Here is a 72,089-nt window from a genome sequence, read left to right on the forward strand (position 1 = left end):
ACGTGACCCTCTGGCTTCCACCAACTTGCAGAGACTGAGTGAGGCACACCACTTCCTGGTTTTATAGTCCCTCCTCCTCCCTCCAGCAGAGAGAATGGCAAATTAAAAAAAAAACATTAATAACTCTCTGAATTTTAGTCGATGGGATAAATCCTCTGGTCCAGGAAGGCGGACGTGGGCTCTGAGCGAGGTGGCCAAAAATGACAGCCGCAGGTGGCGGCGTTCTCTTGGAAATCGCACCACAGTGGGCCAAAAGCAGTCAAGATCAGACTGTTAGTAACATAGATGGGACAAAGACCCATCATTTACTTATTTGTCTCTGTACTCCACGATTTGAGTTTGTAATAGAAAAAAATACATGTGGTTAAAGTGCACTTTGTCGGATTTTAATAAAGGCCATTTTTATACATTTTGGTTTCACCAAGTAGAAATTACAGCAGTGTTTATACAAAGTCCCCCCATTTCAGGGCACCATAATGTTTGGGACAGAGCAATGTCATTTAAATGAAAGTAGTCGTGTTTAGTATTTTGTTGCATATCCTTTGCATGCAATGACTGCTTGGTCTGCGATTCATGGACATCACCAGTTGTGTCTTCTCTGGTTAAGCTCTGCAGGCCTGTATTACAGCCATCTTTAGCTTATGCTTGATTTGGGGACTAGTCCCCTTCAGTTTTCTCTTCAGTATATAAAAGGCATGCTCAATTGGGTTCAGATTGGGTGATTGACTTGGACACTCAAGAAATTACCATTTTTTAGCTTTGAAAAAAATCAGATCAGCCATGATCACAATGAATGGCGGTGCTGGCTCGAAGGGCCGAACAGCCTCCTCCTGCACCTATTTTCTATGTTTCTAAAAACTCCTTTGTTGCTTTAGCAGTATGTTTGGGATCATTGTCTTGCTGTAGAATGAACCATTGGCAAATGAGTTTTGAGGCATTAGTTTGAACTTGAGCAGATAGCATCGGTCTATACACTTCAGAATTCATTATGCTACTACCATCAGTTGTATCATCAATGAAGATAAGTGAGCCAGTACCTGCAACAGCCATACATGCACAGGCCATAACACCCCCACCACCGTGTTTCACAGATGAGGTGATATGCTTTGAATCTTGGGCAGTTCCTTTTCTCCTCCATACTTTGCTCTTGCCATCACTCTGATATAAGTTAATCTTTGTCTCATCTGTCCCCAAGACCTATTTCCAGAACTGTGGTTACTCTTTTAAGTACTTCTTGGCAAACTGTAACCGGGCCATCCTATTTTTGTGGCTAACCAGTGGTTTGCATCTTGCAGTGTATTTCTGTTCATGAAGTATTCTGCGGATAGTGGTCATTGTCAAATCCACACCCGACGCCTGAAGAGTGTTTCTGATCTATCGGTCAGGTGTTTGGGGATATTTCTTTATTATAGAGAGAATTCTTCGGTCATCAGATGTGGAGATCTTCCTTGGCCTGCCAGTCCCTTTGCGATTAATAAGCTCACCAATGCTTGCTTCTTAATGATGTTCCAAACAATTAATTTTGGTAAGCCTAAGGTTTGGCTGATGTCTCTAACAGTTTTATTCTTGGTTCTCCGTCTCATAATGGCTGATTTGATTTTCATTGGCACAACATTGGTCCTCTTGTTGATAAACAGCAATAAAAGTTTCCAAAGGTGATGGGAAGACTGAAGGAAAGACTAGGTGCCGAGAGCTCTCTTATACCTGCATCAAGGAGGCATTTAAACACACCTGAGCAATTACAAACACCCATGTGTCCCAAACATTATGGTGTCCTAAAATTAACACAGCTGTAATTTCTACATGGTGAAACCAAAATGTATATATAGATATATATCTATATATACCATATAGAATACTGAAAAGCATGGGTAGAGTGGATGTGGAGAGGATGTTTCCACTGGTGGGAGAGACCAGTATTAGAGGTCGTAGCCTCAGAATTAAAGGACGCTCTTTTAGGAAGATGAGGATTTTTTTTGTGAATCTGTGGAATTCTTTAAGGGGTTGTCCTACTGCGGCGACCTAATTCGCGAGTTCAGACGAGTTTGCCCTCGACTCATACTTGCAACATGGTCGACAAGAGGTCCTAGGTGGTCTTTGTAACTCTTCTTCATGCTCGATAGTCCCCATGTACTCTAGGATCCTAGCTAGGGCGCGCCGGTTTCTTTCAACATGCTGAAAAACGCCCGCGAGTAAAAAAAGGTCGCCATGGAAAAAATTGATATTTTTTTACTCGTGGGTTTAGTCGAGGTAGGTCCTAGTAGGTCATAATGCTATTTGTAGGTAGTCGAAGTCAATCGAAGGTAGTCGAAGGTAAAGCTCGTTGAGAAAAAAAAGGTAAGTAAACCGAACGGTAATGTTAAATGCCCGCTAAACTTTATTAAACATTGTCTGGCTTCTTAAGTGTCTCCATTCCTTCTCCCCTTCTCTCTCTTCCCCCCCCCCCCCCCTGCTCTCTAGAGGACTTACCGTAACTGTGGCAGCCGTCTTTTACCTTCCTGTTCATCGCGGGTGTGAATTTCAGACAGCTTTCCCTGGCCCCCGCCTTTGCGATGTGCTAGTGTGTGTGTGTGTGTGCGCGTGTGTGTGTGTGCGGTCGGTCGATCCGGCTCGCTGTCGGTCAATCCAGCTCGAGGTTTTTCAGGCAAATGCCCTCGAGCTTGAAGGTCGAAGACAGTTGCTGAAAAAGTCGTGTCAGTGGGACAGGCCCTTTAAGGTAGAGATAGATAAATTCTTGATCAGTACGGGTATCAGAGGTTATGGTGAGAAGGCAGGAGAATGGTGTTCAGAGGGAGAGATAGATCAGCCATGGTTGAATGGTAGAGTAGACTTGATGGGCCGAATGGCCTAATTCTACTCCTCTCACTTATAATACTTACTAGACTAAGTGGGACCCATTGGGTCCCATGTTCACACAGGAGGGCTGGTCCCCCGACACAATATTCCACCTCTCCACCAATTCCAATATTGGTGGCCAGTGGGGGGGATTTCTGGAGCGCTGGTATGGGTTCTTGAGGTAGCAGTTCAGTCCCTCAAGCCTGATATGCTGACAGTTCACTCATGGCTGGTGGGCTGGCAGTTGACTCATGGCTTTTCCTTAAAATTCCATTTCAAGCGGGGTGAAAGGCCACCAAATTCAAATCCATTTCCTACCATTTCAAGCAGGGTGCAAGGCCGCCAAATTCAAGTGCAGTTTTATTCCATTTCAAGCAGGGTGCAAGGCCACCAAATTCAAATGCAGCTTCATACCATTTCATGCAGGGTGAAACCACCATAAAACCACACAAAACACCAAACTCACAGTTCAGTAGACATTCAGTGTGTTCAGTTGATTCACAGCTCAGAGTCGTGACCTCTCCCTCCCCCATCATGCAGAGACTGAGCCACACCCACACTTCCGGGTTTTATAAGCCCTCCCCCTCCCACCGGAAAAGGTGTGGCCTTCATGGCGTGATTGACAGGAGAGAGATTCACAACATTTTTTAAACGCTAATTACACTTTTATTTTTCATTGATGGGAAGAATTCTCTGCGCCTGCTGAGCGGAGGGGGACTGAGTAAGATGGGCAAAAATCACAGCCGTAAGTGCTAGCGTTTTATCTAAAATCAATATACAGTGCAAACAGGAAGTAAGTGCATTTGCAGGAGTGCCTTTCAACTTCAAGCCAAAGCACCCAAACCACCATTTGCAGTAGTGCTTTTCAACTTCAAGCCAAAGCACCAAACCACCATTTGCAGTAGTGCCTTTCAACTTCAAGCCAAAGCACCCAAACCACCATTTGCAGTAGTGCCTTTCAACTTCAAGCCAAAGCACCCAAACCACCATTTGCAGTAGTGCCTTTTAACTTCAAGCCAAAGCACCCAAACAACCATTTGCAGGCAGTGCCTTTTTACTTCAAACCAACCATATTTTCATTTTCAAACCACATTAAGGACTCACAGTTGAGTAGACATGTGTTCAGTGTTATTCAGAGCTCAGAGAGACATGACCCTCTGGCTTCCTCCAACTTGCAGAGACTGAGTGAGGCACACCACTTCCTGGTTTTATAGTCCCTCCCCCTCCCTCCAGCAGGGGCAGCAGAGAGAATGGCAAATTAAAAAAAACACATTCCTTCTGAATTAACATAATCTTTAAACCCATGGATGTTGATGTGATGTCGCTACAATATCAGTTTGTTATTATTCTGAGAAAATTGTTTTCAAAATAACCTTTCGATGTTTACACGAAGTTGGAGCAGAATTCAGAGAAGACTTTGTTCGTTCAATTTAAAGACTTGACAATCTGCCAAGACCTCTTTAAAACCATGGAGCCAGAAGATGAAGGAAGAGCCATGCCTGAGGAACTACAAGGTGGCGAAGTCGAGCTTAGTCTAGGACAACCTGCCTGCCTGAAAGAAACTAAGGAGGAAAACTCGATATGGGAACAAGTTAACGAGTCAATTGAAAGCTACAGAAAACTCATGTATCGAGAAGAAACAGATAATACACGAGCTGCCTATTTGAAAAAAACTGAGGAGAGAAACAAATTATGGAAACAGGTTACCAGATTAATTGAGAAACAGAAGAAACTAATGGAATCAGTACAGAATGCAAGCAAAGTGAAATCTAATATGAGCCAACTATGGAACCTCTGTCAAGAGGTTGGAAAGAAACAAAATGTGCTGCTGTGTACACAGCAGTCTCAGGAAGAACGCATAAGACACACCAAGTGGCGGGAAGATAAGGTGAAGATATTCAATGGTTTCATGGATAAGGCAGAAGAGTGGTTATCGGAAATTATACCACAACTTACACGCTTAGCAGCTGGAAGTGCAATGCAACAAGGTGCCAGAATGGAAGATGAAATTACACTACAAGATAATATCTCGAAAGTATCTACACAAAGATCAGTTCATAAATCTGGTTCTTTGGCCAGTTCGGTATCAAGGGTTTCTGCTCGAGTGGGAGTTGAAGCTGATCTAGCCGCTCTCTCAATAGAAGCGGATGCCTTGAAGATGAAACATGAGATTGAGCAAGAAGAAGAGATGAGGCGAGAAGAAGAGATGAGATGACAAAAGGAAAGGATGACGGGACAGCAGGAGCAGCTGAGGTGACGAAAGGAACAACTGGAACTAAACTCAAAGATGGCGGTGACCAAAGCAAAGAAGGCGATATTGTAAAGAAAAGGTTCAAGATGCAGCTCTACATCATTGAAAACGATTAGCTCTGGACCAAGAGAAAAAAAATGACTCCAATTAAATCAGTAGTTAGATCAATTCCACAATCGAGAAGCACCGGATCTCATGGCTTGGAACACCCATTGAAACAATATAGACCCGGTAAAACTTCATCTCAGCAAATGTGTGCTAGACCAAAACAAACTACTTATGGGGTCATTGGAGAGACCCTGGACAAACTAAGATCGGAATACGCTTTTCCAAGGCCGGATGCACAGGCTCAAGCAGGTCAATTTGAGTCACAGAGGCCTGTTTATCAACAGGTGGAGCCAAGCCAAGGTTATCAGGATGGGTTATTGGCATTGGTGAAAAGTCAAGCTGAATTCATAGCTCGACAAAATACCTCTCTCATTTTACCACCCGCAGAAATTCCTACATATGATGGAGATCCTTTGGGTTAGAAGCTTTTGTAAGGGCATTAGAAGAAGTATTAGAAATTAGAATTACGGATGAAAAGGAGTGCTTACGATTTCTAGTGAAGTACACAAGTGGAAGTATTCAGGTACTTGTAGAAAGTTGTCAAAATGAGCCAGACAGCCATGGCTATAAAAAGGCGAGGTTACTTAAAGACGTTTTGGTAATGAACAGAGGATTGCTAACGCATACATGGAGAAGACCCATGCTTGGAAAGAAATCAAGCCGGAAGATGGGGAGGCATTGAGTGATTATGCAATATTTCTGAGAGGTTGTTGCAGCTCGATGAAAAATCTCGGCCACATGGAGGAAATGAATCTTGCGAGTAATACTCGAGTCATCATTAGCAAATTGCCCAGAACACTGAGAGAAAAGTGGAGAGATGAAGCAGGCGGAATAATGGATGAAAGGAAGCAAGTAGCCAAGCTTCCAAACCTGGTGAAATTCTTAGAAAAGGAAGTATGGTACATGTTAGAGCCACACTACGGGACTATTGAAAATAATAAACCAATTGCAACTAACAAAGGTTCTACCATTACCGAAACTGAAGAAATATTAGAACCTATGAGAAGTAGTTTTGCTATCACAACCAGACCTGTGGAAAAGACAGATGGAATGAAAGGAAATGTATCTACTAGCAAGCAAATAGTATTTTGTTTGTTATGTGATGAAGTTGGTCATGAAGTTGTCGAAGATTCATGGTGAAAGAATATGAAGAAAAGATGGATTTCTTGAAAGAGAAGGGAATCTGTATTGGATGTTTGAAAAAAGGACATATTGTGAGAGTGTAAGAGTCTTATAATTTGTTATAAGTGCAGGCAATATCATCCTGAAGAAGAGCTACCAGAGCATTGGGAAGAAGAACTGGAACAAATAGATGAAGAGTTATCAGAGCAAATAGAAAAGGATGAACTGGAGCAAACGGAACAGAAAGAGAAGCCAACTACTAGAGATGCTATCACCTCGCCTCAAGTAAGTGCTCATATTGGGGCCGGGGTTGAAGCTTGTAATTTTTCTATCTTATCAGTACAGGTAAGGAATAGCAAGACGAATACAGTGTTGCAAACATATGCTTTTTTTGATTACGGAAGTTCGACTGCCTTTTGCACAGAAAACCTGACGAGAAGGCTGAACATCACAGAAGAGACTAAGATTTGATTGCGTACCATGACTAAAGATAAAGAGAGCATGAGTCATTATATTACAAATAATGTAATGTAATTACATCCAGTCTGGATGAAGATAATTTTATACCAATATCTGAAGTGTTTACACATAGAACTATGCCTTTTGGTCGTCAAAATATAGCAAAACATGAAGACTTGAAACAATGGCCTTACCTGAAGGATGTCAAAATATCTGAAATAAATTCTATTGTTGATCTACTTATCAGAACGAATGTTTTGAAGGCATTGGAACCTATACAGATTGTTAGGAGCCAAGATGGACACATGCTACAAAAACCCGACTTGGATGGGTTATCCATGGCTCCTTGAAATGGAACAACGAAAACGAGAATCAGAAGAACAATCCTACCATTGCTGTTAATCAAATATCTACTGATAAATTAGAAAAGCTGGTGATGAAGCAATATAATCATGACTTCAATGAAAGTACCAGCAAAGAATATGAAGAGATATCGAATGAAGAGTTGAAGTTCATGGATATTATGAACTACTCGGTAAAGATTGATGGACACTATTGTCTGGACTTACCTTTCAAACAAGAAAGTGTTAATCTGCCGAATAATTGTCCTATGGCACGAGCAACGCAACCAGAATTTGAAACGCTAGTTTGGCGAGAATACGAAATTTCATGAGGAATATACATCCTACTTACAGGATATGATTGATAATGATTATGCCGAAATGGTGCCAATGAATCAAGAAAAGAAAATCCTGCGGATGAAGTTTCCAGAGAACTGACAGCGAACCGCTTCTTAAGCGATAAGAGATGGATCAATGAACTAAAGTCTCTCTGTAAGCCAGACAGAGAATGGCCAAAGCCTGAGCTGGGATTTGAAATCTCGGCTAATTATCTGGAAATTAAATCAAACCTAACAGTGAACTTTATTGCTAAAAGTCCTGTTATTCTTGTGAAGGATTTTCACACTTCAACATTGTTGTTACAACACATCCGTGAGTTGGTCAGACATAGAGGAAGACGTTTCATGCTATCAAAGCTTTTGACTGTTATGTTTTGAACTATATACTGGGTATCATGCCTGAATTTTAGGGTTTGGTGCGCACGGTACGACTTTAGAATTAAAAAGTGTTTTAATAAGATTAATAACCTAGTTATGCTTGCTTCTAGAAGGCGAAAGTGAAGATGGAAGAGTCGATGAAAAATTCTGATTGCAGATATATAGTGCATGCTATTTTTCTCGTTAGTATCCCCGGCTGTCACGCGGGAGACCGGGGTTCAATTTCCCGACGGGGAGCCACGGGGTTCAATGTCCCGATTTTTTGCTTTTGATATATGTTAAGCTTTCATGGCTACTTTTTTGATGTTTGTTAATAATTGCCTCGTTATATACTCGGAACAATTAGGGGCCGGTATGCAGTGGTCATTTGGCTTATTTTGTGTATCATTAATTATGGCATGTGTCTTTAAATGTTAGATTGCCCGTTATATTGCGGGTGGGATTTATGACGTATTCTAGGGCGTGTTTGGAGCTAAGTTTCTTGCGGAGAAGCCTTTGACCATGCGAAGCGTAATGGAGACACGAGGAGTTTTCTAACCTTTAAAGCGATAAGCTGGAGTTGGATGAAGATGAAAGTGTACGAGTCAGAAGAAGTTTGGATGTACCTTATTGTTTTTCATCAACAATTAAGAATCTATTAATCAAAAGACTGTGTTATGAAGATTTATCTGTGAAGAAGCTCTGAAGGTCTGTGACAGAAAGCTCACATGCGTATAACGACATTCTCCTTAATCATGCAGTCCATTAGCGGCTAGAAGGAACAATCTCTTGGACGATATAAAAATCTGCCGCTACAGATATTACTGTACAGGGATCACCATTCAGCGCGGACTCGGTAGGCCGAAGGACTTGTTTCCGAGCTGTATCTCGAAACTAAGCTAAAGATGTCTTGAAATTATTTGATGTTTATTTGTTTTGATTAATTCTCTTCTTCTTACTTCTGACGATGTAGTTATCTCCAGCAAAATGATCCTGTGATCAAATGCAGTCTGAAAACTGTGGCAATCTTCAAAGTGAGCTGTAGGAATGGAAATGCAAATAACCTTTCTCCAACCAACCAGAACTGTTTTTTTATAATGTTGATCAGCGATTAATGTTACTTGAGAATAGAATAGCATAAGTATAAATATGACAATATATTTGAAATATATCACAAAAAGAATAAACATTTTGAAAATATTTAACTTAAAAATTGCTCTAAAATAGCGCTGGACTATGAGTAAATATCAAATTAGTTTTTATTGATTTCCCTCAAGAGTCTTGGTCAAAAAGGCAAAATTTGTTTTTAAAAGCTAAACACAGTTATTGACTAATTACTTTTGTGTGCAATAAAGACATATTTGTGTGAGGAAGTTTAAGATTTAAACTATTACAAAGTGGACAGCTGTGGGATTAGAAGCAGAAATGATTTTCACTTTTCTCCTATTACACTAACAAAGCTAACAAATATGTTTTCGCCATTCTTTCATAACACTATTGAGATAACAGCACATATACTTGAATGTTTATAACATAGAGCAACACAATCGAAGACATGTTCAGACTCTTGGCTCCTACCCTTGCTCTATGCGATTATAATGTCCGTCAATAGTAAAAAAATAAAATGTTTCATATGCAGAAAAAGAGCATTCTCAACATGACCATATATGGGCTAACACTTCCTCTCTCGGAAGAACCTGTCAATCTTGACAAGCAAGAGGATGTACAATGCAATCTTGACAAGTAAGAGGATGTACAATGCTCAGTGAGATAAAGTATTGCTGAATTGCTGATTATTGAAGTATAGATATATCTGATTAAACATTACCCCTTTGTGTGGGGATAGAGTTGCTCTGTATCTACATACTGTAACAGTTACTACCACATCCGCCTGGCGAAATAAAGATTTTACTACTTGATTACTAATTTTATTGTGTTTTCGTCTGTTTGAAGTGAAACGACCCATAACATGTGGAATACATCAAGTGCAAATTTCCACCTGAACTTTCAACCTATCACATCAGAATAAAACAAAATGTCTTCATATCCATGGCGCAACTTTTGTATTGTTACATTTTTCACACAAATATCTGAACATGCCATTTCTTTGGATTACACTGAAAATTTTAAAAATAGATGTTTAATGGGAATTAATGGCCATCAGCCAGTCAGAATTCAAGATTGCAACAAATTAAACCAATTGTGCTCAATCATCCATAGTCTGACTCCTTCCCCATTTTATGATTTGCACTCTGAAATTATTCAAAATGCAGCAACATGCACACAGATATAATTATATTATGTGTAACAGTATATAGGCTACAAATACAATGTTGTATATTCATTGTTAATGATCCAGTCATTGAAAATGTTATCAATATTTTAAACCTAAGGAAACAGAAGCCTGTTCATATCCCACATTAAAATGTCTGCTACATAAATAATGATGATTAAATGGATGTAAATTCTTCCAATAAACTTGCATTAATGCACAAAAAAATCTACTAACTACAAAAAAATTGAAATTTTAGCAATATGCTTTACTTAGTTTCTTCTTTTTGTAACAAAATACATCTAAACTCCAACACGTTGAAATACAACTTAATTTAAAAAATAGTCATTAAGGATTAAAAAGGCATTGTGCAAAAACAGAAAGATGTAAAGATCATAACACAAAGTTGGTTTGGTAATAGGGTAGTTTGAGGAACACTGCAATGTGTTTGTACTTTTCTGACCCTTGCCTTTTCTCATGCTCTTAATGAAAAGTAAACAGCAGACTAGGTTTGAGGCACTAGGTGATACAAAATATTTTGGCAATGTATGGTAATCATGTTTTACTACCTTTTTTTTGCAATGTAGGAAGTTAAGTACAATAAAGAAATCTTGACTGAGCTACGGTCACCATCCAATAAACGTTTCATGACATACCTCATTGTAACTATATCATTTAATGCACATTTTCCAAATGCATGTCTCACTCTTGCTGTGGATTGATCTAGGAATACAATCAATTTGCATCAAAAATACTTAAAAGGCAAATATATATATATAATATAAATATATACAATTTTTGATGCAAATTGATCAAGAGCGAGACATGCATTTGGAAAATGTGCATTAAATGATATAGTTACGATATATATATAATTGTACAATCATGATAAATAACAATTACTACTATACTATAATTACTTCAATTAAACTGCACACACATGTGATGAAAAAAAACACACACACACACATTTAGCCATAATTGATCCCAGTTTGTAATTTCCATTGAAGAAAATCTAAAGCAAAACACATATTTGATTCATTTACAAATCTTAAAAACCACAGGCCACTGCTCAGAATTCAAATGAAGAACAAAGTACAGAGGGAGCAAGTGAGAGAATTGCAATTTATAAATCTGGAATTTTGTACACATTATTAGCAAACAATCATTGTGATATTTATGGTAAACATTGTCCAAACCTTGCATTGTTCCCTTTACCACATGTGTACAATTCGTACGATTGATTAAGTCTGTTTTATCATCCAACTAACATCATCGGTTGTATTAGTAATGGGCATACATCACAAGTGCACTTCTGCAGAATGTCCTGTCAAGGCCACCCAGTGACGGCTTTGCTCAATCATGTCAGAAGTGAAAACCAGTATAGGATCTACACCATCTGGGACAGTGAGCTTGTTTGTTTTTTCTGAATTATATTCCAAACGTTACACAGTGAAGGCAGCCTAATTCTGTCCTTATTTTTGCTGTAAATATTCAGGAGGATTCCAATTAGGACCAGAAGACCTGACCATATATAGCTTGAAGAGAAATAAAAATATATAATTAGTAATGTAGAACTTCTAATGATCCACCAGACAGTTGAAACTTTGATATCAGTAACACCCTATCAATGTCAGTGAGCACCACTTACCTGACAGTAATATTTCTGTATTATTACATTAGAAAAATACATTAAAAATTGATTCATTTGTATCTCTCTGAGTAGCCTCGCAATTTACTGTAATCAACTGACAGTAATAAAAAAGTAAAAAAATAAAAATGAATAAATGTGTGACAACCATTTGTAAGTTCTTCCAAAATGAATAGAGTGGGATGAGGGAAAGAAAACAAAATAAAAATAGCAGAGGATGATGTTATTAGTGAGGACAAATACATGGTCAGAATGGAGGAAAACTATTTAGTGGTCATATATTAATGAATCCACATCAACTGTTTGTGGTCTAATTCTCTCTGTGATAATCTATCACCAATGAGATCCTGAAGCTGCTGTACAGACATACTACAACCATAGTCTTTTTTAGTGTCCATAGAATGATAAGAGTAACATAATTCCATTTAAATAAATTTATATGAGATAAATTAAAAGGGCAACATAACAACTATAATAGTTGTTATAACATGCCATTCAATAGGTTCAGGGGTTATAGTGGGCTAAATTTACAAATTCAGCAGTGTGTTTAATTCAAGACATAATAAAGACTTTTATACTGGATGTTGTTAACAAGGGACAAATTACAAATCTTAAAGGGATATATGGCTGCTCCACAAGCTATTGGTCATAGAATTAAATTGCATGACTTTGAGCATCAAAGCTGATTCCATTTATCAATAATTTGTGTTAGGAGCACAGGTTATACAAGTTAGACTGCTTTTAATTTGTGAGAAAAATATAAAGTTGACAAGAACTATCCAGCCAAATATGATGAAGAGTCCAAATACAATGGGACAATTTTTAAATTGGCAAGATGGACACAAAATGCTGGAGCAATTCAGTGGGACAGGCAGCATCTCTGGAGAAAAGGAATAGGTAACGTTTTGGGTTGAGACCCTTTTTCAGACTGAGTTACGGGAGGGGGAGACTAGAGATATGGTAGGGTAAAGTGTAAAAACTATAAATCAAAGCGATCCGTAGAGGTGGAGAGCAAGAGGAATCACAGAAGGGGAGCAGCGAGAGTCTTTCTGAGGATCCTTCAGTGCTTCTACTCTGGGGCTGCAGAAAGCATCTTGTCCGGCAACACCTTAATCTGGTTTGGGAACAGCTCTGCCCAGGACAGGAAGGCTCTGCAGAGAGTAGTGCATTCGGCCGACCACACTACGGGAACTACACTCACCCCTCTGCAGGACCTATACACTAGAAGGTGCAGATCCAGAGCCAACAACATAATGAGGGACCCCTACCACCCCAGCAACGGACTGTTCCAGCTGCTAAAGTCAGGCAAACGCCTCCGCTGAAACGCTGTGAAAACAGAGAGGATGAGACGGAGTTTCTTCCCACAGGCCATCAGGAATGTAAACTCTTACCTCACCAGGGACTAATTCACTGTTGTGTTGTGTCTTTTTTAAATTATTTTTTCTAAAATGTAAATACTGGTTCTGTTCTAGTCTGTCTGTTGTTTTTGCACAATCCGCAGGCATTGCCACTTTCATTTCACTGCACATCTTGTATGTGTATGTGACAAATAAAGTTGACTTGATTTGTTGGTTGGCAGCAAGAAGTAGACTTTCATTCTCAAAATGTAAAATGTTACAAGTGATGTTTTGAATGCTTCCCTAGAGAAGGGAACCTTACTGAGAAACATTGAAAAATTAAAAAAGTAGGACTATCTATGAAAACAAAATAAACATGGGCAATGTTAACCATCGTACATACTGCTCTGCCAGAAATAATATACCTATTTGAGTTGTTTGAGTGGTGTGGGAAGAACGTCAGCTTTGATATTAGACTGCATTAGCACGTCTGAGATCTCATATATCAAATGTGCCACTTTTGTACATAAAAAGAAGATTTACTTACTGAAAGGTAAAAGGCTTGGAAAAGATGAGAAATGAAAGGCACATTGTCATTGCTTTTCTTCCAGTGGTTACTGCAAAGAAAAAAATAGATGTTTATCTCTATTAAGGACATGGAGCATCTTAATTCATCAAAAAAAACGTAATGTTCTAAATGTTTCCTCGAGAAATTAATAAATACCAATATATTTATAGTTAATTAGCAAAAAAAGATACATTCACGATGGTATAGTGAATGAATAACTCTCTAAACAGCTTGCCAGAAAATTATTTATTTTTCCAAAATAGCATACCAATTATAAAAGCAGACATAATCTATTTCAAACTCTGTAGTGAAGATGACTATTAGTTATACTCTATGATTAAAGAACCACAACACAGTAAAATAACTTACATAATTTCCCAAAACACTAATAGATCATTTGTTGAAGTGTGATCACGACTGTAAAACTGGAAACATGACAGCCAATTTGCAATCTACCACTAAGGAGAATATGATAGACATAGATAAACCATTTTTATGTTGACTGAAAAAAAATACTGGCCAGTATAACACTATATAACGCAGTCTGCGGAAGGGTCCCAACCCGAAACGTCACGTCCATTTTTTGCTGCCTGACCTGCAGAGTTACTTCAGCATTTTGTGTCTATTTTTGGTATAAACCAGCATCTGCAGTTTCTTTTTCAAAAGAGTGCCATGCCATATTTTACTTCCACCTGAGACTCAGAAGGTATCCTAGTTGACAGTTGCAGGTTAAAATTACAATTTCCATATTCTTTGATATTGCATTTGAATGCCATTTTTCAGATCAAATTTTAGACGCGAGACTTGAATCCATATTCCAGAAACAAGAGTGCCACCATTGAACCAAAGAGGTTATGCCAGCTATGGTTAGGGTGCTATGGCTTCAATAATACATCGAAGCAGCAGTAGGACATTTGGCCCCTGAACCCTGTTTCAACATTCAGTAAGATCATGACTGATCCCTCAGTACAGGCATCCGATGATTACCTTAACATTTTAACATTTATTGATCACAGCCTTTAATACACTCAAGAGGCAGAGGCTTTACAGCTTCTTGGAGAGATTCATTACTCCCTGGAGCAAACCATTTATTCTCATCTCTGTTTGAAAGCCCTACTCTCACCTTGGGAAGATGCCTTCTAGTTCCAGGCATTGCAGCAAGGAAAAATCAACTTACACATTAACTTGAAAATTTTATGCATTTGAATGAGATCATCAGTGATTCTACAAATTCTAATGCGTATAGACCAAGCCTACTGAATTTCTCCTCACAAGAACGTTCCACAACCAAGGAATCCACTTGGTGAACCCTTACAGTCCTCCATCTATCACATGTATCTGCTTCTTTAAGTAGGAGGACCAGACTGTTGTCCAGATGCAACCTCACTGGTATCCAACAAGATTCAGGGCCCTTTGAACAACACCTCTCCATCTCTCTTCATTTAAAAAATAATATGTTTTGTTTTATTCCTTCCAAATTGGATGACGTTACATATTTCCACACTACACCCACCTGCCCATTCACTTAGGTTGTTTATATTGCTCTGAAGGCTCTCTGCTACATCATCACATTGCAAACTAGTTTTGTATCCTCAGCAAACTTCAATATATTACATTTGATTCTCTCATCCAAATCACTGATATAAACTGTGAACAGCTGGGGCTCCAGTACCGATCTCTGCGGCAGTCCATCGGTCAGTTTCCCAAAATGAAAATAACCTGTTTATTCCTAATCCACTTTCTGTCCATTAACTAAGCCTTAATCCATATGTATATTATTCTTAATAAGACTGACTCTAACATTAATAATCTCTTGTGAAGCAGTTCATTGAAGGTTTTTGAAAGTCCATGTACACCACATGTATCACTAAAAATGTCAACACATTTGATAAACATAATCTTCATTCATAAATACGTTCTGTATCTGCTCAATCCTATTATTAGTTTCCAACAAATAGATGCCTGCATTATATGTATTCATGATGCCAGACTAAATGATCAATAATTCTCTAGTTTCTCTCCCCTTCCTTTTAAATAGTGGGGTATGTTTTCTATCATCCAAGCTGTGGGAGTTCTTTTTTGGAAGAATACAATGAGTTCACCTTCCACATCTACATTCTACACCGTCAAAACCAAAATGTAGGTTATCACGTCCAAGAGATTTATTGGCTGTCAGTTCTATTAATTACCCCAGTACAGTTATACACTAATGCCATCTCTTCAACATCTTTTCTATATTAAGGTGCCCAAATCTAAAACACTTCAATGTACTCTAATTGTGCGCTTATACCTTTGTATATTTTATTTTTCTATTTACAAGATCAAATTAATTTAAGATCAGAATGCAGAATTTCTAATTGTCCCTGTTTATCCACAGCTGTCATTACTTTTAATCAGCTGTATCTTCAACAAAGACTGAATATAACATAAAAGAATGTGCAGAATCAGGTCATGACTGTGAACACTTATTCTTTCATTCATTTCTTAAAGCTGAAGGAGTATTAAAATGACTTTGGATTTACAGAAAATATAGATTTCAACTGGCTTTCTCAATACCTGAGCTCCAATCCTTTATATTATTTACATTCGGTAAAATTTTTAATGTTATGCCCCACGCTATACAAATGACTTCCAGAGATCTAGATAATGGTATTGGTTTGTTAATGTCCTATGTACCAAGATACGATGAAAAGCTTTTAAGTTGTGAATGATCCAGGCAAATCATACTATGATATAAGGTACACAAAATTGCTGGAGGAACTCAGCGGGTGCAGCAGCATCTATGGAGCGAAGGAAATAGGCGACGTTTCGGGCCGAAACCCTTCTTCAGACCATGATATAAATGGGATATTGTTTGCTCTAGGTTGGAGAAAAAGGGACGAGTGTAAAACAATTGATCTGGGCGCTGTATGACATATCCTAGCATTTTAAGCTGAGATTCAAATGTATGTCCGATAACAACTAGATTCTGCTTTTGGTTAATTTTGAGGGTCTTTCTAAATGAATGTGTGAAGATTTGATGCAGTTCATTTTTATTAGGGAAAAGGAACTAAAATACAAAACTGCCAACCCCACTCAAATACTAGTATGATAAATGAGGAAAAATATATCAGTAATGAACAAACTGTATTCATCTGAGGTTGGGAATAATGCGTATTATCGGGGAGGACTGCTATCTGTCTGTGTTGTACCTAAGACTGAGAGTGTTTGAAATGGGGGAAAAAGTACAATTTCCCCTGCATTCATACCTCTATTGAACTAAATGAAGAGGCTGCACAGTGGCGCAACGGTGGAGTTGCTGCTTTACAGCACCAGAGACCCAGGTTCAATCCTGACTATGGGTGCTGTCTGTAAGGAGTTTGTATGTTCTCCCTGTGATGATATGGGTATTATCTGGGTGCTCCGGTTTCCTCACACTCTCCAAGGATGTATAGGTTTAGAGGTTAATTGGCTTTGGTAAAATTGTAAATTGTCCCTCTAGTGTAGGATAGTGCTCGTGTATGTGGATCACTGGTCGGCATGTACTTGGTGGGCCGAGTGCCTGTTTCCATGGCTGTATCTCTAAAGTCTAAAGAAAACATTGGAAAGAGCCCTGGTTTTCAAGGGAAATTGGACACTTGGTTCGGAAAAAGAGAGAGATCTACAATAATTATAGGCAGCATGGAGTGAATGAGGTGCTTGAGGAGTATAAAGAATGTAAAAAGAATCTTAAGAAAGAAATTAGAAAAGCTAAAAGAAGATATGAGGTTGCTTTGGCAAGTAAGGTGAAAGTAAATCCAAAGGGTTTCTACAGCTATATTAATAGCAAAAGGATAACGAGGGATACAATTGGTCCATTAGAGAGTCAGAGTGGACAGCTATCTGCAGAGCCAAAAGAGATGGGGGAGATATTGAACAATTTATTTTCTTCTGTATTCACCAAGGAGAAGGATATTGAATTATGTGAGGTAAGGGAAACAAGTAGAGTAGCTATGGATACTATGAGATTCAAAGAAGTGGAAGTACTGACAGTTTTGAAAAATATAAAAGTGGATAAGTCTCCAGGTCCTCACAGGATATTCCCTAGGACATTGAGGGAAGTTAGTGTAGAAATAGCAGGGGCTATGACAGAAATACTTCAAATGTCATTAGAAATGGGAATAGTGCCCGAGGATTGGCGTACTGCGCATGTTGTTCCATTGTTTTAGAAGGGTTCTAAGAGTAAACCTAGCAATTATAGACCTGTTAGTTTGACTTCAGTGGTGGGCAAATTAATGGAAAAGATACTTAGAGAAAATATATATAAGCATCTGGATAAACAGGGTCTGATTAGGAACGGTCAACATGGATTTGTGCCTGGAAGGTCATGTTTGACTAATCTTCTTGAATTTTTTGAAGAGGTTACTAGGGAAATTGATGAGGGTAAAGCAGTGGATGTTGTCTATATGGACTTTAGTAAGGCCTTTGACAAGGTTCCTCAGGAAGGTTGGTTAAGAAGGTTCAATTGTTGGGTATAAATGCAGGTGTAGCAAGATGGATTCAACAGTGGCTGAATGGGAGACTCCAGAGAGTAATGGTGGATGGCTGTTTGTCAGGTTGGAGGCAGGTGACTAGTGGGGTGCCTCAGGGATCTGTGTTGGGTCCACTGTTTGTCATGTACATCAATGATCTGGATGAAGGTGTGGTAAATTGGATTAGTAAGTATGCAGATGATACTAAGATAGGGGGTGTTGTGGATAATGAAGTAGATTTCCAAAGTTTACAGAGAGATTTAGGCCATTTGGAAGAATGGGCTGAAAGATGGCAGATGGAGTTTAATGCTGATAAGTGTGAGGTGCTACATCTTGGCAGGACAAATCAAAATAGGACGTACATGGTAAATGGTAACGAATTGAGGAATGCAGTTGAACAGAGGGATCTAGGAATAACTGTGCATAGTTCCCTGAAGGTGGAATCTCATGTAGATAGGGTGGTAAAGAAAGCTTTTGGTATGCTAGCCTTTATAAATCAGAGCATTGAGTATAGGAGTTGGGATGTAATGTTAAAATTGTACAAGGCATTGGTGAGACCAATTCTGGAGTATGGTGTACAATTTTGGTCACCCAATTATAGGAAGGATGTCAACAAAATAGAGAGAGTACAGAGGAGATTTACTAGAATGTTGCCTGGGTTTCAGCAACTAAGTTACAGAGAAAGGTTGAATAAGTTAGGTCTTTATTCTCTGGAGCGCAGAAGGTTAAGGGGAGACTTGATAGAGGTCTTTAAAATGATGAGAGGGATAGATAGAGTTGACATGGACAAGCTTTTCCCATTGAGAGTAGGGAAGATTCAAACAAGAGGACATGACTTCAGAATTAAGGGACAGAAGTTTAGGGGTAACATGAGGGGGAACTTCTTTACTCAGAGAGTGGTAGCTGTGTGGAATGAGCTTCCAGTGGAAGTGGTGGAGGCAGGTTCGATTTTATCATTTAAAAATAAATTGGATAGGTATATGGATGGGAAAGGAATGGAGGGTTATGGTCTGAGTGCAAGTAGATGGGACTAGGGGAAAATAATTGTTCGGCACGGACTTGTAGGGCCGAGATGGCCTGTTTCCGTGCTGTAATTGTTATATGGTTATTAAATTGCCTGCATTTTCAACAGACTAATGGCATAGATAAGGTCACAAATCACTTGCTCTTGTATCAGGGTGGTCTTTGCAATGTTCCTTTGGGAGCTGATGATCAGCTAGGCACAACATTATGCAGGGCTTCTCAAGAATGCAAGTAGCAGGCCGCACTCCCAGAATGGCTGTTGGAGATTGTTTAAATTGTATGTGCTCTTGACATTCACAAATATCCCAAAACATTAACAATTAGAATAAAATACAACAAAAACAATTAAAAGTTCTATTATTCTAAAGAAAAGCTAAAACATTCCACACACTTGAAAACCAAATAAATCAAATAAAAAGCTTCATGCCATTCTTCTAGTACGTTTCCTCTAATTTATTTCAATGGAACTGCTGTCAAAAATGGTTCTGAGGCAGATTTCCCAGGCCAAGAGCCGAGACTTTTAAGAAATTTGTTCTCTTGATTTCAACGAAGAGTTGACTGCCATAGCACAGCTGTCCAGGCACCTGGATGTTAACTACTGTTTCAGCCTGTGCTGAGGTATCCCGTTCAGTTAGATGTTTTAAAGCCAGCAAATCTGAGCAGATTGACCAACTTTTAAATGGAAGATCTGCCGATGTGTCATTTTAAACAAGAGCAGTACGATTAGACAAAAATATTTTCAAGCTAATGTTTGACGTGTTGAGATGTCTTAATTAATGCACGGGCCTCTGAATTTCATGTAATATAATAAACATATTTTGATTCACAGATCAAAGATTGCACCAAAATGCATTTCCTCATAAGGAAGATATAGCCTTGTGGGATTGTCCTGAATTAAAGAATCACCACTTCCTCGTCAGCTAATAAGACTCTTTCACATTCTCCAAACCTTCGATTAAATCAAGTGGCACAATTTCAAAATGAAAGCTTTGTGTCGGAAATGTATGACAATACGTTTCCACGTCTCCTCTCCTCTTCCAATCACTTGGGCTAACTCGAACCATATCCAGAACCAAGACTACAAATATCAAACGTGGAACAAAGAATTTAGAATTAAATGTATCTAACTATTGGAGAGTAGGCTATATTAATGATGGAAGATATGGTAAGCATGAGCAGCCTCTTTGTTATTATACATAAATGACTAACTTCTAACTTGGCCACATGTAGGAAACTAAAAAAAAATATTCCCCCTCACTATTTGGATTTTTTTTCCCCAGCCAAATATGCCTTTGAACAGATTTGATTTCAAACAGCATCAGTATCCTTCTAAGATATTTAGTGGTTATGTGAACCAATAGAAACTCATTGTGGATGCAAATTGTTTCCAGTCATTCATTGGCCAACATTTTGGTTTGGTCTTTATTTCTAGCACTAAACAGTAAATAACAACTGGCACTAGCTTATAACACACAGCTTGACCTTTGGTTTATCATAATTAACCAGTATTGAGTAGATAATCAGGAATATTGAACAGACTATTAGATCAATCAACAAATATCACTAACTGGCAACATAGCAAAGGCTGCATATTCCATATATTTAATGGTAGGCAGTGGGACTTTAGGTTGAGAGGACTCGCTTTTATTTCATAGAAGGTAATTCACATTGTGCAGAACAGATGACATTTTGAGTATTACTAGGCCAAGTGGGACCCGTTGGGACCCGTTGGGCCCCGTTTCCCCAGTGCAATATTCCACCACTCACCCGCTCCCCCAACTCAACCTGTTCCCCCAATGCACTATTTCACCATTCACCCACAGCCCCCAACTGTGCAGGCACGGCTCATTTCCCCTCAACCTCCGGCACTCCCTCCCCATCCTCTTCACCCACCCTCTCCTCCTACCCTCACCCACCACTCCCTCCCTCTCCTTTCCCCTACCCTCAGTCACTTCCTCCCTTCCTCCATAACCCCTCTCCCCTCCCTACCCCCATCCTTTACATCTATCTCCATGCTCCCCCACTCCTCAATCTCACTCCCTCACTGAACACAATGTTTAAATAAAATGTCTCCTCCTCCCCTTCCCCACTCCCTCCCTCACCTCTCCCTCCCTCTCCTTCCCTCTACCCTCAGTTGGTGCTCCCTGGAGCCAATCAATTGTCCCTACGTGCGGTGTGGAGGTGAGCGTCGGCGCTCATCTCCCCCCCCACAAGGAAAATTCTGGGATTTTTGTTTGTAAATGAAACCTTTCCCCTATTCCACCTCCCCCCCCCAATGAAAACCACAAGGTTTTTCTGTAAATGAAACCTCCCCCCACGAATTTGAGTAAAATTGATTTTTTTAAAATAAAATCTCACACCCTCCCTCCCTCCATTACCCCTCTCCCCTCCCTACCCCCCATGAGGTGGAAGCTGCTGATCCCATTGTGATGTCATTGTGGGCTGGAGCACTGCTCATGGGCAGTTCGTGTACATGAGATCCCATTGTGATGTCATTGTCGGGTGGAGCACTGCTCATGGGCAGTTTATGTAAATGAGATTCCATTGTGATGTCATAGCTGTAACTGCCACTGCAACTTCGTCATTTTTCTCAAAGTGGGGTTTTGTAAAGTAGAAAATGTGAATAACGTAAAATATACCATCAATCTGAAACAAACTTGACACACCGCACCACAGGACAATGGTAAGGTCCATTGTTGTAGTGCAATCGTGTACCGTTTTGGCGTAATTCAGGGCAGGACGGGCACACACACAGACAAGATGAGAGTTTTAGTAATATATAGATTTTCTATCCTGGTGAAAACTAAACGGATAAATAAAATTCTTGATGGGTTGCAATACACAGAAATGTAAAACTGATGACTAGCAACCACCACTTTGCAACCTTAATAGTTGGGCGAGTCCAGAACCAGGGGCCACAGTCTTAGAATAAAGGGGAGGTCATTTAAGACTGAGGTGAGAAATAACTTTTTCACCCAGAGAGTTGTGAATTTATGGAATTCCCTGCTAAAGAGGGCAGTGGAGGCCAAATCACTGGATGGATTTAAGAGCGTTGGATAGAGCTCTAGGGGCTAGTGGAGTCAAGGGATATGGGGAGAAGGCAGGCACGGGCTATTGATAGGGGACGATCAGCCATGATCACAATGAATGGCGATGTTGGCCCAGAGGGCCGAATGGCCTCCTCCTGCACCTATTTTCTATGTTTATCTATGTTTCTATGAAAGTACTCAAAAATGCTGGAGAAACTTCACGGGTGAGGTAGCATCTATGGAGCGAAGGAGTAGGTGACGTTTCGGCTCAAGACCCTTCTTCAGACTGATGTGGGGATCGGGGGGCAGGAAGAAGAAAGGAAGAGGCGGAGACAGTTGGAGAGCTGGGAAGGGGAGGGGAAGGAGGGAGAAAGCAAGAACTACCTGAAATTGGAGAGGTCAATGTTCATACCGCTGGGGGTGTAAACTACCCAAGTGAAATATGAGGTGCTGCTCCTCCAATTTGCGGTGGGACTCACTCTGGCCATGGAGGAGGCCCAGGACAGAAAGGTCAAATACGGAATGGGAACTCGAAGTGCTGAGCCACTGGAAGATCGGGTTCGTTAATACGAACTGTGCAGAGGTGTTGGGCGAAGCGATCGCCAAGCCTGCGCTTGGTGCGGAGGTGTTGGGCGAAGCAATCGCCAAGCCAGTCTGTCTTTTTGCTTATTTTGACCTATTTTACCATTAGTTTCAGTTTGTCGTGTGTAACCTTAATTAAGGAGAAAAAATTAGTTTAGTAAGCTTTTGCTTACAATTACAACTGGCTGGCAGGCTTCAATCTAACATTTTCAACCAATTTGACATTGTAGTAAACCTTAATAGTGAATACAAATATGAATTGCATATTACCTGTTACAGCAACTAGTGCACCGAAAAGCTTTATCAAGGCTAGTACGAAGGAAATTCCAAAATATCCCGTCAATGAAAGCATAAATGCATATCCATAGGTCTGCATTGGATGCTGTAAAACAAATATGGAAACCAAAAATTACAGGCCATTAATGATGTCAAACTACACAGAGTCAGGAAATTTTCTACAATGTTAAACTGTGACACTGGCCATTAAGTAACTTGAAAGCTTGTAAAGCATTAGTCTTTGGAAGAGTAAAATTTCCAAGCTAAGTCAATGAACTAATTTGTATTAATTCTTGCCCTTCGCATGGAAATCAAAGCAACCGGCACTGATATCTGAAAAAAAAAGATTTGTAATACATATATTAACAGTGTTCAAAATTTTACCAGACCAGATAAGTTAGTAATTATTGATTCATTGATATCAAGTCTCAAGCATTATTTGATTGAGGATAGTAGCAATTCAGAGAAAATGAGCCTCAAAAAACCCCGCAAGAAACTGGGTAAATGTTGAATTTAATAGTGGCAATATAACAGGAAGCAAACAGTGCCCTCCATGTTTGGGACAAAGACCCATCATTTATTTATTTGCCTCTGTACTCCACAATTTGAGATTTGTAATAGAAAAAAAATCACACGTGATTAAAGTGCACATTGTCAGATTTTAATGAAGGCAATTTTTATACATTTTGGTTTCACCATGTAGAAATTACAGCAGTGCTTATACAGTCTCCCCATTTCAGGGAACCATAATGTTCAGAACACATGGCTTCACAGGTGTGTTTAATTGCCTCCTTCATGCAGGTATAAGAAAGCTCTCAGCACCTGGTCTTTCCTCCAGTCTTTCCATCACCTTTGGAAACTGTTATTGCTGTTTATCAACACGAGGACCAAAGTTGTGCCAATGAAAGTCAAAGAAGCCATTATGAGACTGAGAACCAAGAATAAAACTGTTAGAGACATCAGCCAAAACTTAGGCTTACCAATAGCAAAGAGACTGGCAGGGCAAGGAAGACCCCCACAGCTGATGACAGAAGAATCTTCTCTATAATAAAGAAAAACCCTAAAACACCTATCTGACAGATCAGAAACACTCTACAGGTGTCAGGTGGGGATTTGTCAGTGACCACTGTCCGTAGAAGACTTTTATATGCTGAAAAGAAAACTGAAGGGGACTAGCCGCCAGAACAAGCATAAGCTAAATATAGCTGCAACAACATAGGCTTGGCAGAGCATCACCAGAGAAGACACCCAGCAACTGGTGATGTCCATGAATCGCAGACTTTGTGCAGTCAGTGTATGCAAAGGATATGCAACAAAATACTAAACATGACTACATTCATTTACATGACATTGCTGTGTCCCAAACATTATGGTGCCCTGAAATGGGGGGGACTTTGTATAAACACTGCTGTAATTTCTACATGGTAAAACGAAAATGTATAAAAGTGGCCTTTATTAAAATCTGACAATGTACACTTTAACCACATGTGATTTTTTTCTATTACAAATCTCAAATAGTGGAGTACAGAGGCAAATAAAGAAATGATGGGTCTTTTTCCTAAACATTATGGAGGGCACTGTACTTACTGACGAGGTACAAGGCAAAACTTAACTGTAAATTAGAGGGTGCGGTGGGAGAGGGTCAGTACAAAGGAAAATATATTCCATATCTCCCTTCCTTTAGGAACATTTAAAAACTGCTTGCGCAGATATAGATTGTAATTTTGGCCCATGAAGGTGCTAAGCTATTTACATGCTGCATAGGGTTACTAAAGTGCATTTAAAACCACCTCCCTTGTAGGTTAGGAATGCTAGTCATCTGGAGTAAAAATATTTTTGATATTAGGGTGAGTTGTATTCCGAAACTGCCCTTAAACACAGTCTACGTCATGGCTGATCTATCTCACCCTCCGAACCCCATTCCCCTGCCTTCTCCCCATAACCTCTGAGACCTGTACTAATCAAAAATCTATCTATCTCCTAAAAATGTTAAAAATATCCACTGACTTGGCTTCAACAGCCTTCTGTGGCAAAGAATTCCACAGATTCACCACTTGCTGACTAAGAAATGTTTCCTCATCACCTTCCTAAAAGAACATCCTTTATTTCTAAAGCTATGTTCTCCAGTCCTAGACTCTCCCACTAGTGGAAACATCCTCTCCAACTTCCACTCTATCCAAGCCTTTCACTATTCTGTATGATTCAATGAGGTCCCCCCTCATTCTTCTAAACTCCAGTGAGTACAGGCTTAGTGCCGACAAACACTCATCATAGGTTAACCTACTCATTCCTGGGATCATTCTTGTAAACCTCCTCTGGACCCTCTCCTGAGCCAGCACATCCTTCCTCAGATATGGTGCCCAAAATTGCTCACAATTTTCCTCTTTTTTTCTTTGTAATTCTTGGTAAATGAGTGTACAGTACATTATCGAATTGCAAAATAGGCTTAAGGTTATGGATTCGAAGGAATAGAAATTGTATGCATTGATGGGATGCTGAAGCATTTGTGGAACCTATAACTACATTATTAAAAGTTGTGGGTGAGATGGTAAGGAGTGAATATCGTGCAATAAGGTGATTCATTGGGGTCAGGGAAGCATTAATCCTCATCCTAGTTTACAGCAGTGTGATAAAAGCATTTACCAATTATTTGAAAAGCAAAAACTGCAAATGCTGTAAATCTGAAATAAAACAGAAAATGCTGTAACACTCGGGCGAGTAGACAGCATCTGCAGAAAGAGAATCAGTTAACATTTCACCTTGATCTCGGTTCAATAGAGCTGGGAATGAAAGCAAACATGTTATAAGTTTAAACTGCAGAGAAGTGGGGAGGTGATTAGGAGAAAGGGAGTAACTCCGATAAGGTGAGACCAGGGTTGCCATGGAGCTAATCAGTAAACTATATTACATGGTTGATATGCTATTGGCATTGGATAGAGAGAGACATAGCTGGTAGAGCTGCTGCCTCACAGCGCTAAAGACCTAGGCTTGATCCTGACTGTTGGATTTCCTCCCGGGGTTTCCCGATTCCTCCATATCCCAATGATGAGTGGTTTGTAGGTTAATTGTCCTCTGTAAACTGCCTCTAGTGTGTAGGAAGTGGATGATAAAGTGGGATAACACTGAACTAATATGAACGGGTTAACATGGAGTGTGTGGGCTAACGGACCCTTTTCCATGCTGTATCTCTAAACTAAACAAAGGAGCATAAGAGATATGAATTGAGGGTACAGCCTGGAGGGTGAGAATACAGACAAAGAAACATGAAAGTTAAGAAATATATAGCTACAGTAGGATAGCTCCAGCAGATCTCTCTAACCTTTCGCCTAATAAACCTATTTACAAGTTACCCCCATGACAATCCTGGCCACTTCTTATCCCTTTGTCCTATCCATGCCTCCTCCTTTCTCTTGCAATTTAAAACTAGCTTATTTTCTTTTCCCCAGGTCTGATGAATGGCCTTCGACCTGAAACGTTAACTCTGTTTATCTCTCCACAGCTGAGTGCTTTCAGCATTTTCTGTTTTACTTACCTAGTGTAGCATTTTTTTCTACAAAAGAATCATAAACGCAGTTGGTAGAATGAAATGAACGGAGCTGGCATTGGAAATGCAAAATAGATGAGGGACACTGCCAATGAAACCTTAAGTGAGTTAGCTGAGACAAATCCACAGAGATCAATTTGAACAACTCTTAAAAGTATGTGCATAGCAATCTGTGGTGTGAATTTGTGGAATGGTCTGGAACAGGAGATAAAATTTAGCACAAACATAATTCAGTTTAAAAAGATGTACAAAAACACTTGTTTAAAAGGATATTGGGATGAGGATAGGTGATTGTGAGTGGGATATTTGTTATACTGATTGTATTGGGAAGGTTGATTATAGGGTGATGGGTTGTATGTATGACTAAGATACTGTATAGTATATGAGGTTTTTTAATTTTCTTTTTTCTTTTTTGTATGGCTTTGTAAATATTTGATTAGGGTATAAATGTAAATAATTTGGTGTACATATAGCTGCTGGTGTATATATGGTGTACATATAGCTGCTATATTTGTATAAGATAATTATAAGCAATTGAATAAGGGGTGGGAATTAATAAGCTTTGGCTTCTTCCTGTAGCAATGTTACAAAATTTTGAGATTTTAAAAATCAAGTCTGCAATTTATCCCATCAGATAAAGCATAAAAATTGCTGTAAATAAATGCCCATTTTAAATCAGCTTTCCAGTGGGTCCCTGTGGAACGCGCTGGTTTAGAACGTTCACATTGCGGTAGATTTGTGCCCCCAAATGCCCAGAAAAATACTGCTGGATATAATGGGCCCAAAATGAGCTACTCGCAATATTAAACTTTGTATAAAGGGATCTTAAGAAGCCCTTTTTAATGTAAAAATATACAGCCTACCTTCAGTTGTCTGCTTTATGAGACCCTGCGGTTGCTGGTGGTCGCGGGTTTATAGATTGATTTTTAAACTACTATAACTATTATTCAAGGCCTTTAAAACTAATAATAGCTTTTGCGACGGGATCTTTCAGCGATTTTTCGTTAATAATTTACTAGGCTGAACATCTTCGATTGGAACAGCCTAGAGAAAATCGCGTTTTAAACCCGCCCCCTCTAAACGGCGCCAAAATCGCGCACACCCGCAGCGACAGATTTTCAGCGACGCTTCAGGTAGGCTTTGCAACATACCTACTTCCTGCTCCTTTTCGGACACATGATTTCATTTATTTATAGATATTGTTTATGACACCTATAAATATTCTTGTTTTGTTTTTTGTATGCCGTTTCACACTTACTTTTTATTCTTTTATTCTGTTCGAAATAAAGAATTAAATAAAAAAATTTAAAAAAAGATTTAAAAAAAATCACGGATACCGTAATGCAAATATGAAAAGCCTGTGAGATGTCTTATTAAGGGTCATTAACCATTATTCAACAATTGAATTTCAGAAGTGTGTGTTATGGACCACAATCACATGTGAACAGTTATGCTGAAAATTGTACTAACAGTCTTATTTTTTTTCTTATAAACTTATTACAAAATGGTATGATGTTCAACATGCAAAAAATACAACCTTATTGTGCCACTTCAACTGGACTGTATATCTGTACAGCTGGCAGGAGGGAATTGAACCATCGGGAGCATACTGTACAAAAATGAACAAGCTGGAATAAAACAGGCTCAATGTACCAGCTTGCCTTTATCAACCTACTTTATTAAAAAAAATATGGTTAAATCAGTTTTGTAACCATATGTTTAAATATCAGTTCTATAAAAATGCACTTTGGACTTCAGCAGGGACTGAGATATTTTTTATCACCAAGGAATTAAAGCCAGTGAGAAATTACATTCACTGAAGGTAGAAGATATCTTGGATGTCCAAGAGTGGAAAGCTTCGTCTTGGGGGCAGATGTGGCAGAGATGGAGGAATTGAGAGTAAGTAATGGCATCCTTGCAAGTGGATTGTTGCAGAAAACATTTATAAGAGGGATTATCGATCATTACCTCTTCCTCTTGAACTGTGTAAATCTAAGCATTTTTAAGGTATTGATACATATTGGCACACAAACATAAAAGGGAAACTTTTTGCCGAAACAAAAACTCCACAGAGAAATGTGCAAGAAACAACAAAAATACCAGAAATGTTCAGCAGTTCCTGCAGCATCAATAGTGAAATAAACAGAATTCGTGCTTGACAGATACTGCATGGCCTGTTTCCAGCATCAACGGTATTTTCTTTCTTCATTTAAACATAGTGGCGGATTTTACTCACTGTTTGTTCTGGGCTCAAATTTCCCCCTCACCGAAATATAACATTAAATCAAATTGCATGAAGAAGTATTGCTGACTTGAATTTAAATATTTGTGTGGATTCACAATTTATTGTACAACAGTTTCCTTCAATGGATCAGTACCACAACACCCAATGAGACAAGAGGCAGGGATACCTGTTACAATTCCCTGTCTGTACAGTTTTTAAACTGAACAGCTTTCTATATAATTGTTTATTAGTGATTCGAAACTACACTTCATATTCTCATTAATCTGATTGGTCTAATAATAGCTTCATTTCCTGCTTTCTTATGGACAAGGATAATGATTGTTTAACTTTGATGCTTTGTATTTTTTAATACACTATCATTTTGGCAAAGCACCCGAGAACTGTAATATCTGAAGAACATTGCCTGCCCACTAGAGTAAAGGTGTGTAAATTGGAAAGACATTGAAGAGGAATACAATGGAGAATTGATTCATTGGATTTAAAGTGGTTCATATACTTCACTTTGTTCAGCCAAATTTTATCCAAAAGGTAAAATAGAACAACACGAACACATCCTAAATAAGGAAAACTAGTACACAGAATCTAGTTCATTAATCATACAGCATGCAAGCAAACTAGAATTGGAAACACAAAGCACTTTAAGTGTGACATGGATGGAGCAGTTTTAATCATTTAATCAAAAATGTCCGATTGGATGAACATAAACATTTCACTTTCTTTGAACTACATTTAAAGGCAGACATTAAGAATATATATGGATAAGCAGACTTACCTGAGAACAAAAGACAAATGCAGGGCTCAGTCCACGGGTACAAAACAAACCCATTAATATATACACAAAACCTATTGAATAGGAATATAAAACCTAGGAACAAGAGGAGACATGTACATTAACAATCCTGGATGTGCAGCTGTTCAAAATGAAAGCCGTTACTTATACTGGTATACAAACTGGAGAACGGTGCAAGTGATAAATGTGAGGCAACAAAGGTGCCAGAAGGCAAACACCTGGAACCTTGCTTAAAATATATGGTTTGATCCGAATTTCCTTTCAATACATGACTCTTATATTAGCAAGAAATCCCTGAGATAAGTAATGGTTGATCCTTCCTATAAAAGTTGGATAAAGAAGATGACTCTCACCAGTAGAACACATTTACACATAACTGGTGAGTCACATATTGATTAATATGTGCTGAGAAATTACAATATGATCAATAGAAGGTAACTAATGTGTAGGAAGGAACTACAGATACCAGTTTACTCCGAAGATAGGCACAAAATGCTGGAGTAACGTAGCGGGACAGGTGGCATCTCCGGACTCTTGACTTGACTTTCGAATCCCAAGCAGTCATAGAGAATGTGAAAACTGCACATAGATAACACTGGTGGTCAGGATTATAAAGCTCCAGCAATGCCTTCTGCACTATTGTGTTGTTATTTCTCACATTTCCTGATTCCGTTCAAACACTTTCAAACTTAAACATTAACCATTTTCCCCCTCGCAGAAGCTGCTTAATCTGCTGAGTGTTTCCAGTATTTCTTTCTTTTATTTCCAGAATCTGTAAAAAATTGCTTTGATTGAACCCGGGGCACTGGCGCTGTAAGACAGCAGCTCTACCGCTGTGCCGCCCTGACGTCCCACGCTATGATGAAAGAATGGTATGCAACTTGGAGGGGAATATACAGATGATGGTGATCTCATTCATCCAAAAACCCTGTGCTTCTTGTTGGCAGTGATTTGGGAGGTCCAGAGTAGTCATGGTGAATAACTGCAGTGCAATTTGCAGATGGTACACACTGCACTCCTAGTATGGGATAGTGAGGGAAATGAGTAGTTTGGGTGATGGATTGGGTAGCAATTGAGCAGGCTGTTTCATCTGGATATCGGCCTCCTGAGAATTGTTGCAACTGCATTCATCCTTGCAAGTGTTCCATCAAACTCGTGATATTTGCTATATAGAGGTATGGGTTGTGAGGAGATGCCAATCTCTGAAGGATAACCACCCCTTGACTTGCTGTTTTAGCCACAATATTCATATGAAATAAGAACAGAAAATGTTGGCGATGTTCAGCACGTCAGAGATAGAAACAGTTAACATTTTAAATTGTAGACACAAAATACTGGGGTAGCTAAGTGGGATGCTGCCTGTCCCACTGAGTTACACCTGCATTTTGTGCCTATCTTCGGTTTAAACCACCATCTGCGGTTCCTTCCTTAACATTTTAGATTTTAATCAGAACAGTATTTATGAGGTTGATGCAGGACATTGATAATGGGGAATCTGGTATTGTCAACAAATGACAAGGGTAGACATTTATTCTCCCCTGGTGTTTGTTTGGCACTTTGGTGGCATAAATCTTAACTGCTTCTATACTCATCTCATTTGCCCACATCCTTCAATGCCATGCCCATTTGGGTCATCAAAATGCCTCATTAACGAAGTAATTGTATCTGATTTTACCACCTCGTCTGACAACATGTTTCAGATATCAACAATTGTGCATAAAAAAACTTCTCAAATCGTCTTTAAATCTTCAATTTCTCACTTTAAAACTATACTTTCCTGGTTTTGATACCTCTACCAAGGGGAAAAAATATTTTGTTTATCTATCCTTTCTATATCTCTCATAATCTTTTATCCTTCTATAAGGTCACCCCTCAGCCTCTTTTGCTCCAGGGAAAGCAAGTCCAGCCTATCTAATCTCTTCCCATTACTAATGGCACCAACCTGGGCAACATTCTGGTGAAGCTCCTCTGCACTCTCTTCATGATAAGCAAATCATTCCGACAGTGTGGTGGCCTGAACTGCACAGTGCTCTACCCTATCAAAGAACATTACTGCAGACAATGTTCTTTCCAAGTGTGTCACGTTCTCTGCACCCTATGGACAATTTCTTGCTTCACTCCCATTATTGTGACATCTATTCATGCCAAACCTAGTCTAGTGATTAACCTTCACAGAAAAATAACTTTTCATATTATGTTCAATATTATATTCAATATGTTCATGTTGAATTGTGCATTAAAATAAAATTATCTGTAGCATTATGCAGAAATTCAATTTTAAAATCCAACCACACTGGGTGCTTCAACTTCAAAGCACCATCTTGATCAAAATACAAAATGCAGAGTATGCAGAACACAGATTAGTTAATAATCTTTAATTAAAGTGAAAAGGATGTACTCTGTAATGCTGTTACAAAGCTACTGAAATAACAGGCCAACCAGTTAGTAATTGAAGTTACCTACCATTTCTGAATTTGAACCATTGTGCAATTTCATTGCTTTCTCTTGTACATTTCCAATAGCTGCATCTGCACAGAGTGCCATTGAGATAAGTGTTATTCCTAAAGGACACAGATGTTTTAAAATGACCATCAGCATAAGAAACACAATGTTTGTGTTTTAATTTATGTTATTAAAGAGCAAGAAATACTTGATTAAATCTGCAATGCAGTTTGCAGTGACTGCAGAAAGTGTTAACATCTCAAAACATTGGTTCTGTAAATATTTCAGTATCTCTAAAACACATTTTCTAATGTTTTTACAGCCTAGAATTTCTACAGCAACTCTTGAATTTAATACTTGGTCAGCCTAAATTGCCTGCAAATAGTTAAGTAATCTGTGGCTGTCGAGATTTAAGAACAGGTTTCGACCCGAAACGTTGCCCATTTCCTTCGCTCCATAGATGCTGCCTCACCCACTGAGTTTCTCCAGCATTTTTGTCCACCTTCGATTTTCCAGCATCTGCAGTTCCTTCTTAAACAGGTTAAAAATGATATAGTTTTCATATCCCTGGAAAAAACATGCATTTATGGGCGGTAAACTTAAAAATCACGTGAGAAATGGAGGGAAACTGGGAATGCAAAGGTCCCCGGGTGTTGTACCTCTTGTGAACAGGTTCGCCCACTTAGAAGCCGTCGGGACAGAAGACGTTATCACACTGAGCGGCGGACTGGCTTACGAAGCAAAAAGGGCTGTTGAGTCAAAACCAAAGAGGCCAACGTCAGGCAACGCCATTGTAGTTGGAGACTCCATTGTGAGAGGTACGGACAGGGGTTTCTGGGGCAACAGACGGGATTCGAGGATGGTGTGTTGCCTTCCTGGTGCCAGGATCCAGGATGTCACGGACAGAGTGCAGAAAATCCTCAAGGGCGAACAGCCAGAAGTGGTAGTGCATGTTGGCATAAACGATGTCAGAAAGAAGGGGATGAATATTCTGCAGCGTGACTTTAGAGAGCTCGGAAAAATGCTGAAAAGCAGGACCTCCGGGGTTGTTATCTCCAGTTTGCTTCCAGTTCCTCCTGCTGGCGAGAGCAGGAACAGGGAGATACGGGACCTGAATGTGTGGCTGAGGAACTGGTGCAGGGGGCAGGGATTTAGATTCTTAGATCACTGGGATCTGTTTTGGAGTAAAGGGGAACTGTACAAAAGGGACGGATTGCATCTTAACAGGTGGGGGACCAGCATTCTGGCAGGCAGGTATGCCACTGCTACACGGGTGGTTTTAAACTGAATAAGGGGGGTGGGATGTCAAATGGGATAGTCGAGGATGTTGTTAAAGAGAAAGAGTGTAAAGGGATGGTTAATGACCCCAGAATTAACGGGAAAGGAAGCTCACAAAGGGATAGGAGAGTATGGCCAAGTGTAATAGGGATCGATGTGAAAGGTGAGATGCGTAAGGAATTAAAAGTATTGTATATGAATGTGCGAAGTATAAGAAGTAAAGTAGATGAGCTTGAGGCTCAGTTAGAGGTTGGTAGATATGACATTGTGGGGATTACTGAGACGTGGCTGCAGGAGGATCAGGGTTATACATCCTATAGAAAGGACAGGCAGGTGGGCAGAGGAGGGGGGGTAGCTGCTGGTGAGGGATGGAATTCAGTCCCTTGCGAGGGAAGACAGAGGGACAGATGAGGTAGAGTCACTGTGGATTGAGTTGAGAAATTGTAAAGGCAAGAAGACACTAATTGGTGTTATTTACAGACCCCCAAATAGTAGCCCGGATATAGGGTGTAAGTTGCAGCAGGAGTTAAAACTGCCATGTAACAAAGGTAATGCCACTGTGGTGATGGGGGATTTCAATATGCAGGTAGACTGGGAAAATCAGGTTGGTTCAGGACCCCCAAGAAAGAGAGTTTGTAGAATGCCTCCGAGATGGATTCTTAGAGCAGCTTGTAATGGAGCTGACCAGAGAAACGGCAATTCTGGATTTAGTGTTGTCCAATGAACCAGATATGATAAGAGAACTGGAGGTAAAGGAACCGCTTGGAGGTAGTGATCATAATATGATTAGTTTTAATCTGCAATTTGAGAAGGAGACCGTTAAACGGAAGTGGCAGTTATGCAGTTGAACAAAGGGGACTATGAAGGCATGAGAGGGGAGTTGGCCAAAGTAGACTGGAAAGGGATCCTAGCAGGAATGACGGTGTAACAGCAATGGCAGGAATTTCTGGGCATAATTCGGAAGACGCAGGATCATTTCATTCCAAAAAGGAAGACAGATTCTAAGGGGAGTAGGAGGCAACCGTGGCTGACAAGAGAAGTTAGGGATAGAATAAAACTAAGAGAAAAGATGTATAACACAGCAAAGAGTATCCGGAAGCTAGAGGATTGGGAAACTTTCATAGGACAACAGAAGGAAACAAAACGGGCAATACGGGCTGAAAAGATGAAGTACGAGGGGAAGCTGGCCAGGAATATAAAGGACAGTAAAAGCTTCTTTAGATATGTTAAGGGAAAAAGAGTAGCAAAGTCAAATATGGGTCCCTTGAAGGCAGACACGGGTGAAATTATTATGGTCAACAAGAAAATGGCAGAAGAGTTGAATAGGTACTTCGGATCTGTCTTCACTAAGGAAGACACAAACAATCTCCCAGATGTACTGGAGGACAGAGGATCTAAGGGGGTAGAGGAATTGAAAATAAATTTTCATTAGGCGAAAAATAGTATTGGGTGAGCTAATTGGACTGAAGGATGATAAATCCCCTAGGCATCTGCATCCCGGGGTCCTCAGGGAGGTGGCTCTAGAAATAGTGGACGCATTGGTGATCATTTTCCAATGTTCAATAGATTCAGGATCCGTTCCTGTGGATTGGAGGATAGCTAATGTTATCCCACTTTTCAAGAAAGGAGCGAGAGAGAAAACAAGGAATTACAGACCAGTTAGCCTGACTTCGGTGGTGGGAAAGATGCTCGAGTCAATTATTAAAGAGGTAATAATGGGGCATTTGGATAGCAGTAAAAGGATTAGTCCGTCAACATGGATTTATGAAAGGGAAATCATGCTTGACTAATCTTCTGGAATTTTTTGAGGATGTGACAAGTAAAATGGATGAAGAGATGCCAGTGGATGTAATGTATCTAGACTTTCAGAAAGACTTTGATAAGGTCCCGCACGGGAGACTGGTGACTAAAATTAGAGCACATGGTATTGGGGGTAGGGTGTTGACATGGATAGAAAATTGGTTGGCAGATCGGAAGCAAATAGTAGGATTGAACGGGTCCTTTTCAGAATGGCAGGCATGGCAAGTGGAGTGCCACAAGGCTCGGTGTTGGGTCGCAACTGTTTACCATATATATTAATGATTTGGAAGAGGGAATTAGGAGCAACACTAGCAAGTTTGCGGATGACACAAAGCTGGGTAGCATTGTGAACTGTGAAGAGGATGTTAGGAGGTTGCAGGGTGACCTGGACAGGTTGAGTGAGTGGGCAGATGCGTGGCAGATGCAGTATAATATAGAAAAATGTGAGGTTATCCACTTTGGCGGCAAAAACAAAGGGGCAGATTATTATCTCAATGGGGTTAGGTTAGGTAAGGGGGAGGTACAGCGAGACCTGGGTGTCCTTGTACACCGGTCACTGAAAGTTGGTGCAGGTACAGAAGGCAGTGAAGAAAGCTAATGGAATGTTGGCCTTCATAACAAGAGGATTTCAGTATAGGAGTAAAGAGGTTCTTCTGCAGTTGTATAGGGCTGGTGAGTATTGTGTACAGTTTTGGTCTCCTAATTTGAGGAAAAACATCCTTGTGATTGACGCAGTGCAGCGTAGGTTTATGAGATTGATCCCTGGGATGGCGAGCCAGCCATATGAGGAAAGATTGAAAAGACTAGGCTTGTATTCACTGGAGTTTAGAAGGATGAGGGGGATCTTATAGAATCATATACAATTATAAAAGGACTGCACAAGCTAGATGCAGGAACAATGTTCCCAATGTTAGGCGAGTCCAGAACCAGGGGCCACAGTCTTAGAATAAAGGGGAGGTCATTTAAGACTGAGGTGAGAAAAAACTTTTTCACCCAGAGAGTTGTGAATTTATGGAATTCCCTGCCACAGAGGGCAGCGGAGGCCAAATCACTGGATGGATTTAAGAGAGGGTTAGATAGAGCTCTAGGGGCTAGTGGAGTCAAGGGATATGGGGTGAAGGCAGGCATGGGTTATTGATAGGGGACGATCAGCCATGAGGAAAGGAATGGCGGTGCTGGCTCTAAGGGCCGAATGGCCTCCTCCTGCACCTATTTTCTATGTTTCTAAGAGGATGGGGCAAGAGGTACAAGGAAGTGGGAAATGAAGGGCAAGGGAAACAAAGGAAGGCACAGTTGGACCTTTTGGATAAGAAAGGTTTGGAGGGATATGGGCCAAATGTGGCTAATTTAGGTTTTGATTGTATGGACGAGTTGGGCTGATGGGCCTGTTTCCATGCTGTATGATTCAGACTCAAGGTTGAGTCACTAGCCATGAGCATTGGTAATTGAATTTACATGAAGGGCGGACAGCGAAGTTAGAGGATGGTAGTGATTGGTTGGTTAGGATGGTTAGAGGATGGTGGGGCTGAAGGGGAAATTAAATTAACCAGGATGATAAAGTACTCATTGCAGAGGCAAAAGAGGCAGAATGATATGTTAAGTTGTTGGCTTGGGAAGAGGCAAGACAAATTAAAAAAAAAAAATAGACAAAATGCATTGGAGAAGATGAGCTGTCCTTGAAAAGCTGTCAAATTTGGGGATATAAGCCACATCGCAGTGATAAAAACCACATCGCACTCACGGTTGTTCTAAAGCAAAGCATAGGATGGAAGTTTTAATCAATGCAGGGCATCAGAACCAATGAGCTAAGTATAAATCAGAAGCATTGAGTTGCTCATTTAGGCTGTTGGCCGAGCATCGAAAATGTGTCTAGAATTTAACTTTTGTGATCCATGTCTGGTATCTACTTGAAATTTGGCACACATTTAAATAAAATATAATTGAGAAGGAATTCATAACTCGTTAGTGTCAAAAGTTGCACACTAATTAATTAAGCTAATTAGAAAATTATATAACGGACTGTGTCCCCTCCCCATATATCGTACACCAACACATTTAACCTCACCCATACTTTGACTGCTAGGCACCTGTCAAAGCAAAGCCACTGTTCGGTCTGAATGTCTGTTTTTATTTTAATTTTTGGCCTATTTTTTAGATATGGTAATTTAAATTTTTTAAAGCTCTATGTATTTATTCTGTTTTTATTAACCGCACTGATGGGAACTGATTGAGAAACAGTTTTTTCGTTTCATCTGTGTATGTAAGTACTCAGTTAAAATGACATTAAAGTAAATACTGATACTGATATATAGAAAAAATAAGCGCCATCTAGTGCTCAATGCTCAAATTATTCTATGGGAGCCTAATTCGGAGCTGAGGTCTATTTAAACCATATATTATTATACTATATGTATAGTATTATACTATAATATATATAATATGACGTGAATATGACTGGAGTTATATATAATTATATTCCGTTTCCCCGTTTACTGAATTATATTCCGTTCCCCCTTTTACTGAACCCCACTGACTGCCAGTGGGCAGAGTGGGGGTCACGGTCATAGTGGGACTAGGGCAGTGCCAGGCTGGGGGAAGGCTAAGGCATCTTCCACTGAGAGGAAAATGCCTAACCCTAACTCTAACTCGCCCCTCCCTCCAGAGCTGCCCACGGCTGGGGCTGGAGCCGCCTTGGGACCGGCTGTGGGCTCCGTACGTGTGGCCGCTCAGCACGTTCACCTCGGCCAGCATGCCCTTCTGGATCATCATGGTGATGATGGTGGGGAGCAGCACTGCCCTGCATGCCATGCCTTCAGCACCCCTATAGCGCCGGCTCGGTCTGGCTGGAAGTGAGGAATGGGATAAACCTCAATTGAACTTCCAATACCGCTCAATGTGATCATAAGCTGGATGATCAATACATGATTGTTCAACAAGGTTAGCCCCGAAAAAAGAGGGTGCTATTGTAATTTGTCGTTCATCAAAAGACAAGGGCTTCTGCCTTAATATGTCCTGTGTAGAATTCAAGGAGAAGCCATTACACAGTTGTGCTCTTGACCACTGGGTGACTGCAATTCCCTAACCCATTAGTTTAACCAGTTTCTATTGCTTCAACTGACTTTTGTCTAGAAGGCTACTTTTACTTCATTATTATTTCACCACTGCACTAAGAAGAAAGAATTTTTGCTTCTCAGGGCAAAATTGTCCAGAACAAATGAGATGTAGTCAAGATTATATGAATGTCAAGACATTTTACTCCAACAAAGAAACTGCTGGTCAGTGAAAATCAAGGTGCTTCTGTGTTATTTGGTGTGCCCAGATATACAAAAAATAGTTGTGAATGTATGTAAGGAAATGAAATTTAGTCTCTGAAGTGACTATCAGCCATTTTATCTGCCCTAAGGCACTTGACCTTGTGTATTCACCATATGAAACAATACTCCTTATATCAAAACAGTTTACCTGAATAATCTCCAAATTCCAGAGAGCTACCAGGAAGGTTCAGTCAATAATAAATTGGCTCATTTTTTCAATCAAAAATATGGATTAAAAATAAACATTTACATCATCTGCATGAAAATTAATTGTTACATGCCTTAATTTTGTTTATATAATAAATGTTTATCTATCACTGCTTTAAATATGTGTCATATTACACATTGAATTTAAAACAGTAGTTTTTTAATTTATGCAGGAAAATATATAATGGTAGATATAATGAGAATTGGACGGAAAGGAATTCAAGGGTTTCGCCAATAGCACTAAGTTCAAAAGATGCTACTAAATATAAATGGATTATATTAGACCCAATTGCTTTTGTACACAGGTTCACAACTATTCAATAGCAAACGTTATGACATCCTGGATGGAAAATATAGTCAGAAGTGATATAAAGAACAGCAAGAGTCAAGTCATTAATAAAAGTATTCTTTAATAAGCCTTACCTACGAAATTGAAGTTAGGTGTCACTTTGGTATCAGCCAAAGTGAACCAAATCAGGCCAAAACTCATGCAAAGCGCAGCAGATATATCTGTAAAATTGTAGCGTTTTCCTGTTGGAGAGATATAACAGATTACACAGATGACAGAAGAATGTACATTGGTGCATTGTTTTATGTAACAAAAAATCCTCGAATCATAAAACTTATAAGAAAACCAATATCTAATAAGTACACAAACAAAATATGTGAGATAAGGATCAGTTTAAAAAATAATTGATCATGCAGCCTATTTAATAATACTAACAACTTTTAACACACCTTTGTAAAATATTTCCCATATATCAGCTCGTTGGTTGGTTGGACCTCGCCCGAAGGCTCGTCGATCAGCGGGACAGGGAACCCGCCCAAAGTCTTGGCAGACGACGTAACCAGGAGGGAGCTGGAGAAGTCAGACACGAGGAGCAAGGGCCGGTAGGGTAATGCTTCCAGCGCCTTCAAGATAGGCTGCAGGAGGCGCCCCCGGGACATAAAAATGGGCGGACATGGAGAGGAGAGGGAAATTGATTCACAGGAACTGCTCCAGTACACCGAGGATGTGGGTTCACTGGACTTTGAATGATGGCGCAAAAAATGGTGGCGCCCACATGTGTAACATATGCAAAATGAATTTCATTGTGCAGTTACATGTGATAAAAATAAAGCACGATTGAACTATTGATACTTTAATTGTATGTAAAGTGTTATCCAGCTTAAAGTATAGAATATATATCAATGGAAAAGTTGATAGAAACAGTTTTGAAAACTGTTGCATCTTTCCACTCTATGCACAAGAGATATTTTACTGGCATCCTGCCAACATGTAACTCCTTAAAAATTTGCAGATCATTTAACTCAATGTTACTTGCAGACTTTGCTGCGTTAATCACAATAACTATATTTAAAAAAAACTTTATTATCTAGGAAACATTTTGTGAAACTTTATATTTTTTCAAGCTTGCTTGTTCTTTTGGATAATCAGTCTTGCCAACAGGCTAGCAAAGTTTCAACTCATGATGAATATTTAGATCATGATAAAGACAGCTTACTTTCAGCTCCAACTTCCACCCACATTCTCTAACATTCTCATTATCAGCCTTCATAACAGTAGCTCATCTCCCGAGGCTTGTATGTTATCCTGCACTGTCTCATTTACCCCATCAGATATAAAAGTGCAAAGGAATGTTGCCAAGATTGGAGGACATTAGTTATGGGGAGGGACTGGTTATGCTAGGTTTGTTTCCCCTGGATATAAGGAGGCTGCTAGGTGATGTGCTTCAGGTACATAAGATTATGAGGCATATAGAATCATATGAGGCACAAATAGGGTAAATAGTCAGAATCTTTTTTCCCTCTTGCTAGGGAGGGCACGGGTTAAAGCTGAGAGAAATGCGTTTTAACGGGGATTTTAAAGGAACAAGTCTTTTTTTTAAATGCAGGAAGTGGTCAATATCTGAAATTCGGTTGTGGTAGTGTCAAATAGAAGATGATATTCACAAGACATTTAGACAGGCTTATGGAAGGCATAGAAGGATGCAGTTCTAAAGTGGGCAAATATGGTTAGTATTAATGGACATAAAAGCTGGCATGGACGTGTTAAGATGAAGGGTGTGTACTGTCAATTATGTGTTATATTAGAATCTGCAAAAACACCTCACAATACTCATCTATTTAACTAGCAGATTTCAGTGTAAATTTAAAATGAAGGCCCACCATATATTTTACAACTTGCTATGAGAGGTTATAAAATCCAAGAGTTATTTTACAGTGGTAAGCAAAAATTGTCTATTAACTCCACTAATCTGACAAATATCTATAATTGATATTTTAATTCAAAGGTTCACATAGAATTGCTAAGTCCACATTCACAAGAATGTGTTAAAATAGTTTACTTTCCCCTTGTGTAAACTGGACTAAAACTCAAAAGACAACAAAAATTCTCTTAGATAACATTGCATTTGAGGAACTGTAATATTTTAGAATTTACAACCCTTTTGTGTACCTTGTATGAAGACTCCTCCTATCATTACAGGAATCAGCTTGCAGCATTTAAAGATTATTTGAGTTGGATAATTCAGATAACCCAGCGAAGTATTTGACAAACCCATCGTTCCCACTGTTAGAAATGCTATGAGCATATACGTTTTCCAAGGGATTCTGTAAAATAAGGCACACATTCTGGTATTTTATATACTTTGTTCGTAAACCATAATATGTAACCATTGCTTAAACCGTCTCCCCCAACCTGGTTTGCCAGGTGAGGAGGGGGCTGTGGACCCCCAGCAGGACCAAAAACAAGACCTGTCAAAGGGCGGATGAGCTCCTAGTGAGCCAACGGCCATCCACACTTCAGTAGAAGTTGCGATCACTGTCGTACATAGCATTGTAAGGCACCGTGCCTGTTGATGTTTTCAACGATGTAATGATGATTGTTTAACATGTTTAAATATTACAGTATAGGAAAAGAACAATGTCATGCCATAGTAATTTTCAGTTCACAGGCTTTAATTAAAAATGCTTCAGTAAAATATTCAAATCTGCAAATACATAAATCACACTTAATCATAAAATATTATCTTTTGCATTGTTTATTTTAAGTTCATACTCATTGCTTTTGTTTCCATTTTTTATTACAATTGCTTTGTAGGTTTGAATCAAGTCCAATGTCTTATTTCTAATTGCAAGTACATTATGTCCATGTTACCTGCTAGCTTACTAGATCTGAACTGCACACTTGCATGTTCCAACTCGGGTATCATTTTAAATTTGCTCAAAAGGCACTAAAAGGGCATCTATGTTGTGAGATTGGTCCTGGGTCTGCATCAGAAGCACAGATGGAATCGGAATCTAAAATGCGGGTTGATGTGTCCAGAGCTGGGCTCCAGAGGTTGAGTTAGAACTGGAGTGGAAAGTGCAGATTGGAAATACGGACTAGAGTGTGGACTGACTGTGCAACCAGAGCCATGGTTTGCAGTGCTTGTCCTGACTTAATGAGTTTGTTATATCTATGGAGGTGCAATTACCAGTGATCTTACTGAATCTGAAACTTTATGTATCAATCGGAACTCTGTGCCCCCGCAATTCCTGCTTTTATTTATGTTTGAAATTAATTGTGAACAGTCTTGTGCAAATATTGAACCAAATTGAAACAATGTGAATATTAAAATTAACAAAGTTGGATCATATTTAAGCACTCTCTGTATAATACATAGAAAATTAAGGAAAAAATGTAATAAATGCGTTTTCTTCTTCTTTGGTTAAGTATAGTTTGCTTCTAATTACATTCTGAGTCCCTTGAGACTTACAGTCTACAGACGGGCAGATAGTGCTGAAAGTATTGCAGCATAATTTGAGTTGCTGTATGATTGTTTGCGCTAGGTATCTGCATGCTCTCGCTGGTCAGGCCTTACTGCCTGAACTTACTGCCTTCTCCCCGTGTTTGAGGAATCTTGGCCTTGGGACTCCAGTTGGATTATTGAGGAAAATATACCTACTGACATCCACAAGGCCACAACGGTGCTTTATAAGAAATTAAGTGCATGTATAATAATAAACACAAAATGCAATAGATTTCCAAAACATAAATATCTGCAATTAATGTTTAAAATAAAATGCTACTAATTTCCTTTAATACAGGTGTCAGAGGTTATGAGGAGAAGGCAGGGGAATGGGGTCAGGAGGGAGCGATACAGTGCTCTCCATAATGTTCAGGACAAAGACCCACCATTTATTTATTTGCCTCAGTACTGCACAATTTGAGATTTATAAAGAATCACATGTGGTTAAAGTGCACATTGTCAGATTTTATGAAAGGGTATTTTTTAACACATTTTGGTTTCACCAAGTAGAAATTACAGCTGCGTTTACATAGATACATAGAAAATAGGTGCAGGAGTAGGCCATTCGGCCCTTCGAGCCTGCACCGCCATTCAATATGATCATGGCTGATCATCCAACTCAGTATCCCGTACCTGCCTTCTCTCAATACCCCCTGATCCCTTTAGCCACAAGGGCCACATCTAACTCCCTCTTAAATATAGCCAATGAACTGGCCTCAACTACCCTCTGTGGCAGAGAGTTCCAGAGATTCACCACTCTCTGTGTGAAAAAGTTTCTTCTCATCTCGGTCCTAAAGGATTTCCCCCTTATCCTTAAGCTGTGACCCCTTGTCCTGGACTTCCCCAACATCGGGAACAATCTTCCTGCATCTAGCCTGTCCAACCCCATAAGAATTTTGTACGTTTCTATAAGATCCCCTCTCAATCTACTAAATTCTAGCGAGTATAAGCCAAGTCTATCCAGTCTTTCTTCATATGAAAGTCCTGACATCCCAGAAATCAGTCTGGTGAACCTTCTCTGCACTCCCTCTATGGCTATACATAGTCCCCCCATTTCAGGGCACCATAGGGTTTGGGATACATAGCTTCACAGGTGTTTGTAATTGCTCAGGTGTGTTTAAATAACTCCTTAACGCAGGTATAAGAGAGCTCTCAGCACCTAGTCGTTCCTCCAGTCTTTCCATCACCTTTGGAAACTTTTAATGCTGTTTATCAACATGAGGGCCAAAATTGTGCCAATGAAAGAAGCCATTATGAGACTGAGAAACAAAGATAAAACTGTTAGAGACATCAGCCAAATATCAGGCTTACCAAAACCAACTGTTTGGAACATCATTATGAAGAAAGAGAGCACTGGTGAGCTTACTAATCGCAAAGGGACTGGCAGGCCAAGGAAGAGCTCCACAGCTGATGACAGAAGAATTCTCTCTATGATAAAGAAAAACCTCAAAACACCTGTCCGACAGATCAGAAACACTCTTCAGGAGTCAGGTGGGGATTTGTCAGTGACCACTGTCCGCAGAAGACTTCATGAACAAAAATACAGAGGCTACACTTAGTTAGTCGCAAAAATAGGATGGCCAGGTTACAGTTTGCCAAGAAGTACTTAAAAGAGCAATCACAGTTCTGGAAAAAAGTCTTGTGGACAGATGATACGAAGATTAACAGTGTGATGGCAAGAGCAAAGTATGGAGGAGAGAAGGAACTGCCCAAGATCCAAAGCTTACCACCTCATCTGTGAAACACAGTGGTGGGGGTGATATGGCCTAGGCGTGTATGGCTGCTGAAGGTACTGGCTCACTTATCTTCATTGATGATACAACTGCTGATGGTAGTAGCATAATTAATTCTGAAGTGTATAGACACATCATATCTGCTCAAGTTCAAACAAATGCCTCAAAACATTGGCTGGCGGTTCATGCTACAGCAAGATAATGATCCCAAACATATTGCTAAAGCAACAAAGAAGTTTTTCAAAGCTAAAAAATTGTCAATTCTTGAGTGGCCAAATCAATCACCGATCTGAACCGAATTGTGCATGCCTTTTATATGCTGAAGAGAAAACTGAAGGGCACTAGCTCCCAAAACAAACATAAGCTTACAAAATTCTTAAGGGGTTGGACAGGCTAGATGCAGGAAGGTTGTTCCCGATGTTGGGGAAGTCCAGAACAAGGGGTCACAATTTAAGGATAAGGGGGAAATCTTTTAGGACCGAGATGAGGAAAACATTTTTCACACAGAGAGTGGTGAATCTCTGGAATTCTCTGCCACAGAAGGTAGTTGAGGCCAGTTCATTGGCTATATTTAAGAGGGTTAGATGTGGCCCTTGCGGCTAAAGGGATCAGGGGGTATGGAGAGAAGGCAGGTACAGGATACTGAGTTGGATGATCAGCCATGATCATATTGAATGGCGGTGCAGGCTCGTAGGGCCGAATGGCCTACTCCTGCACCTATTTTCTATGTTTCTATGTAAGCTAAAGATGGCTGCAATACAAGCCTGGCAGAGCATCACCAGAGAAGACACCCAGCAACTGGTGATGTCCAAGAATTGCAGACTTTGTGCAGTCATTGCATGCAAAGGATATGCAACAAAATACTAAACATGACTACTTTCATTTACATGACATTGCAGTGTCCCAAACATTTTGGTGCCCTAAACACTACTGTAATTTCTACATGGTGAAACCAAAATGTATAAAAATGGCCTTTATTAAAATCTGACAATGTGCACTTTAACCACGCGTGTTTTTGTCTATTACAAATCTCAAATTGTGTAGCACAGAGGCAAATAAATAAATGATGGGTCTTTGTCCCAAACATTATGGAGTCTGAAGAAGGGTCTCGATCCGAAACATCGCCAATTCCTTCTCTCCATAGAGGCTGCCTAACCCGCTGAGTTACTCCAGCATTTTGTATCTACCTTTGATTTACCAGCAACTGCAGTTCATTCTTAAACATTATGGAGGGCACTGTGGATCAGCCATGATTGAAGACAGAGTGGACTTGATGGGCCGAATAGCCTAATTCTATTCTTATCCCCTCTGACTTATGACTGTTCCTTATATCATTTGCAACTGATCAAAAAAACTCAGGAAGATCACAATAAAAGAAATGAAGAATTGCACAGCATAGAAATAGCTTTTTTTGCCCACCATGTTCATGCTGACCCTTTTGCTCATTGAGACTAATCCCAGAAGCTTGCTCCAGGCCAATATTGTTATGCGTTTCCTATTTAAGTGACTGTCTCTTAAACGCGGTGATTGTATCTGATTCCACAACATCCTCTGGTAGTGTGTTCCACTCATACTCATTTGAACAACAAATTCCCTCAAATCCTCTTGAAAACTCTTTCGTCTCCCATAAATTTGAGCCCAATTTCTTTCGATACCCTTACCATGGAAAAATATTGTGATTATGCCTCATCTTTTTAAATGTATCTTATTAGTTCATCCTTCAGCCTCAATCACTCCAGGAAAACATGTCCAGTTCCTCCAATCGTTTCCATAACAAAAATCCTCCATTCCAGGTAGTATCTTGCGAAATCTCCCCTGCATTCATTTCAGCACAACCACATCTTTCCTATAGTGTAGCAATCAGAGCTGTGCACAATACTCCAAGTGAAGTTTAACCAGTGTTTTGTAAAATTGCAACATAACATTCCAGCTTTTCTATTCTGTGCCCTGACCAATGAAAGCGTGCGTGACATATGCCTTATTTACCATCCTATCTACCCCTGTTGCCACTTTCAAGAAACTATGGAACTTAAACCCCAAATCCCTGTTAATCAACAACCTTAGGACATGAACATTTACTACCCTAGTGAGACTTCCCAAAACATATCAACTCACAAATGTTGAAATAAAGTTCTATTTTCCAACCTACCTCACTGTCTACAGCTCCACACATTTCTGTGTCTTCTGCAAGTTTGCTATCAACTTGATAGTCCCAGCACCAATCCCTGAGGTACACCATTGGTCACAGATTTACAAGCAGAAAACATATTTCCACCACTACCTCTGTCTCCTATTGCCAAGCCAATTTTTATTTAATTTAGCCAGATGCTTTGGATCTTGTTCTGGACCTTCCACTAATTGTACGTGTCTAAATTGTAATTCTCCTGATATGGACCAAGTCAGTGCAAAAGCTATAGGCAATTCAGGTGCAATTTAAGTGTGGTCCAAATCAGAATTCTGTTATCCACTGTATCGGGTTAAAAAGAACTGAGATAGTATCTGGCACTGCCTAAAAAACTTCTCACGCCCATGGATCAAAATCATTTATTTAGCATCAGACCTGCTATATGGCTGGAAAAGCATTGCTTGTATTGTGGCATGTCTCATTAAATGCTGGTTGCAGACATTGCACCTGTGAGGATCAATGCTGGCCGCTGTGAGAACTTGCAATAGATGAATTGAGAACACTATGTTAGTATTGACATATCTTTGCATTACCAAGGAAATTTAAAAAAGAAAAAGCTGGAAACATTTGTGGAAGGAAATGCAAGAACTAAACACATTTTTTCATGAATCTTGCAAATGGAGATCTCAATCATTATATAGCTTTTATGGTGCTGGGGTGATCTATAATGTTGTTTCAATGCTTTAAACGGCAGTACAACACATCTAGCTCACAATATTCTTATGTGCACCAAATTGATTATCATTATCTGTCTTAAATTTTAATGACCAGCACATTACCTTATTGAAAATGGATTTCATGTGCAATGGAAGCACAGAGTCTCTTGACCAGAGTAGGGGAATTGAGGACCAGAGGACATAGGTTCTTGGTGAAAGGGAAAAGATTTAATAGGAATCTGAGAGGTAACTTTTTCACACAAAAGGTGGTGGGTGTATGGAACAAGCTGCCAGATGAGGCAGTTGAGGCTGGGACTATCCCAACGTTTAAGAAACAGTTAGACAGGCACATGGATAGGACAGGTTTGGAGGGATATGGACCAAATGCAGTCTAGTGGGACCAGTGTAGTTGGGATATATGTTAGCCGGTGTGGGCAAGTTGGGCCAAAGGGCCTGTTTCCATACTGTATCACTATATGATGTTTATTGTCCACAAATGCTACTACCAAAAATTACCGTGTGAAATGGTAACATTTTGGTTTATCCACTTTAAACTTTTTAACGATAATTAGGCCATAAATTCTACTCAAAACAATTTCAGACGAAGCTTTGGATGACCTCCTCCACCGTCTGTGGCAATGCATTCCAGGTGGTCAAGATGGGGAGACATACCTCCAACCTCCTCACCCTGAGCACAGGATCCCCCCAGGGTTGCGTCCTTAGCCCCCTACTGTACTCCCTGTACACACATGACTGTGTGGCCAGGTTCAGCTCCAACTCCATCATCAAGTTTGCTGATGACACTGTGGTGGTGGGCCTGATCTACGATAACGATGAAAAGGCCTACCGGGAGGAGGTGGCTGATCTGGCACTCTGGTGTCAGGACAACAGCCTCCTCTTGAATGTCACGAAAACTAAGGAGCTGATTGTGGACTTTAGAAGGGCTCAACATCCGAGGACGTACACGCCACTGGAGATAAATGGGACTACTGTGGATAGGGTGGGCAGCTTTAAATACCTGGGAGTCCACATCACAGAGGATCTGACATGGACAACACACACTGCCGCACTGGTGAGTAAGGCAAGGCAGCGCCTTTACCACCTCAAGCAGCTGAGGAAATTCAGTCTCTCCGAGGATCCTTCAGTGCTTCTACTCTGGGGCTGTAGAAACCATCTTGTCCGGCAACATCTCAATCTGGTTTGGGAACAGCTCTGCCCAGGACAGGAAGGCTCTGCAGAGTAATGCGTTCGGCCGAACGCACTATGGGAACTACACTCGCCCCCCTGCAGGGCCTATATACCAGAAGGTGCAGATCCAGAGCCAGCAACATATGAGGGACCCCAGCAACGGACTGTTCCAGCAGCTACGGTCAGGCAAGCGCCTCCGCTGTCACACTGTGAAAACGGAGAGGATGAGACAGAGTTTCTTCCCACAGGCCATCAGGCTTGTCAACTCCTATCTCACCAGAGACTAATTTACTGTGTGCTGTGTCTTTTAAAAAAAATATTCTAAAATGTAAATATTGGCTTTGTTCTATTGTTCTGTTGTTATTGCACAATCCGCAGGCATTGCCACTTTCATTTTACTGCACATCCTGTATGTGTATGTGGCAAATAAACATGATGACTTAATTCACCACCCATTGATCATAGATGTGAAAACATCATAGATATGAAAGATGTCCATGCATTATGTAAGAACATAACCCAATCACCGGATGTTGCTGAACCAAAAATAATAACTGCGCGATAGGACGTTATTCGATATTTGATAAGGTCCCACATAGGAGATTAGTGGGCAAAATGAGGGCACATGGTATTGGGGGTAGAGTGCTGACATGGATAGAGAAATGGTTGGCAGACAGGAAAGAAAGAGTTGGGATTAACGGGTCCCTTTCAGAATGGCAGGCAGTGACTAGTGGTGTACCGCAAGGCTCGGTGCTGGAACCGCAGCTATTTACAATATACATCAATGATTTGGATGAAGGGATTCAAAGTAACATTAGCAAATTTGCAGATGACACAAAGCTGGGTGGCAGTGTGAACTGTGAGGAGGATGCTATGAGAATGCAGGGTGACTTGGACAGGTTGGGGGAGTGGGCAGATGCATGGCAGATGAAGTTTAATGCGGATAAATGTGAGGTTATCCACTTTGGTAGCAAAAACAGGAAGGCAGATTACTATCTAAATGGCGTCAAGTTGGGAAAAGGGGAAGTACAACGGGATCTGGGGGTCCTTGTACATCAGCAGGCAGGTACAGCAGGCAGTGAAGAAAGCGAATGGCATGTTGGCCTTTATCACAAGAGGATTTGAATATAGGAGCAAATAGGTCCTTCTGCAGTTGTACAGGGCCCTAGTGAGACCACACCTGGAGTATTGTGTGCAGTTTTGGTCTCCTAATTTGAGGAAGGACATTCTTGCTATTGAGGGAGTGCAGTGTAGGTTTACAAGGTTAATTCCCGGGATGGCGGGCCTGACATATGCTGAGAGAATGGAGCAGATGGGCTTGTACACTCTGGAGTTTAGAAGGATGAGAGGATATCTCATTGAAACATATAAGATTGATAAGGGCTTGGACACACTAGAGGCAGGAAACATGTTCCCGATGTTGGGGAGTCCAGAACCAGGGGCCACAGTTTAAGAATAAGGAGTAAGCCATTTAGAACGGAGATGAGGAAACACTTTTTCTACAGAGAGTGGTGAGTCTGTGGAATTCTTGCCTCAGAGGGCAGGTGAAGGCATGTTCTCTGGATGCTTTCAAGAGAGAACTAGATAGGGCTCTTAAAAATAGCGGAGTCAGGGGATATGGGGAGAAGGCAGGAACGGGGTACTGATTGGGGATGATCAGCCATGATCACATCGAAGGGCCAAATGGCCTACTCCTGCACCTATTGTCTATTCGGCCCATCGAGTCCGTGTTGGAATGAAAAATGTTTGATTGAAAATATTTTGAACTACCATGTTACACAAAACGCCAAACAGGTTTAATAATCTCAACTACGTGGTTCTAAATGACTGTTGTTTACTTTTTAGATTTCATGTCTGCAATGGGGATTACCAAAACAGGAGCATAACTACAAATCAATTACCTCTTCCTCTTGTCCTGCGTAAATTGAAGCTCGATCAGTCCGAACGTGGAATAGAAAGCAAACTGCACCAGAGTTAGGTACCAACCGAAGGGTTTGAAACCTTCCAGTGAGAAAATGAGCTCCTGGGAACCAAGAGAAGGGATATTAATGCCAATGCAACAGTAGGCAGTGCAACAGGCGCAATCGGCACGGGCATGTGACACCGTGGCACAGACTTGTGCGGAACAGCATGCGGCGGCTGTAGATTAAATTTGCCAATGACCTGCATATATCCATAGACGAGATAGAAAACGAAGACCCCGACCACGCAGATGACAAACTGCATGGGCCTGGAGAAGTCGCTCAGGTTGAAGCCGATCACCCGCAGCTCATCGGCCGACTTGATGTGCGGGGACATGGTGTCGGGCTGGTCGGGGACGCTAATGGAGATGTGCTTCCTGGAGCCGTTCATCTCAGCCATCCAGTGGGCCCCGCCCGCTCGCTGCCGTAGGCCTCGGGCTTGGAGTCACCGCAATAAACAAAGCCGAGCTGGTCGCCTTCGGTGAACGTCTCACGGCCGCATCGTGAACGCATTGAAGACTCGGCGTCCTCGCGGACAACAATGGCCGGCAGCGCAGCCACTTCCCCACCGGCGGGCAACTGTCATCACCCGGGCAACGTTGCCGGCCGGTCCGCTCCGCCCACTCCCTCCCTCCCTCCCTCCCTGGGCATTCCTGGCCCCACTGCGCCTGCGCAGGCACGGCGCCGGGAACTACGCATGCGTAGTCGGTAGCCGACCGCCCTAAATGCTGCCGATGCGCCTGCGCGTTGCCGGCGCTCACCACCACCATCAACACCATCAACACCATCTCCATCACCACCACCATCACCATCACCATCACCATCACCATCACCACCACCATCACCACCACCATCACCATCACCACCACCATCACCACCACCATCACCATCACCATCACCATCACCACCATCACCACCATCACCACCATCACCATCACCATCGTGGCTGTGTCAGCACTCGTCTATCTGACTGGTAAACCAGGACATCCCTCTGTTTTTTAAATACGCTGCCCTTTATGCTTATAGACAGTTCAGGGAGAGAAGAGGTTGCTCTGAGGGACTAACTTTACTGAACGTTTTTCCTTCCGCCCACAATATTTAAAATGTAAAAGAATATGTGATTGTGTTTATAGTTTGGTTGTTTGTTTGTCTTTTTGCACAAAAGTCCGCGAGCATTTGCCACTTTTCATTTTACTGCACATCTCGTATGTGTATGTGACGAATAAACTTGACTTGACTTGACTTGAGAGCTGGGATACGCGGGACTCAAAGAAATACACAAAATGCTGGAGTAACTCAGCGAGTCAGGCAGCATCTCATGGACAGGACGGTGATGTTTCGACGAGGAATCTTCTTCAACCCTCAGGACTTAAGTTGGAGGGAGGAACGTGGGTGAGAAATTGGTCCCAGAGGTTTAGTTGCCCGGTCTGAACTTCACTGCGTGCCAGGCATAAGTATCAACAAATCTTCAAACGCTGGATGTACCAACATTGGCATGTTGTGAATTGAGGGGTGTGGATCATGCGTAGGCAGATGAGATTAGTACATCCTGGCTTTACGTAGGACACAGTAACTTGAAGGACTGGTTCCTGTGCTGTACTCTGTACTTTCAGAGGGACTTCACCTTGTATTCCACCTGACTAGACACAAATTGCGAAGGTAGCTCAGCAGGTCAGGCAGCATCTCTGGAGAAAAATAATAGGTGACTTTCAGACAGGGTCAGAATCATTCAAAACGTCACCTTTTCCTTCTCTCGAGTGAGATACTGCCTGACCTGCTGAATTAGTCCAGCATTTTGTGTCTATTATTGGTATAAATCAGCATCTGCAGTTCTTTTCTACACATTTTGCACCCCACCTGGTTCTATGTGTCCCTTCTCATCTGGTTCCACCTATTGTCTGCCAGCCCCGGTCTCACCCAAAGATACTAGAGGAGCTCTAGTATCTTTGGTCTCACCCTTCCCATTCCCTCTATACTGCCCATCACGGCATCACCCCTTCCAGTCCCGATACAGGACCTTGAGCTGATATTCTGAGTATTTCTCTGCCTCTGCAGATGCTGCTTGGCCTGCTGAGTTATTCCAGCAGTCCTTTTTCTGTGGTTTGTTGTGCTGTAAGTTCCTGCCCTGTTAATCAAAACCACCCTGCAAGGAATAGGGAGCTGACCCCTCCTCTGCTTGGTGGTGCTGGAAAGTATACCTACCAATCACTTCCCTAAAATATCAAAATCAAACTGCTGGAGGAACTTGGTATTTATTTAAATGAAAACAACTCTATCTTATGTATCATTCCTCAGCTAAAAAAAAATCCAATTTGCCCAACTCACCCCCAGAATCTCTAAAATGCAATCACTTATTACCTGTACTGTGATTGAAACTTTCCCCTGACAACTATTGCATGCTAGTCTAGCATATCTACTCTTTTACGTTGTATGTTAATAATAATTATAGGTGAGACATGGGAGGGAAGAAAGTGGATTTGGGGGAAGTAGAGGGTGGGTGTTTTGGGAGATTATTTCCCCCCCCCCCCCCCCCAACCTCCTTCGCCGTGACCCACCTGGGCTCCCACCTTTTTCTCCCATCCACTCGACCCACCACCCTTTCCCCTTTTCCAGATTACTTCTCTATCCCTCCCAGCACTTTGGCCCTTTATGTTGTCTCTTCATTCCATCCACAGATTCAGTTCTTCCAGCAGTTTGTGTTTTCTTAACTATCCAGAGTGCCAGTTTAAGCACCCCATCCATGTAAGCTACCAATAAGAATCAGTGAACTCTCTATCTTCTTTTGCATTTTGCATTTATCATATGGTCCCTTTAACATGTTCCACCTCTTCAAATGCATTGTGCTTCTCTCTGCAACTGACTAGACCAATGTACTCCTGAAGTCAAAAGCTTTCCTCTTCCCTGTCAACCTCTGCCAAATTTTGAATCGCAGATTGGGATAACTAAGCATTATTGTTATCCCAATTCTGCGAAATAGTGGTGTCTAAGAGGCTTTTAGATAAGATACTAGACTAAGTGCAGACCCATTGGGTCTGCTCCCCCAACGCAATATTCCACCACTCACCCATTCCCCCAACACAACCCGCTCCCCCAATGCAATATTTCACCACTCATGCATAGCCCCCAACTGCGCAGGCAGCCTCTCATCTCCCAGCACTCCCTCCCCCTCCTCTTCACCCTTCCTCTTCTTTCCACTCTCATCCTCCCCTCACCCAATCCCTCCCTCACTTCTCCCTCCCTCTCCTTTCCCCTAACCTCAGTCACTCCCTCTCTCCCTCCATACGTCCTCTCCTCTCACTGCCCCCCACCTATCCCTCTATCCTCCATGCCTCACCTCGGTCTATCTTCCCCCCCCCCACACTATCCCTCCTGCCCTCTTCTCTCTCTATTCCCCACCTTACCTCCTCCACTTCCCCCTTCCTCTCCCTCTATTCCCCATCTCCCCCACTCTCCCTCCTCACCTCCCCCCCCTCCCTACCCCCTTCTCTCCCTCAATTCCCTCAATTCCCTCCCTCCTCACTTCCCCGGGATCTTTCCCCTCTCTTCCCCTCCTCTAATCTCTCCCTCACTTCTTCCTCCCTCTCCTTTCCCCTATCCTCAGTCACTCCTGCCCTCCCTCCATAAAAATAAACATCTGCAGTTCATTCCACCACAGGTCATCAACCGGATTCGCCCTCCGCCCACTCCGGCCCAGCTGCCGCTCAGCCCGTCCCCGCCCGCCCACTGCTGCCGCTCGGCCTGTCCCCGCCCTGCCCACCCGCCTACCTGCCTGCTCATTGCCTGCCAGGCCAGGGGGGGTGGGGGGAATGGAGTCAGTGTTCATCACGGTGGGCACTACGAGTTTCGACGAGCTGGTGGAGAAGATTTCCGAGAGGACCGTGAGGGTGAGTTACCGCAGCGGCGGCGAATGAGACGGACAGTCGCAGCCATTGACCCGGGCGGACGGGTAGACGGGACCGCCATTACCGCAGCGGGCGGGGGAGAGGGGTGAGTGAGGGAGAGAGAGACGGGACCAGTGCCTCCAATTAACCCCCAACCCCCTGCAGCCGCCGCTAGTGGTGGGGAAAATGGTAGACAAGTTACTGTGAGGAGGGGTGAGAAGTGTTTGTGAATTAGACTTAAGGTAGAATAACACTACAACACAGGAACAGGCCCTTTGGCCTACAATGTCGGTGCCGAAGTGTTTGTGAGTGAGGCGGGAGAGGCCATGGTGCAGGAAGGGGCGTCGCAATCCCGGCCGTGGCATTGAATGACAGGAGAGGAGACCAATCTGCATGGCGCTGACTGACAGAAGAGACCAATCTTGGCATGTGCAATTTTAAAGATTTTTAAACCTTAATAACTTTTTAAATATACCGTTGTTCGGAACAAAACATATTTTACTTGCAGCACAGGAGAATGGTGAGTAAGGTGACAAAAAATTGTGGTGCTATCGTGTACCGTTTTTGTGCAAATAGAAAAACCACGCAAACTGGAAGGGCACAAGATCAGAGTTTTAGTTATGTACTTGACCAAGGGCGACGGGTTTGGTCCCGTCCCCCCAATGCGCGGTGGGGGGGGGGGTGGTGGTGGCAGCAGCTTGCAGCCACACGCACACATACGCACACACACACGTTCATGCACACACACCACCACCCCCCCCCCCCCCCCCCCCCCATTGATATGATATTATTATATCGTCACTTACTGCGTGTGGAAGACAGCAGCAAGCCGGGGTTTTTTTTCCAAAGTTTGTGAACATTTTCATTAATAACTGGAGAAATAAAGGATTAAATTTTTTCGAGAAGATGTACACACACACACACACACACACACACACACACACACACACACACACACACACACACACACACACACACACACACACACACACACACACACACACACACACACAGTTTTAATAGTTAAATAGATTTGGATGCATGTATAGATAGGTAGATAGATGATATGTAGGGAGTGGCGGTTTATGGATCACGAGCAGGCGGGATTAAGTTAGAATCACATTCGGCACAGACATTGTAGGCCAAAGGGCCTGTTCCTGTGCTGTAGTGTTATTCTACCTCAAGTCCAATTCATTAATATAGATGACAAAAATAAGGGACCAAACACTGACCCTTTTGGAACCCCATCGGCGAGTCTTTCAGTCAAAAACACACCATACAATTTGATTCCTGCCATTGCAGTTAATTGCAGATCCAATTTGTCACACCTCTTTCTATTCTTTGTCTTTAGGATGTCAATTAGAACCTTATCAAAGCCCTTGTTGGAATGCATTTCTCATTGGCTCGTTTTTCTTCTTTAATGCAACTCGTGAAGCCTCATTTGATCTGTTTTAACATATCCCTCCCAACATGTGGACCACAACGTTGTGTATAGAGTCTTGCAGTGTGGAAACAGATCATTCGGCCCAACTTGCCCGTACCGGCCAATAGGTCCCATCCACACTAGTCCCATCTGCCTGCGTTTGGTCTATATCCCTCTAAAGTTGTCCTATCCATGTACCTTTCTAAATGTTTCTTAAACATTGCGATAGTACCTGCTTCAACTACCTCCTCTTGCAGCTCGTTTCATCACCTACCACTCTTTATGAAAAAGTTATACCTCCGGTTCCTGATAAATCTTTCCCCCCTCACCTGAAACCATTGTCCTCAGGTTCTCGATTTCCAATAATCTGGGCAAGAGACTTTGTGTGTCTACCGATCTATTCTTCTCATGATTATGTACATCTCTGTAAGATCACCCCTCAATCCTTCTGTGCTCCAAGGAATAGATTCCTAGCTTGCTCAACTTCTCACTGTAGCTCTCGCCCTCGATTTCTGCCATATGTTAACCATCGTCAATATTTAACCATCTTCAATATTTAATAGATCCCTGAACATTCTCATCATCAATTAGAAATGTAATTGTTTTGGCAAATTCAGCTGCTATAAGCTGCATTGTGACTTGCATTCTGAGTCCGTGAAGCCTTTCCACTATCAGAAAGCACGTCAGGAATGTGATGGAATACTGTGCACATACCTGAATGGAGTGCGGTTCTAACAACAGCTTTAAAAAAAAAATTAGAAGCACACACCCTGCTTGCATAACATCCCATAACCACAATGAAAAAAACAATTCATAGACTAGAAACAAAGAACCGTGGATGCCAGTTTACAAAAAAAAGACACAAAGTTCTGTAGTAACTCAGTGGGTCAGGCCTCATCTCTGATGAAGGGTCCCGAGCCAAAATATCACCTATCCAATTTTTCCAGAGATGTTGTCAGACCCTCTGAGTTACTCCAGCACTTTGTGTCCCAAACAATAATTCTCTTAACTATCAGTACAACCTGGCTGTGGTGCAAAATACCAACTGATGTGAATTTGAACGAGCCAAATTGACAGGAAATGCAGTTGTGAAAAGTTTTATTCAGCTTGATACACAGACATTCTGAAAGAATCCTTCTTGCACAAATATAGTCATACAACATGGAAAAGGGCCATTTGGCCAACTTGCCCACACCGACCAAGGTGCCCCGTGTCCACCAATCCCACCTACGTGCGTTTGGTCCATATCCTTCTAAACCTTTCCTATTCATGTATCTGTCCAAACAAGTGGTGATCATCCGTGACCCAAGCTCTGATATTTCCACACTCCTCCCACTGTTGCATCACCAGCTCAAGAATCTCAGAAAGCTCATTAAAAAACTCACTGAACTCAAAAACACACATTTTATATTCTTTAAACTCAACGATACAGCGAGCAATTAAATATCATTTTGGCAACATTTTGATTGTGATCTAATGCAGGGCTGCCAACTTTCACGCTTTGAGCATGAGAATCACGCCCTCAAGCAAACTCTCACGCCCTCACGCTGATCAGAAATTTCTCACGCTCTGTGGTGAGAAATTCTGTGATCAACAAAAATTTCAAAACTCGGATAAACTGCATGGTCCGCAGGTGTTGGAGAGCCGGGGCTGAGGGAGGGATGGAAGCAGCGGCCGGATACAGATGCGGGGAGCCGGGACTGGTGAGTTTGGGGGGCTGACGAGTATTTGCGCGGCTAGCGAGTCGCTCGCTGCAGCTTCGGCCATGGAGCATCTCCGGACAGTGCGAGTGTCCCGGGCCATCGGAGGCATCGGAAGCGCCGCTGCCGCGAGAGTCTCTGTGCCGAAGGGACAGACTCTCAAAGGGAGGTGGAGAGAGAGGGGAAGGAGACAGGGAGACGGGGGAGAGAGAGAGGGGGGTGAGACAGAGGGAGAGGGGGGGGGGTGAATGGAGAGAGAGAAGAAGGAGAGGGGGGGGTGAGTGAGGTGGGAGAGGGGGGAAGTGGGAGAGGGGGGAAGTGAGAGGGAAGAGAGAGGGGGTGGAGAGGGAGGAGAGGGTATGAGAGAATGGGAGAGAATGTCGGGTTGGAGGCAGGTGACTAGTGGGGTGCCTCAGGGATCTGTGTTGGGTCCTTTGTTGCTTGTCATGTACATCAATGATCTGGATGAAGGGGTGGTAAATTGGATTAGTAAGTATGCAGATGATACCAAGATAGGGGGTGTTGTGGATAATGAAGAGGATTTCCAAAGTCTACAGAGTGATTTAGGCCATTTGGAAAAATGGGCTGAAAGATGGCAGATGGAGTTTAATGCTGATAAATGTGAGGTGTTACACCTTGGCAGGACAAATCAAAATAGGACGTACATGATAAATGGTAGGGAATTGAAGAATACAGTTGAACAGAGGGATCTGGGAATAACCGTGCATAGTTCCTTGAAGGTGGAATCTCATATAGATAGGGTGGTAAAGAAAGCTTTTGGTATGCTAGCCTTTATAAATCAGAGCATTGAGTATAGAAGCTGGGATGTAATGTTAAAATTGTACAAGGCATTGGTGAGACCAAATCTGGAGTATGGTGTACAATTTTGGTCGCCCAATTATAGGAAGGATGTCAACAAAATAGAGAGAGTACAGAGGAGATTTACTAGAATGTTGCCTGGGTTTCAACAACTAAGTTACAGAGATAGGTTGAATAAGTTAGGTCTTTATTCTCTGGAGCGCAGAAGGTTAAGGGGGGACTTGATAGAGGTCTTTAAAATGATGAGAGGGATAGACAGAGTTGATGTGATCAAGCTTTTCCCTTTGAGAATAGGGAAGATTCAAACAAGAGGACATGACTTCAGAATTAAGGGACAGAAGTTTAGGGGTAACATGAGGGGGAACCTCTTTACTCAGAGAGTGGTAGCGGTGTGGAATGAGCTTCCAGTGGAAGTGGTGGCGGCAGGTTCGTTGGTATCATTTAAGAATAAATTGGATAGGCATATGGATGAGAAGGGAATGGAGGGTTATGGTATGAGTGCAGACAGGTGGGACTAAGGGGAAAAAATTGTTCGGCGCGGACTTGTAGGGCCGAGATGGCCTGTTTCCGTGCTGTAATTGTTATATGGTTATATGGTTATATGGTTATATGGGAGAGTGGGGGAAGAGAGGGGTGGTAAAAGAGAGAAGGGTAAGAGGGAGAGAGAGGGAAAGAGAGATGGGGGGAAAAGAGAAAGAGGAGATAGAGACAGAGGAGAAAGAGAGAGGGGAGAGAGAGGGAGAGCAAGGAGGAGAGAGGAAAGAGATGAGAGAGAGAGAGGTGGGGAAGAGAGAGAGGTGAGAGGAGAGGCAGAGAGAGAGGGGAGAGGGAGAGGGGAGAGTGTGTGGAGAGGGAGAGAGGGGGAGATAGAGAGGGAGGGAGAAAGAGAGAGGGGGAAGCGAGGGGGAGGGAGAGAGAAGAAAGAGAGGGTGGAAAGAGGGGAGAGAGAGTTAGGGGAAAGAGAGGGGAGGGGGGAGAAAGGAGAGAGGGGACGAGAGAGGGGGGAGAGTGAGGTGGGACGGAGAGAGGGGGAAAAGAGAGAGGTGGAGAGAGGGGTGAGAGAGGGGAAGAGAGGAGAGAGAGTGGGGGGAGAGAGAAGAGAGAGGGAAGGGGAGAGAGTGAGGGGGAGACTGGGGAGAGAGAGGGGTGAGAGGAGAGGGAGAGAGAGGGGAAAGAGAAAAGGAGGGGAGAGATAGAGGGAGAGAGAGAGGGGGGGTTGAGAGGAGAGAGAGTGCATCCTGGAGGACAACCAGTGGCTGTTGGAAGTAAGTACCAAGCACTGGGTAGAAACGGTGGAAGATAGTGAAATTCAAATGGGGGTGGTTGGAGAAAGCATCCTGCTTGCCTGCAAGATTTTCACTTACTGTAACTGCAGGAAAAATTTTCCCGATGTTGGGGGCGTTCAGAACCATGGGTCACAGTTTAAGAATAAAGGGGGGGCCAGTTAGGATTGAGATGGAGGGCAAACTTTCTTCAGGCAGAGAGTTGTGAATCTGTGGAATTATCTGCCACAGAAGGCAGTGCAGGCCAATTCACTGGATGTTTTCAAGAGAGAGTTAGATTTTTTTCTTGGGGCTAACGACATCAAGGGATATGGGGAAAAAACAGGAAAGAGGTACTGATTTTAGATGAATAGCCATGATCATATTGAATGGCAGTGCTGGCTCGAAGGGGCGATGGCCTATTCCTGCACCTATTTTCTATGTTTCTATGCTTGAGTATATGGCAATAAAACTCGATCATTTGATTTTGAAGCATTCATGCATGGTGGAGGTATAATGTAGTCATAGAGTGATACAGTGTGAAAACAGGCCCTTCGGCACAACTTGCCCACACCCGCCAACATGTCCCAGCTACGCTACCTGCTTTTGGTCCATACCTCCAAACCTGTCCTATCCATGTATCAGTCTAACTTTTTCTTAAATGTTGGGATGGTCCCTGCCTCAACTAGCTCCTCTGGCAGCTTGTTCCATACACCCATCACCCTTTATGTGGATAAAGTTACCCCTTAAAAAGTTACCTCTTAAAAATACTTCATACAAAAAACATTGAAATCATACTTCTACAGGGCACTAAAACATGATTTTAATACATCAAATTTCAAAAAGGTTCCTACCCTTGGAGGGGGAGACCCCCTTCTTCCACACCCTCTCCCCACTCGGTTGCTCCATTCCCTCACCGGGTACCCCCAAGGCCAGTGATCAGAGATCGCACAGCCTCCCCCCTTTCAAAAACGCTCCAATCCAATTTAAAGCATATATATTGTATTCAAGTGTAAGTTAAAAGACTCGCTGCAGTATGCACCATATTGCACAATTCCAATGGGAGGGGGACACCCTCCTCCCACCCCCCCCCCCCCCCCCCCCACAATTTCTCACTCCCAACTCTCACCCAATGTTGGCAGCCCTGTCTAATGGCTCTGCATATTTACAGTGGGAGGACACCTCAACTGACAAGAACACCCTGCATATTCATTGTTTGGAATCCAGGCACCTAAGCAGCTTTTATCTCTGTAGATAATTTTGTTTATTCAAGCAGCTATCCTTTCCCAAATTGCAAAACTGGTTTTCATTTGTATTCAAGATTCTGATGATGCAATCTCTTGGGTTGTTATTTATATTCATTGGCTGCTATTCTATTGCGCCTGAATGATGTCCCTCGCACCAATCTGCACTGCAGATGCTTACTAAGTTTTCCACATAATTCCCCAAACTCCTTGTCTCCACCACTTACTTAAGGGCAACCGCAGCCTACAAACATTGCGATTTCAAGAGAATCCAGAGTGTTTAGTGGAACAACAAAATTCTTATAGGCACCAGCTCAACAGAAATGCAAATATAGTGCTCAGCAGACAACAAAAAGTTCAATTAAAAAATAATAATGCAAAAAAACAAAAACAAAGACTGAGTCCATAGTGCAATCAAGGCTGTTCGAAGTTTATTGGAGCTTGTAGTGTAATTATGCTCTTAGAGCTAACTCCTTAGTCTAGTTCAGTAAAACACCGAGTCAAGCACTGGACCACAAATCTTTTATTTTTGGAAACAATAACGAATCCCCTATACAATACATAACTACTGATTGATCGATCCTTGTTGCTTGTCCAAGCCCTTCAGCCTCGTGGAAGCAGACACTTCCAAAAGGTTACGCAGTCCTAAGCGCTCCTCCAGAAGATTGACAACAAACCTCGTGGGGGTTACCTTTTATAGGCCATCGAACCCTGTGGGGCAGATCTACATGGGGGTGGTGGCCCCTACAAATCAATCACAGATATCGATTACATTAAAGTGTTATTGACAGTTCCCCAACCCAATTGCAAAGCACCCCATTACAATGTTTCTACAGAAGCTTCTGGAAAGAAGTCAGTTGACCCAAGTAATGCAACATTCTCCTGGGGAGTATAAACAATTCAAACAAGGCTTCACACTTCAGCCAATCATCAAACAGTAACACAAACACCCTGCAACATTATTAACAGTATTACAATCCTTCTGCAGCCAGCCAATCCTGCTAATGCATCTGCAACACCTCTGGGTTTCTCTGCAAAGTACTCATATATTTTAACAATAGAGGACATCTGGGCCTCACCTTATCTGATATTTCAATCTAGGTTCTAGACATCCTGGCACCGACTTGCAGCTTTCAGCTTTACATAGAAATTGACCTTGCAGATGCAAAAGATCCTCCATTTCATATATCTCTATTTTGGCCAATATTAACATTCCTCCATTTTATCATAATGATAACCAATCATTGATGATAACCAAAGTACAACAGTGGCTGCTTTATTCTAACAGATATCTTAACAAAAAGATGCTGATGTTTTTTCCTAGAATTTCACCAAGCTTCCCGAGTTTGTGTGGGCATAGCTTCATGATTTCCGTCTGATGAGTGTTCACCTCCCGAGTTTTCATGGGCGCAAATCCCCTCCATCCATCTTGATAATTAATTTGTGCTTAATCCATAGTAGAGTATAAAGTTTCTAAGAAAATCATGAATAAAGTACGTTGGCAGTCCCTATTTCCACTGATACTCTTACGGTGGAGATATACCCATGCATTCCTTCCTTCTATCTTCAACAAAAGCCTCTCACTATATGCTGCTCCTATTATACCACAATTCTCTCAACACTAAAGTCAAGGCTAGAATGTGGTCAGTCATCTCTGCAGTCACATGATGGAGATAGGTCATTTTGATTTTATGGTATGGTACTCTTGAGGGTCTATCATAATGATTTCAGCTGGGTTCAGTCCAGATTTCCCTACAGACAGGACTTCTATTTGAAACAAACTATGGGAAGTATTTTTAATCAAACCAATTTCAGTCTTGCCTTTAATTTAGTTAATTTTAGGTTTAAGGGTTTCATCTGACCTCTCTACAAATCCAGCAGCTTGTGGTCGATACTCACAATACAATTGCTGCTGGATTCCCGGCTGTTCGCATAATTTCCATCAATTTGTTCCGATATGATGTGGATCATTATTTAAACTAAGTCGAATAAGGATGCCAAATCTTTTAACAACTTGATAATAGTAGCTGCTTTATCGTCAGGGGTTAGACAAATTCTGATCCACCGGCTGAATGCATCGACTTTGACAACAAATACCTACACCCTGGTTCATCCTCTGATATGATGTAACTCTTCAGCAACTGAGTAACTTCCTGGATGGTTAGCATCGACCTCTATGAGGGGGACTTGTTATTTAACTTTTAGTCTACCTCATAATTTTTACACCACCACCTTTACGTTCCCAGGGTATTTTACTGTCAAACTAGTGCCGCAATTCCTGACATCTGTTAGGGTCTGTCCTCTCCTTGATGATCACTAAACAGTCCTGTCCCGCTTCTGACTGCTTTTCTGGGGGTGAGACAAGAAAAGATACTTGGTTAATTTATATACTGTGCCCAAATTTCAACTATCTCTGAAATAGATCCCATGCCATCCTGATAGGCCATTGTTAAGTGTTAGATTTTAAAGTCATTTCAATAATTTCCTGATAGAGGGTAGTTAAATTTGGGTGCAGAGTGGGTGTCCCTGAGGCACAGAACCATGTCTATTCCCATATTTTTAGACTTGAGATAGCCCTTTCAGACAAAGTAGTGCAGTAGAGCTAGAAGGGATAGCTGTACAATGATCTTTCCAAAGTTGGAGCCTGCCTGGATGATCTCTCTGGAGGCATCCTGTACCTTTTTAATTTACTGTGACTCAATTTGTCTTCCTTGCTGGTACGGTGTTGGGTTAGTTAAGATGTTAGCAGGGTTTGGCACTAGTATATGTATGGAGTATCTTTTCAACTGAGTTAATTGCTGTTAAATTTTGTACCAGTTTATATTGATTTTCTTCTTTAAGTTTCGGAGCTGCAAGAGTAGGGATGTTTCTGTGATGAGCAATTCCTATAGTTATTGTAGATAGTTTTATTCTAGCATTTCCCGAATCAATTTGTCGGTGTTGCTGGTGGCCTATGATCTTCTTGGAAAAGTGTTACCACTTTCTGGGGAGCTACTTGGATGGGATTTATGCCCACACATCCTCCCTGAGCTGTGTCTTCTGCCCGTTCATGAGGGTTCACATGCTCATATACCTCACTCCCCAGATGATGACATAGATAGGTAACACTGTCCTGGAGGCCTGATAAAACTCAACAACATTTTAGTTAGACATATTTGCTCTAATTGTTCGGGCCTGCCATAATGATTGCTCCTCTCCACTATTGCTCCTAGGTCTCTTGCCTCAGCTGGTTCTTACTGGTACCTCAGTGTATCCTACAGCTCCCTCCTCTTCTTTCAACTAGTGGCAAATCTTATTCCTATCGAGATCCTTCATATCACCACAGTTACTTTGTCTCCCTTAGTTTAGACATAGACATAGACATAGAAAATAGGTGCAGGAGTAGGCCATTCGGCCCTTCGAGCCTGCACCGCCATTCAATATGATCATGGCTGATCATCCAACTCTTTATTACTTCTTGATTCCTCTTACACTCTGCTCCATTTTGTCTTCTTACCGGGCATTCCTTGCTCCAATTACCTAATTGGTTACAATTATAACACCCTCCCGTAATTATAATGTTCTTTGCTTTAATTTGGCTCTGTGGGTAATTGTGAAACATTACAATTCCTTCTTGTATGATATTCAGTTTTCCCTATGATGGTACACCCAATTCTCTCGTTTTGGTAAATTACTTGGGTGGGTCAAGGGTAGGGGTCAGGTTACTTTGTCCATAAATTCTGGACTGGCTGGTAGGTCAGGACTGTGAAATGGCTTAGTTTGTGAGAAAGGTGTTTGTCTTATTGGTCCCTGACACTCTGGCCAGCATCCTCTTTGCTCTCTTGGATCCCTGAAATCTCCTGGACTTAAAAACCTCCGATAATTTCTAGGATCTTGGATGTTTCTGTATCCTCTAGGATCCCGAGTGCCCCTTTGATCGTGAAAGTTCTCTCTGACCCCTTCCTTCCATTCGTTTCCTTGTCGACTCCAATGTCCAATCCCCCTACAAGTATAGCACTGTTTGGGTCTGGATCTGGATAGTCTGGGACTTAATTTCTCCCATTCCATTTTTCCTCAACATTTGATGACTCCATGGTCCTAATTCAGAGCTTCGTGCCTCCATTTTAACCACATATTCAGCTTCCGATTTTACTGCAGGATGACTTCCCTGCCCACTACCATCTTTCCAATGGTATCTTATAGCTCTGGCCATTTGACTGGCACGGTTTTCCGACCAGTCCATATTATTAGTTCTGATTGATTCAGCCACGTTGGTAGAAAGACAGTTTGGCACAGCATTGCAGAGAATTTGCCCCACCCTGAAAATTTAGGTCACCCGATCGATCCAGGTAGAATTCCGAAAATCATTCCAAGAATTCATCTGCTCCCTCTCCCTTTTTTGGTTTTATATCTAATATCCTGGCTAAGTCAATTGGTTTCTGAAGAGCATACGTAAGGGCCGATAAAACTGCCTCTTCTCTTACACCATTGTCGGCTATTACATTTGCTAATGCTTCATGTGTTGGATGTCCCAAAGTTGTTAGAAATCTGATGTGTTCTGTTGGAGTGATTATTTGTTGAATTGTAGCCCATAGGTCTCGGGGGTCTGCATGATACCCACGCATTGTAGTTCTTAAGTATTCTACAAAGGAAACAGGCGACTTCTTTCTACCAGGGAACTTGCTTAACACTGCCATCATCTCGTGGGGCTTCCATGGGGTATGGACGGGGAACTGCCTATGAGTTACTTGTTTGGCTTTTGTACTTTCTGCCATATCGGGATCTATCTCGGTATCTTCAATTATTGTCTCACTCCCAGATATATCTTCCTTTTCCCTAGGGGGTTCACGGTAGCTTTTAAATGATACCCTCCTATCTCTCGCTACTCGTCTAATTCGTCTAGGTTTAGGCTCGCAAAAATATTCTGGTGGCTGTACTATGTCTCTGATACCCTCTTTCTCTTTAAATGCTGGGGCTATCTTCTTTGTTCTGCTCCTGGTATCGTGAGCCACTGGACTATCTGTCAATAGGGGAGTAGATAAAGTCAAATCATCTTGTGCTCTGATGGTTGCCATTTGTGAAGCAGACTCAAATGTGGAATCTGCAGGTGGTGTTAAAGGTACTGCAGGCTCTGGATATCTATCGTGTGCATAAATTATACAAGGTGTGGGTGGAGCCTGGTGAAAGCAAGAGGGACATGGTGGATGGAAGTTGCAAACTTCTTTTAATTTCAACACTTTCCCAATCTTCCAAATATTCGTCATCTCCCCCTTCGAAGACAATGCCAACCATCTGGTCCTTAAACTCTAAATTTATTGGTGCCAGTTTCCCTTCAGGAGATGTATCTCCTTCCTGTTCCTTATGCTTTCTTATATCTCCACACCCTTCTCCCCTGGTGCCTGGAGGTCCATTTACTTCATAATTTTTAAGTTTTATTCCAAGTTTTGAAATAGTTTTTTCCCAATCCGCCATTCTCACGACTTCTCTATTCGCCTTCTGTTCCTCATAATATTTTCTCCATAATCCTATTAACTACTTCGCTGCCTCACTATTACTATATTTGCCAAATAATTCACTCTATATACTTTATTCCCTTCAATGTTCTTCAATGGCCTCCCTTCGGCCATAATTTCCCCCTAATTTCTTATTCAATGCCCCCAAAAAGTCTCTCAATCTTTCAGTTCTTTGTGGAAATTCACTGCATATTAATTGCAATGGACTTTCGGAGTCTTCAGTCATATCCCGCTCCACGTGGTTTCCCATATTTGCAGACGATGGAAACAAACTCCTAAACCACTCACACCTCCTTAACAATTCACACTTTCCTCACAATCTCCGAGGCTATCAAACTCGCTCCCAAACAATGGCCAAAAGCTCCGTAGCGCGTCAACAGTCTCGCACTTCTCACAACACAATTGCCCAATCAATCCTTTCAATCGGGTACCCAAATTCCTCTACAGTTTCCCACAAATCCACACAATTTCAACTTCAACAATTTTAACAATCCTCAATCATCAAAAAGTTAAGGTGCTCCAGTGAAGAATCAGATACAGTCAAACACACTTCTGCAGCCAGTCTCCCTTTCCCAGAACAACCTTAATCTAAACACATCTTAATCTTAATATTCAGGGTTATACATCCTATAGAAAGGACAAGAAGGTGGGCAGAGGAGGGGGGGGGGGGGGATTCAGTCCCTTGCAAGGGAAGACATAGGGACTGACGAGGTAGAGTCACTGTGGATTGAGTTGAGGAATTGTAAAGGCAAGAAGACACTAATTGGTGTTATCTACAGACCCCCAAATAGTAGCCCGGATGTAGGGTGTACGTTGCAGCAGGAGTTAAAACTGGCATGTAACAAAGGTAATGCCACTGTGGTGATGGGGGATTTCAATATGCAGGTAGACTGGGAAAATCAGGTTGGTTCAGGACCCCAAGAAAGAGAGTTTGCAGAATGCCTCCGAGATGGATTCTTAGAGCAGCTTGTAATGGAGCCGACCAGAGAAAAGGCAATTCTGGATTTAGTGTTGTCCAATGAACCAGATATGATAAGAGAACTCGAGGTAAAGGAACCGCTTGGAGGTAGTGATCATAATATGATTAGTTTTAATCTGCAATTTGAGAAGGAGAAGGTTAAATCGGAAGTGTCAGTGATGCAGTTGAACAAAGGGGACTATGAAGGCATGAGAGGGGAGCTGGCCAAGGTAGACTGAAAAGGGATCCTAGCAGGAATGACGGTGGAACAGCAATGGCAGGAATTTCTGGGCATTATCCGGAAGACGCAGGATCATTTCATTCCAAAAAGGAAGAAAGATTCTTAGGGGAGTAGGAGGCAACTGTGGTTGACAAGAGAAGTTAGGGATAGAATAAAACTAAAAGAAAACATGTATAACACAGCAAAGAGTAGCCGGAAGCCAGAGGATTGGGAAACAAAACGGGCAATACGGGCTGAAAAGATGAAGTACGAAGGGAAGCTGGCCAGCAATATAAAGAAGGACAGTAAAAGCTTCTTTACATATGTTAAGGGAAAAATAGTAGCAGTCAAATGTGGGTCCCTTGAAGGCAGACACGGGCGAAATTATTATGGGCAACAAGGAAATGGCAGAAGAGTTGAATAGGTACTTCAGATCTGTCTTCACTAAGGAAGACACAAACAATCTCCCAGATGTACTGGAGGACAGAGGATCTAAGGGGGTAGAGGAACTGAAAGAAATTTTCATTAGGCAAGAAATAGTATTGGGTAGGCTAATGGGACTGAAGGATGATAAATCCCCTGGGCCTGATGGTCTACATCCCAGGGTCCTCAGGGAGATGGCTCTAGAAATAGTGGATGCATTGGTGATCATTTTCCAATGTTCAATAGATTCAGGATCAGTTCCTGTGGATTGGAGGATAGCTAATGTTATCCCACTTTTCAAGAAAGGAGCGAGAGAGAAAACGGGGAATTACAGACCAGTTAGCCTGACTTCTGTGGTGGGAAAGATGCTGGAGTCAATCATTAAAGAGGTAATAATGGGACATTTGGATAGCAGTAAAAGGATTAGTCCAAGTCAGCATGAATTTATGAAAGGGAAATCATGCTTGACTAATCTTCTGTAATTTTTTGAGGATGTGACAAGTAAAATGGATGAAGGGGTGCCAGTAGATGCAGTGCATCTAGACTTTCAGAAAGCCTTTGATAAGGTCCCACGCGGGAAACTGGTGACTAAAATTAGAGCACATGGTATTGAGGGTAGGGTGTTGACATGGATAGAAAATTGGTTGGCAGACCGGAAGCAAAGAGTAGGAGTGAACGGGTCCTTTTCAGAATGGCAGGCAGTGGTGAGTGGAGTGCCGCAAGGCTCGGTGTTGGGGCCACAACTGGTTACCGTATATATTAATGATTTGGAAGAGGGAATTAGGAGCAAAACTAGCAAGTTTGCGGATGACACAAAGCTGGGTGGCAGTGTGAGCTGTGAAGAGGATGTTAGGAGGTTGCAGGGTGACCTGGACAGGTTGAGTGAGTGGGCAGATGCGTGGTAGATGCAGTATAATATAGATAAATGTGAGGTTATCCACTTTGGCGGCAAAAACAAGGGGGCAGATTATTATCTCAATGGGGTTAGGTTAGGTAAGGGGGAGGTGCAGCGAGACCTGGGCGTCCTTGTACACCAGTCACTGAATGTTGGCTTACAGGTACAGCAGGCAGTGAAGAAAGCTAATGAATGTTGGCCTTCATAACAAGAGGATTTCAGTATAGGAGTACAGAGGTTCTTCTGCGGTTGTATAGGGCTCTGGTGAGACCACATCTGGAGTATTGTGTGCAGTTTTGGCTCCTAATTTGAGGAAGGACATCCTTGTGATTGAGGCAGTGCAGCGTAGGCTCACGAGATTGATCCCTGGGATGGGCAATTATTGATTCCTACAATAATTATAGGCAGCATGGAGTTAATGAGGTGCTTGAGGAGTATAAAGAATGTAAAAAGAATCTTAAGAAAGAAATTAGAAAAGCAAAAAGAAGATATGAGGTTGCAAAGGGTTTCTACAGCTATATTAATAGCAAAATGATAACGAGGGATAAAATTGATCCATTAGAGAGTCAGAGTGGACAGCTATCTGCAGAGCCAAAAGAGATAGGGGAGATATTGAACAATTTCTTTTCTTCGGTATTCACCAAGGAGAAAGATATTGAATTATGTGATGTAAGGGAAACAAGTAGAGTAGCTATGGAAACTATGAGGTTCAAAGAAGAGGAAGTACTGACAGTTTTGAAAAATATAAAAGTGGATAGGTCTCCAGGTCCTGACAGGATATTCCCTAGGACATTGAGGAACGTTAGTGTAGAATTAGCAGGGGCTATGACAGAAATATTTCAAATGTCATTAGAAACGGGAATAGTGCCGGAGGATTGGCGCACTGCGCATGTTGTTCCATTGTTTAAAAAGGGTTCTAAGAGTAAACCTAATAATTATTGACCTGTTAGTTTGATGTCAGTGGTGGGCAAATTAATGGAAAGGATACTTAGAGATAATATATATAAGCATCTGGATAAACAGGGTCTGATTAGGAACAGCCAACATGGATTTGTGCCTGGAAGGTCATGTTTGACTAATCTTCTTTAATTTTTTGAAGAGGTTTCTAGCGAAATTGATGAGTGTAAAGCAGTGGATGTTGTCTATATGGACTTCAGTAAGGCAGTTGACAAGGTTCCTCATGGAAGGTTGGTTAAGAAGGTTCAATTGTTGGGTATTAATGGTGAAGTAGCAAGATGGATTCAACAGTGGCTGAATGGGAGATGCCAGAGAGTAACGGTGGATGGCTGTTTGTCAGGTTGGAGGCCGGTTACTAGTGGGGTGTCTCAGGGATCTGTGTTGGGTCCACTGTTGTTTGCATGTACATCAATGATCTGGATGATGGTGTGGTAAATTGGATTAGTAAGTATGCAGATTATACTAAGATGGGTGGTGGTGTGGATAATGAAGTAGATTTTCATAGTTTACAGAGAGATTTAGGCCATTTGGAAGAGTGGGCTGAAAGATGGCAGATGGAGTTTAATGCTGATAAGTGTGAGGTGCTACATCTTGGCAGGATAAATCAAAATAGGACGTACATGGTAAATGGTAGCAAATTGAGGAATGCAGTTGAACAGAGGGATCTAGGAATAACTGTGCATAGTTCCCTGAAGGTGGAATCTCATGTAGATAGGGTGGTAAAGAAAGCTTTTGGTGTGCTGGCCTTTATAAATCAGAGCATTGAGTATAGAAGTTGGGATGTAATGTTAAAATTGTACAAGGCATTGGTGAGGCCAATTCTGGAGTATGGTGTACAATTTTGATCGCCTAATTATAGGAAGGATGTCAACAAAATAGAGAGAGTACAGAGGAGATTTACTAGAATGTTGTCTGGGTTTCAGCAACTAAGTTACAGAGAAAGGTTGAACAAGTTAGGTCTTTGGAGGGCAGAAGGTTAAGGGGGGACTTGATAGAGGTCTTTAAAATGATGAGAGGGATAGACAGAGTTGACGTGGATAAGATTTTCCCATTGAGAGTAGGGACGATTCAAACAAGAGGACATGACATGAGAATTAAGGGACAGAGGTTTAGGGGTAACATGAGAGGGAACCTTTACTCAGAGAGTGGTAGCTGTGTGGAATGAGCTTCCAGTGGAAGTGGTGGAGGTAGGTTCGATTTTATCATTTAAAAATAAATTGGATAGGTATATGGACGGGAAAGGAATGGAGGGTTATTAGATTAGATTAGATTAGATAGCCTTTATTGTCATTCAGACCGAAGTCTGAACGAAATTGAAGCAGTCATACATACAATACAATACAATAAAAAACAACAATAAACACATATTAACATCCACCACAGTGAGTCCACCCAACATCTCCTCACTGTGATGGAGGCAAAAGTCTTAGGTCTCCAGTCTCTTCCCTCCTCTTCTCCTTCTGCGCTGAGGCGATACCCCCCGGGCGATGTTACAACTGTCCCGCGGCTCAAACACCGCGGCCCGGGGTGGTCGAAGCTGCCGCTCACCAGTCCTGCTGACGCAGCCGCTGGCCCGCGGCCGAACCCCGGACTCAGGCCACCGCCGCCAGAACACCGTGCAAGCCACCGGAGCATCGTTCCAGCCCCGAGCCGGATCGCCCTCACGTGAGTGCCGTTACCGTCTCAGCCTCGGGCTGGGCCGCCCCGACCGGGCACCGCTCCTCCCTCGGGCTGGGCCGCCCCGACTGGGCGCCGCTCCTCCCTCGGGCTGGGCCGCCCGACTGGGCGCCGCTCCTCCCTCGGGCTGGGCCGCCCCGACTGGGCGCCGCTCCTCCCTCGGGCTGGGCCGCCCCGACTGGGCGCCGCTCCTCCCTCGGGCTGGGCCGCCCCGACCGGGCACCGCTCCTCCCTCGGGCTGGGCCGCCCCGACTGGGCGCCGCTTCTCCCTCGGGCTGGGCCGCCCCGACCGGGCGCCGCTTCTCCCTCGGGCTGGGCCGCCCCAACCGGGCGCCGCTTCTCCCTCGGGCTGGGCCGCCCCGACCGGGCGCCGTTCCTCCCTCGGGCTGGGAACGCCGTACCTCCCCGAGCTCGGCCACTCCGACGGGAGCCCGTTCCTTCCTCGGGCCGGCCGTCCTCACGGTAGCGTCACAGCCCCTCACGGAAGCACTGTCCAGCCCCGAGCCGGGCCGTCCTCACGGGAGCGAGCTCAGTGCGAGTCCTGGCGGGCTCTGCCTCCTGAGCCTCGAGGTCGCCAGCTCCGCCATTAGGCCTCAGCGCAGACGGAGGCAGAGAAGGGGAATACGACATAAAAGTCGCATTCCCCGCAGGGAGAGACAGCAAGCCCCGTTTCAACCCCCCCCCCCCAAACAGAAACTAAAAACCAAAACTAGACTAACCAAAACGAAAATAAACAACCCAAAAAACACAAAACAAACAGGACTGCCGGAGAGCCGCTGCAGCCAGAGCCGCGCCGCCACTAGGGTAACTCAGAGTTGCTTATGGTTTGAGTGCAGGTAGATGGGACTAGGGGAAAATAAATGTTCGGCATGGACTTGAAGGGCCGAGATGGCCTGTTTTCCCTGCTGTAATTGTTATATGGTTATATGGTTATATGGCGGGACTGTCATATGAGGAAAGAT

The 72,089-nt window shown here is 42.0% G+C and overlaps 1 protein-coding gene across 2 annotated transcripts; it reads right to left on the reverse strand.

The window, feature by feature from the left end:
- Nucleotides 1-11,053: 11,053 nt before the first annotated feature.
- On the reverse strand, nucleotides 11,054-50,796 carry slc35b3 (solute carrier family 35 member B3). 2 transcript variants are annotated; one of them, XM_033019033.1, is made up of 9 exons: nucleotides 50,379-50,796; nucleotides 50,117-50,238; nucleotides 41,118-41,272; nucleotides 39,083-39,190; nucleotides 32,082-32,179; nucleotides 29,601-29,693; nucleotides 23,034-23,145; nucleotides 13,619-13,688; nucleotides 11,054-11,621 (listed from the first exon to the last, which is right to left on the reverse strand). In XM_033019033.1, exons 1-9 carry the CDS (start codon nucleotides 50,574-50,576, stop codon nucleotides 11,474-11,476), a joined length of 1,104 nt encoding a protein of 367 aa, XP_032874924.1. In that variant the 5' UTR covers nucleotides 50,577-50,796; the 3' UTR covers nucleotides 11,054-11,473. The 2 variants fall into 2 exon arrangements, with proteins under 2 accessions (XP_032874924.1, XP_032874925.1); XM_033019034.1 differs by lacking the exon at nucleotides 32,082-32,179.
- Nucleotides 50,797-72,089: the final 21,293 nt, after the last annotated feature.

The sequence above is a fragment of the Amblyraja radiata genome, chromosome 4 (genome assembly GCF_010909765.2).
Source record: "Amblyraja radiata isolate CabotCenter1 chromosome 4, sAmbRad1.1.pri, whole genome shotgun sequence".
In the NCBI taxonomy this organism is placed as follows: Eukaryota; Metazoa; Chordata; class Chondrichthyes; order Rajiformes; family Rajidae; genus Amblyraja; species Amblyraja radiata.

What these genes read in the sequence shown, in the direction of transcription:
- slc35b3 (XM_033019033.1), bottom strand. Translation starts at nt 50,576, where the DNA reads ATGGCTGAGATGAACGGCTCCAGGAAGCACATCTCCATTAGCGTCCCC. An exon ending in TCGTCTATGGATATATGCAG is followed by an intron (nt 50,239 to 50,378) that starts GTCATTGGCAAA and finishes CTTGGTTCCCAG; the next exon opens with GAGCTCATTTTCTCACTGGA. An exon ending in TCCAAGCCTTTTACCTTTCA is followed by an intron (nt 11,622 to 13,618) that starts GTAAGTAAATCT and finishes TTTCTCTTCAAG; the next exon opens with CTATATATGGTCAGGTCTTC.